This window comes from Gopherus flavomarginatus, chromosome 7 (assembly GCF_025201925.1).
Source record: "Gopherus flavomarginatus isolate rGopFla2 chromosome 7, rGopFla2.mat.asm, whole genome shotgun sequence".
NCBI lineage: Eukaryota > Metazoa > Chordata > Testudines > Testudinidae > Gopherus > Gopherus flavomarginatus.
In genome coordinates this window covers 11,367,769-11,439,857 of record NC_066623.1, presented here as the reverse complement: position 1 = coordinate 11,439,857, position 72,089 = coordinate 11,367,769, and the positions used below count along the sequence as shown (strand labels likewise).

The 72,089-nt window shown below is 43.7% G+C and overlaps 1 protein-coding gene across 1 annotated transcript; it reads left to right on the top strand.

Moving 5' to 3' along the window:
• The first annotated feature begins 20,637 nt into the window (after positions 1–20,637).
• SLC25A48 (solute carrier family 25 member 48) lies at positions 20,638–71,121 on the top strand. Its single transcript, XM_050962272.1, has 10 exons — positions 20,638–20,862; positions 23,485–23,528; positions 30,690–30,761; positions 33,738–33,990; positions 42,798–43,046; positions 45,265–45,398; positions 51,443–51,572; positions 70,152–70,190; positions 70,307–70,333; positions 71,112–71,121. The coding sequence occupies exons 1-7, from the start codon at positions 20,817–20,819 to the stop codon at positions 51,563–51,565; spliced, it is 921 nt and encodes a 306-aa protein (XP_050818229.1). The 5' UTR covers positions 20,638–20,816; the 3' UTR covers positions 51,566–51,572; positions 70,152–70,190; positions 70,307–70,333; positions 71,112–71,121.
• The last annotated feature ends 968 nt before the right edge of the window (positions 71,122–72,089 follow it).

Here is a 72,089-nt window from a genome sequence, read left to right as displayed (position 1 = left end):
CTAATTTGTAACACTGGAGTTGTATGCTCAGATTTTCAAAAATAGGTCACTAAATTGCCCCTGCAAAGTCTGTGCATGTGTGGGTGCCTGGGCAAAGGATAACTAGCTGTGTAAATGTGTTCTTGCTGCAGGAATTAAATATTTGTGCATGTGAAGTGGTGGAACTATTTCTGAAAATCTGGCAAATAATGTCCAGCTCAGGTGAGCATGATCTCATATGGGAATGTGTGATAAGCATTTTATCTGCAAATAGAGCCAGATTCAAAGATTGCTGTAGTGAATGGAAAGACTACATTGACTACAGTGGGCACTGGATCAGACTCAAGCTGCTTACTAAAAAAAAATTAATATTAAATCCAAACTAGTATTATTTCCTTTATTTCTGATTGTTCTAGGAACTATACAAGTGTAGGGCTGGGCAGAACCTTGAGAGGTCATCTGGTCTACCCCCACTGCTGAGGCAGGACCAAATATACCTAGACTATCCCTGACAGGTGTTTGTCTAAAATGTCCTTAAAAATCTCTGATGACAGAGATTCCATAACCTCCCTTGGAAGCTTATTCCAATGCATAACTATCCTTATAGTTAGATAATTTTTTTCTTATATCTAACCTACATCTCCCTGGCTCCTGATTAAGCCTATTACTTCTTGTCATACCTTCAGTGGACATGCAGAATGATTGATCACTGTCCTCTTTATAACAGTGCTTAACATATTCGAAGACCGATATCAGGTCCCCCCTCAGTCTTCTTTTCTTGATATTACACATGCCCAGTTTTGTAAACCCGGGAAAAGGGAGGAAAAATGGAATCCAGTGAGGGAGGGGAGAAAGAAAGTGGAGCACAAGGGGAACTGAGTAGCAAGAGCTGTTGGAGGGCAGGCAAGGAGACCCCAGAGGTTGCAACTGTGCTGGCAACCAGACCGCATACAGGCAGTAATCCATTAGTGGCAGGGAACCGCAGAAAACCTTCACTGCTAACAGTGGGGAGGAAGGACAAATAAGGAGTGCAAAGGGCAACCTGCAGGGAGAGAAGTGCAGTAGTCTTTTCTTAAGACTAAACATGCCTCATTTTTTTAAACTTTTCCTCAGAAGTCAGGTTTGCTAAACTTTTTATCATGTTTGTTGCTCTCCTCTGAAATCTCTCCAATTTGTCCACATCTTTCTTAAAGGGTGATACCCAAAACTGGACTCTGTACTCTAGCTGAAGTACTGAGTAGAGTGGGACAATGATCTCCCGTGTCTTACATACAATACTCCTGTTAATACACCCCAAAATATTAACTTTTTTCACAACTTCATCACATTGTTGGCTCATATTCCATTTCCACTATAACCCCCAGATCCCTTTCATCAATACTGCCAGTTACTGTCCAATTTGTATTTCTGCATTTGATTTTCCTCCCTAAGGGTAGTACTTTGCACTTGTCTTTATTGATTTCAGACCAATTATCCAATTTGTCAAAGTCATTTTGAGTTCTAATCTTGACTTCCAAAGTGATTGCAACCCTTTCTGGCTGGTGTCATCTGCAAATTTTATAAGCACACTCTCTATTCCATTATCTAAGTCATTAATGAAAAAGTAGAATAATATCAGACCCAGAAGAGATTGCTGCAGGACCCTACTGGATATGTCCTCCTAGTTTGACAGTGAACCTCTGATAATTACTTTAAGGATGATTTTTCGACCAATTGTGCACCCACCATATGTTAGTTTCATCTTGACCATATTCCACTAGTATGCTTGTGAGAAATTTGAGTGGGATTGTCAAAAGCCTTACTAAATTCAAGATATGTCATATCTACTGCTTCCTCCTATCCACAGAGCCAGTAACCCTGTTAAAGAAGGAAATTAGATTGGTCTGGCATGATTTGGTCTTGATAAATCCATGTTGGCTATTAATTATCACCCTATTATCCTCTACGTGCTTATAAATTGATTGTTAATAATTTGGTCCAGTCTCTTTCTAGGTATCTAAGTAGGCTGACTGGTTTATAATTCCCTGGGTCCTCTTTGTTCTCATGAGTTCTTGAAGATAATTGCTAATGGTTTTGAGATAATTTCTGCCAGTTCCTTAAGTAAACTAGCATGAATTTTCTCAGGTTGTGATGACTTGAATGCATCTAATTTATCTAAATATTTGTTAACCTATTCTTTCCCTGTTCTGGCATCTGTTCCTTTCCCCTTGTTAATACTAATTGGGTTAAGTTTCTGGGGTAAGATCCCCAAAAGTTCTTAGGAGCCTAAGTCTGGAGTTTAGAGTAGACATTTAGGTATCAGTTTTGGCTCCATTGCAATCCACAAAACTCCCATCAAACCATGTAGGCACCTAAACTCACTTTGTCCCTAAGTTTTCAGAGTGGAAAGTTCCCTTGGCACCCCTGTTTCAGCCTGTGGGGCTGTACACTGCTGTCTCCCTCTAGGGTTCTTCTGCCTCCCTCTCTCTGGCCCAAACAGTTTGGGCCAGAGAGAACGACTCTGTAGTCCAGTGGATAGGGCTTCAACCTGGGAGGTAAGAGACCCTGGGACCAGTCCCCCTCCTCCAATCACTCTTTCATTGTGAAACAGCTTCAACAGGACAAACTGATGTACCAAACCCCATCAAAATATCCCATAGCTCAGTGGTTGGAGCACTGCTACTGAGGAGTGAGAGACCCCCCACGTTCAAATCCTTTCTCCCCCCTCTGCCTGAGAGTGGGGAATTGAACCTGGATCTCCCACATCCCAGGGGAATGTGCTAACCACTGGACTACAGGTTATAAGATCACTACTCTGCCTTTGGCCATATTGTGTGGAGCAAGACAGGCACCTAATTCATTTCCAGAAGACACTCCTGAATCACCTAAGCCATCTGACTGCAGGCAGCAGGTTCCTGTTTGTGGATTGCTAAGCAGAGTGAGGAGCCTCCCTACAATCTGGATTTAGGCTTCTATTTCCAAGAGAGGGGTGGGGCTTAGCATCTCCTACTGGCTAGCATAGGCAGTTCCCTGCCTAGCCTGCTGGCTTTTGTGAATCACTATTTAAGACGTCTATATCTCTCCATTCATTGTATTCAGAGCCTCGATGCCCAATTCAGACTTTGTGGATCACAGTGTATTCCTGTGGTTTTCTAGGTATCTAAAAGTTAGGCACTGTGATACTGAGCATTGCAGGGCTTGAATCCCTTTGTGGATTGCCACCCCAGTCGCAATTAACTTTTTTTTAGTGAAGACGAAAGCAAAATAGGCACTGAACACCTTAGTGTTCTCAGCAGCATCTGTTATTAGCTCTCCATTCCTACTAAGTAGTGGACCTACACTTGCCTTTGCCGGTCTGTTTCTCTTAATGTATTTATAGACCTTCTTATTGTCTTATGTCCCTTGCTGGGTGTAACTGATTTTATACTGTAACTTTTCTCATGTTATGCCCAGTGGTCTGTGATGGGATGTTAGATGGGTTGGGATCTGAGTTACTACAGAGAATTCTTTCCTGGGTGCTGGCTGGTGAGTCTTGCCCACATGCTCAGGGTTTAACTGATCGCCATATTTGGGGTCGGGAAGGAATTTTCCTCCAGGGCAGATTGGCAGAGGCCCTGGAGGTTTTTCGCCTTCCTCTGCAGTGTGGAGCAGGGGTCACTTGCTGGAGGATTCTCTGCAGCTTGAGGTCTTCAAACCACAATTTGAGGACTTCAATAACTCAGACATAGGTTAGGGGTTTGTTATAGAAGTGGACGAGTGAGATTCTGTGGCCTGCATTGTGCAGGAGGTCAGACTAGATGATCATAATGGTCCCTTCTGACCTTAAAATCTATGAGTCTATGTTTTCCCTATGTGCTTTTGATATTCTCTTGTATCATCTTGTACTCACCCTTACCAATTTATCCAATGAGCTCCCCTGGAAAGGACCTGACTGAGGAAAGGAGTGGCTAATTACTAGAACAGCCTGGGCTGGGAATAGCTAAGGAGCTAATTAGCCCATTAACTGCAAGAGTAGAAAAGGATCCCAGGAGAGAGAGAAAGAGAGAGCTGCTGGGAGAGGCCAGCAGGGCCACAGGAAAAAAGGAACTCTGCATGGAGTGTGTCTCTTCTCTCTGGCAAAAGGGGATGATTGTATGTCACCATAAATATAATTACTGCATCTGCATGGGACTGGAAAGGGTGGTGGCTAATATAGTAAATGACCAATGGTGAAACCCTTTGTGGGGGAGGACAGGAGCTGTGAGCCTCACACTGCCCCAACTGTCTCCTGACCTACAACAATGAAAACCCTCTATCTGGGTGATAAAGCAATGATATAATAGCATCTGATGTTACAAAGAAGACTACCAGATTAGGTGAGAGAGACTTGCTGGCTTCCATCATCCGATTCAAAACAGCTTTGGTTTTTTGAACTAGAACAAACAGGGTCACTGATGCTTTAGAAATGAAGATTCAAACCTGTTTTTAAACTCTGAAACTCCAGGGAGCCCAGAGGGTTGCCAGGTCAGTTCCTGGAGGAAAGTGAGGCTCTGCCATCAAGCATTTTTGTACTCTTTGTGTTCAGTTTTACATGCCCTGTGATAACCCTAATAGGGTGCAGATGTTTTTTAAATTCTGTTATCATGAAGAATAGACAGGAAAGGACAACTCTGGAAATTCCAAAGGAGTTTAAAAAAATAAAAATAAAAAAGCAACAAACCCCACAACAATAAGCTGGCGTCAAAAGGAACTGAGTTAGGAAGAAAATAACAAAACAGAAAATCTGAACAGCTCTTCTCGAACAATCACTGTAGTAATGTGGTGGGATAAGAAGGGATAGAAAACAGGATCAATATTCCTTAAGGAGCTTCAATAGACTATAAAGGCATAGAAAACATTATTTAGGTGTACCGCAAACAATAACAAAATCTAAAGCATAGAGTCTGGCTGTATGTTATGTTAACTGGCTGCAGCCCTGGGACGGATGACAAAAGAATGGGTTGCAGCTCCTTGATTCCGGGGTTGGTCTTATGCCAGCCCTGGCCCGGTGTAGATTAGAGCAGCCTAGCTAGCTATGACCCCAAGCAACTTTTATGCCAGTGGCAAATAGCCAAGTACAGTAGCACTGCAGCCATTTCCCCTCCTGATCCAATACACAACCCTTACCCAACAACGCAACACAGTTCCTACACAGAAGCCGGGGAGATCTAGTGGTTTTCCAGTCCGTTTGTGCCACTAAGGGGCCAGATCAAAGTATAGAATCTTTATTGCCTGGAAAAGTGACTTGCAGTTATCACCCATTCAGTCTTCAGACAAACGATTTTAAATGTGTTGTCCAGGGTCTGCCTAAAGTAGAAAAAATATTGTTTGCTTAAATAGACCAAATATTAGCAAACAGCTCATGAAACATAAAACATGAAGGACTTAATTTCTTGATGTTCAGTGACAGTTGTTGCAGTGCATTTCTTCTGTCTTCTCTGAGACCTCTTCCAGTGTAACTCAAAGATCACCTCTCAGATTGCCCTGTTAGAGAAACTGGCTATCAACAATCTTCCCTCAGCCTCACTCCACCTCAGAACCAATGTAAAGCATCATCTCCATTACATCTCTGAGCACTAGCAGCCCAGAGTGTGATCATTCAAAAAGGTGTGATGCAATGGTAATTCATGCAGACCAGTCAGAGGTAGTGTCACTGCCTGCCCTATGACCATGGGTTCTTCTGTGCTGGGCAGCTATGGATCAGAACCCTGATACCAGCAGTATGTTCACAGCACTGTAGCCTGACCCTGGCTTCCACCAGCCTGACTTCTCCTTGCCGGGTGGCACCATCAGCCCTTCCTGTCCCAAATCTCCCCCAAACCATCTCCCTGCTGTGTTCAGTCCCTCTCACTGGACCCTCACAGAAGCTATTGCCTTTGCTGCCTCCAACGAGATAGAATGCACCCCAGCCTGCTAGAGTAGCTGCGAATTTTACCCTTTTATTTAATAAACAGCACTGAGATGGTCTTGTAAAAGGATAACAAGTTTATTAACAATAGAATCCAGATTTAAATGATGCCAAGCAGAAGAAACAGGGATAGAAATGGTTTCAAATAGATACAAGTACAAATATGCTTCTAAATCTAAAATCCAACTTAACAAACTAGAATCTTTTGTTCAAAGTAGTTTTCATTCTCACCAGTCATTCTTCCAGAACAGCTGGCCAGTCTTCAGCCAGGATCCAACACAGAGCACAAAGTGCTCTGTTCCCTTGCCTCCTCAGATGAAGAATAACCCAGTCTTTTTTTCCAGGTCCATATAGTCCCCCAAAGTTCCTTGTCCAGGTGTCAAGAGCCAGAAATATGTCCTGAGGGATTCAGTCTCCTATCTCTTCTGGGGCTGGGAGGAGGTGACACCACCTTGATCGAAGTGCCCCCTCCTGGTGAGTTTCCTGCTGCAATTTTACAATGCAAATGCAGTCTTCCCCTCTGCCTGGGAGCTGATTGCTTTGTTTACTGCTGGTGTATCCTCATTGCCCATGGCTGGCAAGGTAGACAGGGCATTCACAACCCTTTGCCTAAGAAAAATCTGATTATCAATTTATCCTGACCTGCTTAGTTTAAACACATTTTAATCACGTATTTCTAGCACATCTGTATAGCTCTTCTTATGTTAACTGTTCATATGTCATGCCAGACTACAAATGGTCAGTGAGTTACTAGTTTTCCAATGAGATATTACGAGACACCTTCTAAATAATTATCATGACAGCAGTATGTGTTGCAGGGAGGGGAGTGCACTGAGCTAGTCAGGCAGCTGAGACTCAGTGTTACATGAGGGAGCCCCTTGCTTTCTGGCTCGTAGGATCACAAAAGGATACTCCCATACCTGGGGATCCTATCTAGCAGAATGTGGTACTGTTGCAGAGCAGAGATGGAACAAAACTGCAGCTTTTTATCCCACCCACCCAGAGCTTTGTATAAATTGGAATTCCTCCAAATCCCCCTGTCTTTGGTTCTACAAAACCTGAGGAGGTTTTTCAAAACCAAAATCAGGTCTCCTTTGTTGTTTTCTCTAGCAAAGCCCCTGAGAGAGAACACTTCTCCCTCTGACTCTTCTTCTCTGCCTCTTTCCAAGTGAAATGCCTTGGAAACAAGAACTGTAGTGTAGTTTTATTGACTGGATCCTCCATACCTTGTATGAATGTACTATATGCACAGAGCATTTTAGGTTGGAACTCTTAACCTTTCTCCTATTTCCCCTTCTCTTCTGCCCCCAACCACATATACACAGCCCAGATACTCCCCCTGGGAAGCTTTTCATTGTAAAGTCTCTACTTGAACCCAACTCCTCATATAGCAGCAATAAACTGAAATTCATTCAGCTTTGGATTTACACACCTGACTTATTCTTCCTGATGGGCACAAGCAGAAAGCCAGAGAAGTGATGATTGAAATACAACATTGGGGTTTTTTATCCTAAAAAGGTAATAGCATTTCCTTCTGTAATATTTTCACTGTCAAAAATAGTGAAGGTTTACAGCCCATTGTGGCCATTTAATACCAGTGCACCAGTTGTGCCTGCTATCTGTCACCAGAATGCACACAAATTGGACATCAAATAATTGCTTACATATCAAGCCAAATGCTAAGAAATACAGACCTCCCTGTTAGTCCTAGAGGTAGCACATTCCAGAGACACAGATAAGAGAGATCTGAAGCCCTGTTCAATATGGAAGCAGGATTAAAGCAAATCCAACACAACCAGGAGCAAAACCATGGAGGGATTTATAAGGAAGCAAAACATATTTTAAAATCATTGAAGAGTTTATGAGGAGACAGGGAGGGGTGTTTAATACTTAAATGAAATGGATTTAAAAGCTACCACAGAAATGATCTTAGCAGCTGAGTTCCATAAAAGCTACCATCAGTATAGGAAGCAGAGATCAGAGAGAAGAAAAGAGAAAAATACTCACTTGCACTTGTTGTTCCCAGAAGACAGTGTTCACATAGGACCATATTCTTGGCTACATGTCCCTGTACATGGCAGGGAATGGAATTTTCAGGAAAGTGACATTTAAAAAAGAATTAATCACCTTAGCAGTGGGTGGGATGTGTCTAACTAGTGGACCCAAACATCCTCAGCTGTGAGTACTAGATTAAAAATAACCTCCCATAATGGGCAAAACCCCTCAGTCAGTCATTATTATCTGCACTGAAAGAGGGAAAAGAGCATAGAAAGAAGAGATGACACAGCATCACATGGAAGGGAAAAAAACTCTTGTTTTTATTTGACATTAGAGGAAGAAAACACCTTTTACAATGGAAAATGGATGAATATCAAAGACCAGAATTCTATTAAAGAAGTAAAATAACTCCTAACAGCTTCCAAAACATTAAATCCTACAGCGGATCTGGCTCTGAGAGGGTCTGGTACGATATGAAAAGGCCAAAGCCTAATTTTATCCTGTAATGAGCCCCAACAATAAGTTGCTTTTATAAAGGTCAGATAATTGGCAAGGTTTGCATGGCTCCTCTGCTTCCTGGCGAAGCGGAGCATGTCTGTGTTCCACCCTGAAGGAGCCTTATCAGGGTGTCCATGAGTCAATCCAACACGAAGATAACAACGAGGGATGCAGCCAAGTGGTCATTACAGTACAATTCTGAGTCACTGACCACCTGTGTCGGTGTCACACAAATAACCTACCAGACGGCTATTCCAACACCTTTAGTGGGGGAGAGATAGCTCAGTGGTTTGACCATTGGCCTGCTAAACCAAGGGTTGTGAGTTCAATCCTTGAGAGGGCCATGTAGGGATCTGGGGCAAAAATCTGTCTGGGAATTGGTCCTGCTTTGAGCAGGGGTTTGGACTAGATGACCTCCTGAGGTCCCTTCCAACCCTGAAATTCTATGATTCTACAAGTTTGGCCATGTCAAATCAAAAGACCTTCACAAATCTAACAGCTGAAGAAGAGATTGGGTAGGAGGGTATGCCTACGCTACTCGGCAGGTAGTGGTCGATCTGTTGGCGATCGATTTATCACATCTAGTGTAGACACAATAAAATCAATCTCCAATCACTTTGCCGTTGACTCTGGAACTCCACTACATGCAAGAAGCGGAAGCAGAGTCAACAGGGGAGCAGCAGCAGTCAACTCTCCACCATCCTCACGGTCAGGTAAATTGACCTAAGATACACCAACTTCAGCTATGCTATTCGTGTATTCCCCTCCAGTGTAGACCTAGCATCAGTAAAATACTGACTGGTTTCAGCAGCTTTGCAACATATTAAGGGCTACTTGGCTAGACCAGAGAAAGGCCACTTATTCATTATAGAATGTAATAAAGTCTGGATGAATTGCTACAGCTTGGATGAAACTCAGCTGAGTAGGAACCATGTGAATATCCTATGTCACATGGATTTTTAAAAAGGGTCCAGGGTGCTTACATTTAAATATTCAATATATCATTCAGTACCCTAGTCACTAAGGGCTAGATTCACAAAGAGGCTGCAGCAGACAGAGTAAAACAAATTGTTGAAACACTGAATGAGGGAGAAGCAGGGAAAGGTCTCTGTATGGGAGATGGGGGAGAGAATCATATCAACTCTTCCTTTTATAAGCTGAGGAATACAAGTGTTCAGTCCTCCCTCCCCACGTGTTTCTCCCCCCTGCTTCTGCACATTTCACTGCCCATCTTGTCATCCATTCTGTGAACCATATCCCCTCCGTGCTTCTTAGGACAAATAACTCCCCCTTCTACTCCAGTCCTAGAGCCCTTCCACACGGTTTCACACTCATACTACACCCACAAGAGAGATTGAACTGCAGTGCCCTCTGCAGGATCAGGAAGGAGAGACATTTTAATGTGGTCTTTAAAACAAAATGAAAGTTTTACACCTGTGCTTCAAATAAATGATTCCCCTGGAGACACAAATGGCATTTCCAGCCAGAGCCCCTGATCACTGATGGACCAACCCTGCTAGACTCACACTGGAATCAATGCCAGGTCTCCCATTCACTTCAGTGTGGTGGGATCAAGTCCCCAGGGAAGTGATATGAACACACAGCACACATCCAGGGCCTGATCCCTTAAGGAGCTGAGTAGGGTTGCCAACTTTCTAATCACACAAAATTAAACATCCTAGCCCTGCCCCTTTCCATGAGGACCCGCCCCTTCCCCAAGGCCTTGCCCCCACTCACTACATTCCCACTCCCTTGATGGCTCATTCTCCCCCACTCTCACTTATTTTCACTGGGCAGGCAGGAGATTTGGGGTGCAGGAGGGGGAGAGAGCTCTAACTGGGAGTGTGGGCTTCAGGGTGGGGCCAAAAATGAAGTGTTCATGGTATGGGAGGGGGCTCCAAGCTGGGGCAGGGAGTTGGGGTGTGGGAGGGGGTGAGGGCTCTGGGGTAGGGCTGGGGAGTTTGGAGTGCAGGAGGGGGCTCCAGGCTGGGGGTGGGGCTGAGGGATTCAGAGTGTGGGAGAGTGTTGTGGGTTGAGGCAGGGGGTTAGGGTTTGGGAGGAGGTGAGGGCTGTAGGCTGGGAGTGCTGGCTCTGGGCTGGGGCCGGGGATGAGGGGTTCATGGTTTGGAAGGGGGCTCTGGGTTAGAGCAGGGGTTTGTGGTGCAGGGAGGGGGTGAGGGCTCTGGGTTGTGGTGTCAGCTCTGGGCTGGGGCTGGAGGGTTTGGGGTGCAGGGGAGGCTTGAAATGAAGGAACTGGAGGAACCAGAAATTTCCACAATCATGGTAGTTTGCTGACAGATTAGTGATACTAAGGTTAGGAAGCTGGGTCATGGCTCTTACATTCTTTCAGCAGATCTAGTCTCTTTGATCAATCCATTACTTTCCATAAGTTTAAACTATATGCAATATAGGTGACACCTATTTTAAAACAAATAAATCCTTTCTCTTACACCTGTCATATTACCCCTTGGCATAGAGAAGAGCAAAGCCCGTTCTGATACTTGCACCTATTGTGCAATATGGCTGATTATTGGAAATGCTAAATGCCATGATCTGTGACAGGAGCCCCGGGTGATGCCCACATGACTGACTGACAAGTATCTGTGTTTAGAGGGTCTAGGACTTGACATACCATTAGCTGTCAATTCTGTTACACTGCTGCTGCTTGACAGACTCTCTCCATGTGATTCCTAGTATTGGTCGGTATTTTCAGGTGCTCATCAGTGAGGACGCATGTCAATTCTATAGATGTAACCCACACAATGAGAGGAAGGAGATGCTGTTGCTGATCTACATGCTTATTATCCCCTATTATAGATTAATAATAGATCTAGAATTATAGATGTAGTCATGTTATGGATGAATCATATCTGCAATCCATAACCAACTTCTGCCGGGGCTAGCAACTGAGCCTGGTGCAGGATAGGAGCCACCAGCCAGGTCTTCCCCAGTCCTGGCCCCTACTCCCACAGTGATTTACCTCTCTGCCAGCTTCTCTGGGCACCAGAAACATACCCCTGAGGAGGGTCGCATGACCACTCTTGTGACTTCCTTTTGTTTCCAATCAGAAAGTCATTTTTCTGAGGGGAAGCAAAAAGAATCTGTGGTGGACATAAGTTCTGTGCATACACAGTGGCGCAGAATTCCCTCAGGAGTAGTACATGCTCTTTGCATATATGTCAAACAAAGCACAGTTTGAAAATAGCCATAGTTCCACTTGAGTTTCTTTTTTTGATGAGATGTTAAAGTTAAATCCCTTCTGCCAATATCCAGTGACTATCCTGATAGAACTTAAAGATCCCATGGGATTATTAGATGGTAAGAGCAGGGGATAGCTCTGGTGTCATGGGAGACAACTGCTCTTCCAATAAACAGATTCTAAAGTTCAAAGCTGTGTGTGAATTGTAGCTAAGCACATAATAGGTATTGCATTTGCCTATGCACCCAATGTAATAATCACTTTTCTAGACACCCAGAATATGAAAAAATACCATGAAAAATCCACCCCTGAGACATAAATGCTAAGGGATAACCTGCTGTCACACACACTGTGCAAACCGAAGGGGGAAGAGCAGGCTGTGAGGGTAGAATCCATTATAGTTATACTGTATTAAAGTATTCAGATTTGATTCTAAAATGATGCAATTGTACTGCATAGAAGAAGGGTCTAATGTCTTTGGATTCTATATTAGTTTCCTAACAGTGACATCCTTTCGTATTCCCCGTTGGAATTTACATACTAGCTGTAAAAACAAATCCTTGGATGCCTACACTAAGTGAATTTCTTTTTGCTTTATGACCATTTTCTCTGTTTAATGGAGCATCTAAAGCAGAAAACACTAGTCAAATTCTCTGTCTGAGAACCACTCTATGCCCTATTCTTTGTATACATTACAATCATTGTTTTTACTGGCTGCATATTATTTAAAGGTAACTTGGAGTTTTGATATCACCTCTTTTAAAGTATCACTAAAAACCTATGCCAGTAGGACTGATTCTGGTCTCACATACTCCACTGCAATTCTAATTACTTCAGTAGGGTTACTACTGAGATATACCACTATAAGTGAGACCAGAATTGGGCACAATATGTTAAATTGGATCCAAGAAAAAATTCAAATGGTGACAATAATTATTTTATGGACCATTTTTTTTCAATCTCCTGTTTGTCTAGAAATAAAATGAGGGAAAAATTTGAGCAAGGAATAAAAGGGATACACAGAATGAAGGAGTACAAGGAATAAAGTGATATTCTATACTCTTACAGATAAGGAAAAATATTCATTGAAAATACTAAAAGAAATGGGAGTTCTCAGTATGTTGCCATTTATTATTAAAATGGTTAAAACCAGTGCCTTGGGTAGATCCAGATAAACCACTGTATGCTAAAATAAAAGGATAAATGATTTGCTTCTTTGGTCGAAGGATTAAAAAGATTAATTTCACTCCACAGGAGCATTTTTCCTTATGATCGTGTATATTGGATATAGTTGTATATCTGACAGCAGTGTTGTTTCACCAAATAATGTGAGAATAAGCTAAACCTTTGCAAATTACACACTAAGAAGCCACTCACCAGGCTTTTCTAATGCATCATTTATCACATTTCTGCTAGATGGCAGTGTCTGCCCAGACTTTATCAAACTATTTTAGACACTGTTTCAAATACTGATTCTTCTACCATGGTTAGTATCTGCCAAATACTTTTTGGTGCTAAACATAAACAGCCTAATGGAAAAGATGCTCAATCATGAAGGGTTATGGGGGGCAAAGAAAAAAGGAAACACCCAAGTTATAAGAAGTCATAAGGTATATACAGAAAATATGTAGCCTCCAATGCTGATATATACCACTTATGTCTTAGCTTCAGATTTTCTTCTATTATTGGTCCTTATTATCCTAGGCAGAGGGCCTATGTACCCATTAAAACTCCTTAAGGGTATAACTGAGACTTAAGCAATGCATAGACTTTGCACTGGCCCTTTCTACAAGGGTGTTTTTTACATTTAAATATTAGAAAGCTGCCCTACAATGAATTTCTCTATACAATGCCCATAGTTAGAGTAAAAGTCTGAGGGGTATTAGCTTATTCAAACAGTGTCTATGGTCCGTTAAGCAGGCAGGATGGGCTTTATTCCCAACCAAAATCTTGAAGTATGTGAATAGGTCCTGGAACTAGGGGTGCTGCTGCACCCCCCTGGCATGAAGTGGTTTCCATCATATCCAGGGTTTATAGTTTTGTTCAATGGCTTTCAGCACCCTCACCATAAAAATTGTTCAGGCATGACAGAGTGTGTATCAGCATGTGTTGTGTTCCCCCTGTGCCTAATCTGGAGGAAATATAAAGAATTCTTAAACCTTTAACATCTTTTTCTAAAAAATACCTTTGCATTTTACCTTTAAGAACAGATGGTTCATCAGACTGTCAAGGAGCTGCAGCTGCTTTCCTTGGTCCTGGAGACAGACAGCATAACCCTGTTACAAAGATCAATGATTAGCCTGAGGTACTAGCTTTTGTTTCTAGTTCTTTCACTTAAGACCAGAGTGGAGCCTAGCACTGTACAGAAAATGCAAAATGCTCTTCGACTTCATTGTATATTGTTTGCTCCTGTCAAACTACAAAACGATCATTCCCTTTAATTCGCCTTCTGACTCCTACCTATAGGTCTGATTCTTCACTCACTCACGCTGGTGTGACTCAGTTGACTTCATTTGAGTTACTTATGACTTCGCCTGGTGTAAATCAGATTAAAACCATGCCTGCAGAAAACAGTGGACACTAAGGTTTTAAAAAAAAAAAAGCCCAGCAAATACAGTGACACTTCATGTCATGTTGTCTCTGTAGTATTAATATCTGCTTATGCAGTATAAGCTTTCTGCAGTCTTAGCAATCATCTTTGCCACCGTCTCTGCAGAGATCAGCAACAGCTGTGTGTTCACTTTCCTTAGCCGCATAACGTAGGCTTTAGCATGCTTTGTAAACCTGATGTTCAGTTACAAATTATGGGACTGATCCTGCAAGATGCTGAGTGCTTTGGCCCCAATCCTGCAACACATTGTGCTCGACTCAGAGGTCTGAATGATGTTTTTTGGAATTCACAGGATGTGATCATTTAAACAACTGCAGTCATAAGGTGAAATACTCCTCTCAGAGCCATAAAGTAGATCTCAGCTCTACTCTGGTTCTCTTCTGACATGGCTGGACTCCTGTGGTTGTCAGTGGGACTTCTGGAGAGGAGATTAGAGGAGTCAATATCTTTCATGCTGATCTTGGGAAATAATTTTCCCTATGCAGCCAACTTTGCCTTGAGGAGGCTAACCGCTGTATCCGGGTGGCAGAGGGAGCGTCCGCAGGCTCAGGGCCTGGTCGCTTAGCATCAGCTGTTGCCCCAAGGGGCTCGGAGGCCTCACATGGGGTGGTATCCATGGCTGGCTGATAGGTAGGGCCAGGGGCGCCCTAAGGACAAGAGCGGGGGCTACAGCATGGGGTGAGGGACAGGGAGGAGGAGGGGGTGGCGGGGCTAAACTGCCGCCTAGATCGAGGCCCATTGGCGGGGGGGTCATCCTTCCCCGAGTAACCGGGGTCAGACCCAGTGCCTCAATCTCCTCAAATATGGATGTAAAATCAGTCCCTGCAGCCCCAGAGTCTGCCCTGCCAGCAACTGGGGCAACAGCTGCCCTGGCATTGGCAGCAGCGGAGGGCACAGGTGGCACAGGAGCCTGAGGAACTCCTGCAGAGGCCTCCTCAAGCAGGGACTAGACAAGGGGACAGGATCGCTTCTGTCCACTGCCATGGCTTCCACGGCTGGCATCTCCTGCTGGGCGTCGTCCGGGGGCAGGGCAGAAGATTTAGCAGTCTCAGGCCCCCGCAGCATCTTTTGGGGGGCCTCCTCTCCCTTCTCGTCGGAGGGGAGGGATCGAGCCTGTGATTTTCAGGTGCCACACTTCCCCTGGACGAGCACCCAGCCCTCCGAAGTGGATGTGGAGTTGGAGGGCTGGTCAGCAGAGGCAGGGTTCGGGGACAAGGGCGATGGTTTTGGGGCTCGGGGCAGCAAGGGCAAAACAGTGGGGGGAAGGGAACCTCCCCTTCCACCAGGCCCTGTCCCTGAGCCGGCAAGGGTCTCACCGCCCTCTCCTCTGCAGGCCCCACCGAACTGCAACCGATGGAGGCAAGGCCAACCCGCTTGGCCGTCCCCGCAGCCTAAGCGGGGGCTACAGCAGGAGGAGGAGGGGCAGAAGCAGTGGCAGCCGGGCCACCAGGGTCACTGGCAATAACAAGGCTAGTGCCCTACTGGGTCTTGGGGGTCCTGGATGCCCCTCCATGCTGGGCCAGGGGACAGTCCCTCCAGATGTGCCCTGTCGCCCGCCAGAGGAAGCACCGGGCCTCCCTCATCGTATAATGGACCCAGTAGTGGGCTACCTGGTAGGGTACCAGGAAGGACCCCTCGAGCTCCACTCCATCACGTGCTGCCGGTGGTAGCTGGATCTGGACCTTCCAGCGGAAGGACAGGACGTGACGGAGGGCGGGGTCCTTACAGCCCAGCGGGAGAGAGCTGATGACGGAAATGGGCTTCCCCAGGGCGGAGAGGGCAGGTAACAGGGCAGGATTGGGAAGGAAGGGCGGGATGGAGGTTAACACCACCCGTACACCCAGGTCCTCCAGGGGTTCCAAAGGAACAAATGCTCCCCACAGCCAGGCCCTTCTCTACCACTTCCTGCCCGGAGGCCTCCAACGCCAGCAAGAATATGACCTTCCCGTACATTTTGGAGACCACCACGATGTGGGGTGAGGTGGGCACCAGGAGGAAACGGATGCTGTGCCTCCTGGACATCGAGGGGAAGGGGCCCCGGCTGCCAGGGATGGTAGCGGAAGTGGTGGTCGGGGCGGATGGTGCGGTGGCATGTGGAGGGGAAGTGGCCACCTGGGCCTACGCTCTGGGGGTCTGATATGGAATCTCTCCAGAGCTAGGGAAGGAATGGCAAGGGAAGGAGGGGCCGCAGCAGGTGTCGGGGCTGCATCAGGGAGGGCACCCCGACGGCGGGAGATTTTGTTGTCCAGAAGGGCCTTTGCTCTTTTTATTCCCCTGGCCCTTTTTGCCAGTGGAAGAGGAGGCCATGGCAGGGGCGGAGTTGGGGCTAGCAGTGGCCAAGAGGTCAGCCAAGACAAAAGCAATTTCACTAATATTCTTCCACTTCTTGACATATAGCATCTCTAACCGCTGCCCTTTCCTCTCCACTCCTGCATCAAAGCCTTTATCAGGTCTTGGTCCTCTCTTGACTATATTATATATACGGTCTCCCATTACCACCTCATCCCTGCCCTTCTCCACTGCCCTTTCTCTCACAGTCACTGTCCTTAATCATGTCTTCTCTGTGATTTTCTGCACTGGATTCCCACCCACTTCTGGATCAGGTTTCAGCTCCTTCCCCTTCCCACTATCAAGGCTCTGGCCTACATCCCCAGCCTTATCGCTTACCTCAGATCACTTTCTTCACTCCACCAACATCTACCATATGGCCAGTACTCTTGTCTCCTCTCATCCCTGTTCCTCTGCCTCTTTGCACTAAGCCCCCATGCTCAGCATGCTCTCTCCATGCTTCTCTGGCGACAAGCTCTGACCCTTCTGATTTTCAAACTTTTCTCCAGAATGTACTTCTCCCACAAAGCAGGGCCCCATCCAGTAGGCTATACTGCACACCACACTCTTTGTGGCTTTAGTAAGACAAATAGAGTTTGCTGTGACCACCTGCAAAAGGCTTCTTGTGTGCACCTCTTCACAGGTGCACACAGGAAGCCTTTGGCAGGTGGTCACAGCAAACTATTTGTCTTACTAAAGCCACAAAGAGTGTGGTGTGCAGTATAGCCTACTGGATGGGGCCCTGCGCTGGCACTTAGAAGATGTGGGTTGAGTTCCCACTTGTTGCCTTGGGCAAGACATTTCCTTCCTGATGTCTCAGTTTCCCCATCTGTGAAATGGGGATAATGAGCCTGACCTCCTTTCTAATGTACTTTGAGATCTAAAGACTGAAAATGCTATCTGAAAGCTGAGTGTTACATTTCTATTAACTAATTACATAGACAGAGCACTCCTGTAACAAAACCAAGCAATGGTAACCCTCTCTCTGCTAGAGTGTAATGATTTGTTAACTACAAGAAAGGCTAACAACTGTGGCACACTTTTGCACCTCAGTTCCATGGTCGCTTGTGTGTCTTCATACAGTTTGGATTTAGCTGGTAGTCTTTCCATATGATGTCTGGTTTACTTCGTTTACACGTTGATTACATTCATTTTTTTGTCATTTTGGGGCGTCATATCATTTTTTTAATCTACTGGCCTTGATTAATTATTTTAGGTCCCCGTTATGCTCAGAGATGCAATGCTGTAGACCCTGGGAAGACTGAAGCTTTTGCATCCGTGTATCTGTTTGCAGTATGAAAGTTGCAGTTAATGCTTTTGTAAAGAGGTCAATGTTCAAAGAGGAGTTAATCCTGGACCAGCATATCTGAAATGGAATGCATCATAACAAAGAAATATTTTACACTTGCCCAATCAATGTTTAACCTGTACTGTAAGCCTGGGAATCCATGTTGCACTTGCTGATGTGCCCCCATCATGATTAAAGCATGGGCCAGGACTGAAGTATCCAGTCTGTTTGGGCACATACAGTGCAGAGATCACCTCCATAGAAAGTATATGGATCTTTCCAGGGCTGGAAGGAGACTTCTTCACATCCCACAAAATCCCACAAATTTCCTAGTCATATAAATGAAGCCTCTTCCAAGCCCCCATTACTCTTCCCAATGAATCCCTTCCTAACTTTTTGCTGATATAAAGACTTGCAAAGCGGCTATCTAATTAGATCATTGTCAGGTAGCTCAGCCCTTTTCCAGGGCTGGTTTGAAATAGTAATGGGAAACATGATTCATTGTTGCAGGCTAGTTATTCCAAGTGCTGTCAACTGCCCAGCCCACTGCAAATAGATGGGCAACCAATGTGTTCAGAGATACATTTCCGGAAATTGAGCTCATCTTCCATTTCAGTTCTAGCTTCCAAACTCTTTCTGAACTATATTCAAGTTATTTACAGGAAAGTCTGAATAACAGCTGGTTGCAATTCTATTTTACAGTAACATGAACTATTTCACACTTAATGTTCAAAATGTGGTGGGGAAATTTAACTGTGTGACTTCATTAAGTTAAATAGAAGACATGGCTAATTCACATCCATCCATCCTTCTTAATAGTTATCCAGTTTGGCCAGATTTTTCAATGGTCTTCATGAAAATAATACACACAAAGTCCATGTGCATCTGTTTGTTTATTATTATTATTTTATTTATTATTAGAGCAAGTTGAAAAAAAATTTCAGCAAAAATTTAAATATTGAATTTTTTTGTCTAAAAGCCACATTATTTTGGTTTTCAGGTATTCTGTTTTAGTTAATTTATTTTAGAAAAAATTTTTGTCAAAAGAGTTTTGATAAAATTTCCAGTCAGCCCAAGTCCCAGTGGAAATTTAGCCCGTTATGGTGTAAAGTATCTCATTGTGTAGAACACTTTTGATGGTGAGGGAGGGATAATCCTTTGGGAAATTCCCTTTTTTCTCACTTTTTCCTCCTCCTTGCCCAAGGGCATGGCACACCTGCTAGACCTTCTGGCTGGCTCATGGTGTGCTTTCTAGAGACAGCATCCCACAGACTTAATAGTGGTACATGAAGGGTCATTTTGTTCTTGTCATTTTTGTCATCTCTTTAGATCTCACTTGTTCAGATTTGAAAAAAAAACTTGCTAACTCAGCTAAACACTTGCCTAAACTTGCTAAACACTTGCCCAATTTTTTAATTTTGGAGTTTATAGATTCAACTGTTTTAATCAGACCTATTGCACCTAAATCCTAATCCAGAAGTTCCTGGTTTTTAATATACTGAAGTAAAGTTTCCTGGCTATTAGTTGACTGAATAAGAGTAAGTTCTATTTTCCCTGTTCCTCAAGACCAACAAGTTTAGGTTTAAGTAGGGGCCCTATCCTACAAACCCTTACTCACATAGATATTCCTTGTGCAAGGGCATTAAGGGCTGGTCTCTAAGGGACAGCCAGGAAAATTAATCCAAATGAACTAAAGGTGTGAATTTGAAGTGGATTAGTTAAATGACATTAAGCATCTGTGTGAACATTGTCATTGAGAATTAAGGTCACTTTAATTCTGACTAACTGTCCACACAGGGATATAATGAATTTTAACTAATTAATTTTCCTGGATGTCCCCATGTAGACAAATCCTAAAGTGTGAACAGTCCTGCTGGCTTCATGTGTGAAATATCAAAGTCAACAGGACAACTTCTGTGGGTAAGGTCCTTTCATACGAGTAAAAGTTGGCAAGATTAGTCCCTAGAGGTACAATTTCCCTCGGGATAGATATACTATGTGTCTTAGTCTGTACTTAGAGGGCCAGATTCTCAGGATAGCTGTGTTGAACTCAATAGAGCTACTTTTATTTACATCAGTTGGCATTTTAGACCACAGTCACTTTCCTAGCGTTCAAGGACCACAGTATGAACCCTTTACTCATATTGTGATAGCATATGCTGCTAGGTATCATACAAGAGGCAATGTTGCCTAGTGGATAGTGCAGAGGGTTGAGACTGAGGAGACTTAAGTTCTGTTCCCAGAAGGTGACCTGGGCAGAGCTCTCAGCCTCAGTTTCCTCATCTGTAAAATGAGAAGAGTGATACTGACTTTCCTTTGAGATCTACTGACTAAAACACTATATAAGAACTAAGTGTTGTTGTTATTATATTGTGACGTGTGAGTATCTGCCCACTGACATAAATAAGTAGCTTATACTATGGCCCTAACTCCATGTCATACCCAGATTTTCATATTAATTCATGTTTTTAAAATATTACGTCTTTGGAAAAACCCCACCTTTTCAAATGCAATTATCACCAACTATCATTATTGCCAGTAACATAAAATCCCTTTTACCAAATGCTTCTTTCAAAAGGTACAATTAGAACACAAAGTAATTTCACCTGAAATAAAAGCATGATTTGTACTTAGAAGGAAGTAACCTTCCCCATTTGTCTCTAAATGAAAAAAAAAAACGACGGGGAAATTCCTATGCTATAGTTGTACTGTGCCTTTAAGGTTTGGGGGAATGATGTCACAGTGGGCTTTGGAGGCACTTTGAGACAGGCTGTGTGAGAGGTTAGAGTCAGAGCTGTTTCAGTTTTAATACTGCTGAAACATGTGAAAGACGCACACTCTTACTACAATCCCATTGGGACACCCGGTGGGATTGGAGTCACTTTTCTACATAACAGAGTCAAAGAGACACATTCAAGCAGTCCTCAACAGCACATGCTGAAGAAATTGAATGTGAATTGCAAACTTGCAAGAAACGATTTGAACAGGAATTGTCCAGCAGTTTTAAAACATGGGCAGTCTTCAATTAGAAGATTTTGTAGCTGGTTGGATAGGAGGTAAGTAACATTGGTGGGATATTTTGGGACAGTAACAACAGAGATATAAAAATAGGTAAGTGTATGTCCATTTTTAAAAATGAAGTCTATTGATGGATGCACTTATGAAGTTGTCTGCATTTATTCATGTTTGTGTTTGTATGTGTCATTTGCCACATTTGTACAGAGAGGATAGTTTCAATTAAGCAGTAATAGAACATTGCACAGTTTTATCTGTCTGTTCTAAGACTACCAATATGCAATGAGATGTGGGATGTGAAATTATGGTGTCATCTTTACATTACACATTCCTGAGGTAAGTGCATGACCTGCAAGGCTGAACGTCTCTAGCTGAGAAATATGTAAAATGATATCGTAACCCAACACATAAGATTATGGTTTTATAAAGGCATTCTAACATTTGCCTATTGAGTTCAGATCCCTGTGCATACAGCTTCATATTTAAACAGCTGGGAATCCTCACCAGCCAATCAGATGGCTCCATTAATCCACACCCTTTTATGAAAGGCTCAGATCTGGTTCTGAGTGGATAGTCCTGATAAGGCTATAAGATTATTATCAGGACAACTATCACTAGCAGACTAGAATTATTAATCAGGCAGTTTTCTGAAAGAATTGATTCTGGCCTTCTGTAAAATAGGTGCCATCTCAATTAGAAAGTGTAGTCCTGCAGATGTATCTTGCACTTCTGGAGAGCTCATTTTATCTAGAAAGATCACAAAGTGCACCATTACAATGCAGCTCTCACTGGGTTGGGAGACAGCTGGCAGGTGGACAACACAACAGGGTAGGGAAGGAAATTTTGGCTAAGAGCAGGTGGCTACTGTTACAAAAAGTGCTGCTGTCATGGATTTTTAATGTGTACACAGGGCACATGAGACTTTTGTACTGGCATCACACAAGGGTGTGAGACCACTAAATAGTGCAGGTCAATGTCCTCATTTATTCAGGAAAAACTGGAATCCTTGCCAAATTACCAGGAGAAAGGGTGAGGCTTGACTTCCAAAAACCTGAGGAGACTGGAGTGTCTGTTGTGATGTATTTTGGCTAATTTGCCCATGTCTATTACTGCAAAAGCACGCATAAATGGGGCAGGAAAACTGGGTGAGCAAATAGCCAGTTAGGGATAAAATTTGCCAGTTGCATGTGCAATTTTCATTCACAGTTTTACTAAATACTCACATAAATCAAGCACATGAATGCCTGTGATCCTGAGCCAAGCTTCTGGAGCAGTTTTTAAAAGATTCTTATTCTCTATCCCTACTTTGCATCTCTCCTCCCTCTTCTTGTTGTTCTCCCTTTGGTGGGCCATAATGGAAATGTTTCTCATGGGCATTGCAGGGCCCCGGCTGACTTCCCACAGCTGAGTAACGTGGTGGTAATCCAGTTATCTACAGAACTGTCAATTAACTATGAAGCCATTTGTCAGGAGCCAGGGCTTGCAGCAGAGCTAGTCTCCAGGCAGCCTCATCAGTACAGCTGGCCTGCAGCAGGCTGCCTGGTTGGCCAGCCACCATTGGCCATGCTAACTGATTGGCTACTCGAGCTAGCAAGCCCGCTCTTACGCCAGCAGCAGCTGGTTGGCTGCTCAGTGCTCATGGCCTCCACTGTGCCTGCGTCTCGGTTACCTTGTTCTTGCTACTTCTGCCTTCCACCCAGTCTGGCCTTTGTTCTGCCCCTGCTTTGGACCCCCTTTAGACTGCCTGCTACCCTGCTTGTTCCAGTTCCTGACCCTCAGCTTGACCCATGGTTTTGGCTTCTGACTACTGACTCTGGCTATCCAATTCCTAGTGTCCGGTTTGACCCATGCCTCTGGTTTCTGACTACGGCTTGATCCTCGGCCCTGGTTTCCAGTACCTGCCCTCTGGTTTGATCCATGGCTCTGCATTCTGACTACCGACTGACTTGACCCTCAGCTCCAGCATCTAGTGCTTGACCTTCAGCTTGACTCTTGGCTCCACCTTCCAACTACTGACCTTAATTGTTGGTTCCTGACATCTGCTCCAGCCATGAAGCCTGACACCCACTCTGATCACTAGGCTAGACCGCCCTTTTCCCGGTCAGCTGACACCATTGAATGACAGCTTCAAACGCACGTGCACAAAACCTGGTTAAGAGAAAATAGGTTTTGAATGGGGAACAGTGCAGAGTTTGAGTATAAAAATCTGTCCTCCATGTTGCAGACAGTGCATGGGACAGCTACACAGCCCCTCCACCTATGCTATTCCAGCCCGTGGTCTGCAGCATCCTCTGTAAATCATGCACAGTGCCCTTCATGTCAAGTGGTCTCACCACCACTGCCTCTCTGGGTTGGCTTTTGTGGATCTGGTGCAAAGATTAGCGCCATCTTGCAAAGGGAATACCAATTCTTCCTGTGCATCTGCTCTGCATCTGACATCATTGCTTCAAGACGTACCCTCAATTTGCATGGTTCTACCGATGAGTGAATTTTCACCAACTAAGTAATGAGCAGAATGATGGTGAGTGCTCTGATTGGCTGAGGGGAGCACATATGCAACAGGGCACAGACTTGAGTTTCATTGGGTAAATGTTACAAAAGTCTCTCCTTTTAGTTGACTCACCCAATTGTGTTTTGTCTAATGACCTTATTTTAATCCCCAGGAGCTGCAAGTGTAATTGTGGGGCATCCTCTGGACACAGTAAAGGTAAAATATTTTAAGCCGCACTTTCACTTACTCCGATTGTGAGATTCATCCCTTTGCAGGGGGGGCAGCAAACAGCCCACACACTAGCTTCCTGCCCATGGATAAATTTAACCCCTGAGAAAAATACACCCACATTAGTGATATTTCTCTTTGTTTTTTCTTTTTCTCACGTCTGATTTTAACACAGAGAAATGTTTGAAAGACCTTTCAGAAGGAAGACATGAAAATGTGATTATCAGATAAATTCCCTAGATGGGATCAAAACTGAAAGTGAAAACTACCCATCATATAATGTTCCACAAACTCAAAAGGTCAGCACATACTTTATCAACCAATGCAATGGTTGAGTTTACAAAGGGCAAAACGCAAGCTGTATTTGTCTTTGCTGAAGAGGTATTTTTTTAAAGGTTTTCCTAAAGTTGGCAATACTGTAGGGACAAAGTACAAATATAGCTATCCTGCTGCTAGGAGCTTCAGTTATTCAATAGCCATTCCTATCATCCTTTTTCCTACAAGGGAAACCAGGTTGTTTTTTTCTAGATGGATTTACAGGTGTGGTGTTAGAAGATGTTTGTTAACAGGTTCTCATGCTGCAGTGCAGACAAGGCAGCATAGTCTTTAACACAGATGAAGTCGGTTGACTTGAACACACAACTATTGGAGCATGTTAGTATTTCATTCTAGTCATTGAAGCTTTAGAAGAACATACCACTCCTTCTCCTGCTCCACTGACAAAGTGTGTTATACATCCCCCTCTGTGGCTGGTCTACAGGGGATAGTTATCTGCTGCTGCTGCTAGCTAGTGGATTTCCTCCTTCAACTCAAGTGGAAGAAGCCTGTTCTTTAGGCTAGGATTCCAACCCTGCTGATGACCCCAATGGAGGTCATTATACTTGTATCCGAGTGCAAGGCCCAGTAGCCAGTAGAAATAGCATAGCTCTGCAGCGGGGACGTCAGGCCACAATGATTCTGAAGCACTTTCATCAAATGTTCCATGGTGGCTATCTCCACAACTGCATGGAGGAGTTGTGGATGGGCAGGGGTGGGTTTTGTCAAGAATCCAAAATGAACTGCATGGATCAGGCACTCAGGGAGGACCATAGTCACTGCTACAGCCCAATGAGCTGCAGAGTAGTCACTGAGATGCACCATTGGCTGAGAGAGGATTACATATCTTGTTGGGAAAGAACAGTGGCTCTGAGAACTCTGAGGGAAGTGTAGACCAAAGTGGCCTATGCAATACCCTTTTTACAGGCTGAAGTAGATTTTCCCACTCACACATGCTACTATGGGAATTTGGGCCAAGTTTCCTCTTTTGCAGGGAAGCTAATGCTGATATCACTAGTACCCTGGATCAATCACAGTGCTGTGTAATAAGAATCTAGCCCTTATGTATGGGCATGGCAGGGGGAGGCGGGGAGGGGAAACGAGGTGGGTAGGAGGGCTTCTTCCATCATCTTCTCAGCCCCTGCAAACCTGTGCAGGGACCTGTGCAACATGTGGCTATATGATGGCACATTTTGTTATACTTTCCTGCTATTTTCAAAGCTAGCTAAGAGATTTGGTTGCCAAATTGCAATGAAAATGAACAGGAATAGGGCTTTGAGAATCTCAATTTATAGTCCTTGTGCTCTTGCTCCAGGATAGCTGATCTTGTGTTTATTAAGAAGTTAGATACCATCAGACTGAGGATCATTGTTGCTTGAGGAACTTGGGTTTCTTCAGGGAAGCATGGTGCTGACTACTGAAATGTGTCACTGACTGCAAAAGCAGTGCCAGTGCATTAACAAATGACATTGAGAAGCCAATGTTCAGAGCCGAGTATGTAAAGCAGGAATTGTGTATTGGCCATGTTGTCTGTGAATTCCTCTGGAAATACTGTTTGTTTACATCCCAGAGAAGTGTCTTTCTTTAAGTTTGGCAATATATGGCTTTGTTGTCATCATAGTGTGTGGGTGATAGAAGTTGACAATGTATGTTGGTAGGAGAGTTTGAGTTATGTTTGTTCAGGAACTGCCAAGTAACAAGCAGTGCATTTTTCAGTGCTTATAAAGACAACTGTCAAGTTGACACCACTGTTACATTTGGTTCTGGATGTCATTTTGGAATACCAAGTAGGCAGTTTTGTTACTTTTCCAAATTAGAGGGGGAAGGAATCTAACCAATATTGAACTACGAAGTGAGCATCTGAACAGTGTTTACCTATGAACATAGTGTCCAGTGGAATAAAGAATGAAGGTTTCCTCTTTCTGGGAGATGAAAAACATGAGTAAATACATGCATTCTTTCATGTATATTAAGTTACCAGCATGGCAATTCTCAACAAACAAACCAAACACTAGATTCAGCAGTTCCTTTCCCTTCCCCATCCCCTAAAATTCAGGCAAGCTTTTTCCCTTGCATTATGAGGTCATATCTATAAATGGTCTTAGCTTCATTCACCTTCCACTCCACATCTTTCATTTTACCCTTTATACGCCAGAACCTTCTTGAGTAGTATTTAGGCTCTGTTGCTGTTCTCAGCTTTTGCATGTGAGTCGAGATTCTGGGTCTTCTCCAAGACAAAAGCAATTTCACTCATGAAACCAGAGAATAAACTAGAAAGCGGCTCCTGTCAGGGGAGGACTCCACATGCACCTTCAAATTCGCAATTATCCCCTTTTGGTCTGTTCACTTTGTTTATTCTAACCAATGGCTTCACATCTTTCTCCATGCTGACAGGAGCAGCTTGCATAAGCTATCTCCTTATGGTTGTCCAAAGTCAGGGTTCTAAACTAGAACCCAAAGAAAGGATCATTCTAAGACTCAGTTAGAGAGAGAGCCTTCCCTAGTCATTTGCTGGGACATTGCCTTTCACTTGTGTTATCTCCGTTAGGCCACTGTTTGCTTTTCCTTGCCTCTGCTTATTTTTAGTGACCGTTACTTTTGTCATTTTTCAGTAGCTTTCATTTCTAATAAGCCACTATATGCATCGTAGCAGTAGAACATGCTTATCGAGCTTCTTCAAGGGCACGACATCAGTGTCATTTTGAACTGGAATCCGTTTCAACTCAGAATAAGCTTTAGCGGCTATGCCTGCAATGCTTTCACGGCTCACTCCCGGGGAGAGAAGCTCATTGAATGTCTATTCACATGCCATTGCAGTTACCCTAACTGCCAGCTTTTGAGGAATGCTTCAATTCATGAATTTGTTTATTCACAGACAATAGTTTACATTCTTCTCTCTTATATATCACGAGCCAGTTTCACACACTGGCAATGCAGGTCTGAGTTCTCCAGGTGAAAATATGATTCTTTGCATTCCTGCACCATGACGAACCTTTAGCGTGTATAAAAACACTTCTGCATTTTAAGCATACAGTGATGATGGCCCTGATCCTCAAGTCTGGCTGACCTGCACTCAAGTGAAGGTGTTAGAGTGGTATGGGACAATGGGATCTTTACACCAGCTATGTGCTCCCAGATCTTGGCTCCCTCTACCTCATCTCCTTCTCCCCCTTTCCCCAGTGCGCCACGTCCCCACTCCTCCACCCCCTCCCAGAGCTTCCCACCACCTAATAGCTGTTTGGCGGCACTTAGCGCTTTCCAGGAGGGAGCAGGGAGGAGCAGGGATGCGGCATGCTCAGTGGAGGAGGTGGAGAAGAGGCAGGGCAGGGGCGGGGACTTTGGGGAAGGAGGTGGAATGTGGGCCGAGCGAGGGTGGATGCTTAGGTGGGAATAGGCAGGGAGTGAGCAAGCACCCACCTGGCAAAGGGAAAGTCGGTGCCCTAGGGGTGAGTGGCGGGCAGGGGGCTGAAGAGGCGGGAGAGCAGTGAGCGGGCGGGCACGGGGGTGGAGAGGTGAGCGAGCAGTGGGTGGGGGACTGAGGAGGGATGCAGCAAGCCAGCAGGGGGCTGGGGGATGAGGAAGGGCACATTGGGGGAAGGGGGACGAAGCAAGGAGGGGAGCAGGACCTGGGGCAGAGTGAGGGTGGAGCCTGGGAGGAGTAGGGGTGGACTGTGGGTGGGGCTGGCGGCACTCCAGTGTGTCCCAATATTTTAGTGTTGTGATCTGGTCACTCTATTATCCTTTGTTACTCCAAAATGCATTAACTTTAACCTTTAGGAACCTGGTTAGTGTGTAAAAGAAAAGAAAACAAACCCGAGGAGATGCAATGGAAAGCCCTCAAGTTAAGGATGCAAATCAGTACAAAAAAGAATTCAATGTCACAGTAAACAGTAACCATAATTGCAAGTGCAAGGCTTGCAAATAGCCATTCAGGCCCATATCATGCCATTCATGCATGCAAATATCTGAGTTACTCATGTCATAATGGTAACTGGATGCACAAATCAGGTATGCCACTATACACACATAATTGCAGTTGCAATTCTGTGCCTGACTTTTTGAAATCAAGACCTAATATATGCCGTATATGAATGAGAGCTGCCACCTGCCTATAGAATTGCAAGTGTTTAAAAAAGCTGGTGAAACTATTTCTCTTTGATTGCACTTAAAAAAAAATTATGGACCATTCCTCCATGGACTCATTTCATTACATGAGGAGTTATGTGCATCATATCCCATACATCAAGACGACAGCATGTGGCAATTGCACTCCCCTCAGTATTCTAGATAAACCTACAAAGCCTTGGTTTAGTTTTTCACAGCTCTGAGGCTAGGATCCCAGTAATGATTGCTGGAGTAGCTCATTCAGTGCTTTCAGTGTGAAAATTCCTTTCCATGGTTAGTCTGTAGCATTTCCTTCAGAGAGTTCTCAATATTTATCTGAAATATATAGCATAGATAGATATTGATATAGCCAGAGTAAAATACCTGGGGACTTCTGCTTGCTAAAGCACTTGGGTGGAATATGAAATGTCCCATTAATTCTTGGAGGGAGAGGTTGCTGCTGCCAGCTATTCTGATCTTGGAGCAGCTGGAATGCTGTAGACATTGAGTAGGGATATGGTTGTGTATACGTATTTCAGAAGCAACTTTTATCCTGATCTGGAGAAAACTGCATGCGTTGCTTTCGCAGCCATTAATGAGATGCCATATATGATGATGATCAGAGGAAGAGGGTGTGGGGAGATGAAGCAGTAGGTAATGAGGATGGAGGGTTTGCATTGGTGGAAGATGGATAATAGTCTGCAAAAGTGGAAAAGGAGTTTTGCCAAATCTGGGGTTCCCGTATATGGAAAAAACGTAATCAAATAATGGGAATCGAAGGCTGGGATGAGGGAAATCACTGTTTACAACAGAGAGGCCAGAGAGCATTAGTGATGTTTAAATCCTGATCCTACTGAGGCCAATCGCAAAATTCCTTATGTTTCATGTAAGCTTTTGTTTCTTGTTTTTCAAATCTCTTTCCAAATGAAGAACTTGCCAGTGTCGCACATTCCAATTTTCTATATGTTGTAAATAACAATTGGGCCAGATCTTTAACTGGAGTATAATGGTGTAACTTCACTAAAGCCAGTTATATGTAGCTGGCTGTTCTTTTCTGAAATACAGTATGGAAACTGTCCTGGTTCTGTTATTCAGAGAGATCCTACCAAACCGCCTACTGACGTGTCCATGCTAAAGATTATTGCACTGTGACTATACGCTGGGGGCAAGATATGGTGATGCAGATAGCTAGAGATAGGGCATCCTGTGCAGAGGAGTCATGACAAGGGGGGAAATGTCTTTGTAGATTTAAGGGAGGGATGCAAACACTACAAGGTCATTTAGGCCATCATTCTGTGCAGCCGCTTACAGAAGGGGAAAAGGGGTAGTGATCTTGATATTAGGATTAAAAAACAGGGACTGAATTTCCCCTAAAATAAACCCGCAAACTAAGAAAATTTGTCAGCTGATTACAATGACTTTTTTCTATTAAAAACATGAAAGCAGCTTGATGGATGAGCTATATATGTGAGAGGTGAAATATCTGTTTAACCATGACAAACCCTGTATTGTTCATGTGCTGGGTTTTATTACTGCTGTTGGTCCTTTTAGAAAACATATAAATACCTCTTTCCAGAAACAAACCCTCTTGGTTTGGAGCAATATATAAAACACCTTTTTTTCATTAGAGGTTAGATATTTCTGAGGCTTGGAATGATTGCCTTGGCTCCATTTAATATTTAGACAGCTAGCGTGAAATTCACCTAGCATTGTCAGGACCACAGATGGCACCCTCCACAACAGAACCGCTGCAGGTCTGATCTGCAGGGATGGGCAGCTAAAGAGCAGGTGAGTGAGGTACCCTGCACACCCTGTATAAAGTGCAGCTGGGCTCTGCACCAGCTCCACCAGCAATGAGTTAGGTTGCAGATGGGGCAAGGCCATTGGATCTATGATCTAGTGGCCAGAATCCCTAGAGGAGGGGGTTTAAGGTTTGGGGCACTGATTTAAACACATATGCTGATGTAGAAGCCATGGAACCATGACCTAACACATGTTGAGAGTCTGAATTCTCCTGCCATTTACTTGGGCTTTGGGAGAGAGGGTAAATTTTCCCACTATTCCAGGTTTCTTTCCGGCATATCAACTAACTTAACAGAGAGCACATGGTAAATGAATGAACTACCTGCTACACTCCCTGCAGTCTAATAAAAAAAAGGCTTAAAATCATAGTCAAGCTTCCACTGATATTAGATTAATAGAATGTAAAGCCAGAAGGGACGATTATGGTCTCATCTGTCATTCTGAATAACACAGGCCATAGAATTTTAGCCAGTGATTCCTGCATAAAAGCTATAACTTCTGGTTGACATATAGTAATCTTTCAGCAATCTATCTGATGTTGATTTAAGGACTTCAAGTAACAGAGAATCCATCGCATTCCTGGGTAGCTAATAGTCTCTTTTGCAAATGAGATTATTCTGCATAACACGTACTAATGATTCTGTGCAGAATTGGGAGGCTTTGCCTTTCCATATTTCAAACCAGTAGGACAATCATGGATTCTGGATGAAGCAAAGAGCCCCAAATGTCTGAGGTTCTGTCTGGATCTGCCACTGGCGCAGTGCAAACTGGACTGCTGTATGTTTATTTTACTTTATTGTCCCATTTGTCCTAGGAGCAAAGCCATAATTTACTCTCAAATCAAAATGTGCATTGTTTGCATAGCACGAGCTTCCACTGAACTGAAAATGCATTGTTTCAATTACATTTCATCAATACATTTTGCAGACTCGTTTACAAGCCGGACAAGGATATGGAAATACGCTTAATTGTATCCTTACCGTGTACAGAAATGAAAGTGTAAGTACCTTGGTTTGTCTATAACATGCCAGAACAGAAAATGAAAAAGATATTAAAAGTGATTACAAAACAGCATGCATTCAGTGCAATAACATTCAAAGCCCTTATGTGAAGAATTGCAAGCATCTGTCCTTCTCCTCTGCCCCAGCTAACCCTGACCTATGAGAGAGACTCCTCCTCCTCAAGGAAGTGCCTAAGGATTTTGGGCCCCTTTCAATGGGCAGGACACAGGCGTGTATGACTTAAATTTCCTTTTTATTTCTGGAACACTGTTTTTCCCAGAATAAACCTGCTTGTGAGTGGGAGGGCAAACAACCTCTTCTGACACAGGTCCGACCTAGAGCCTAAACTTTGGAAGTGCAGAAGTGGACTGTGACTTTATGCCCAATCCTGCTCCTACCGACCTCCCTCACAGAGCATCCCTGAACTTCACTGGGAGAAGACTAAGCGCCTTTCTTGTTACTCTTACTGAGAAACCCAAAGTTGTTCCTAAGCTGAACTCTTGTCTACATGAGGAGCTAATGCGCACCTGGGAGGCGTGAATTCTAATGCGCACCAACATGTTGCACACTCACTGGCCCATGCAGACCTGTCTGACATGCACTAAAAGTTCCCTAGTGCACGTTCCCAAACAATAGTAGGTTTAATGCACACTAGGGAACTTTTAGCTTGCGCCAGTCAGGTTTGCGTGGGCCAGTGAGTATGCAACATATTGACGTGCATTAGAATTCACACCACCCTGGTGTGTCGTACTGCACCCTGTAGACAAGCCCTAAGGTGTGGCGCCCTCTTGTTCAGAGTCCGCATTATTAGAACAGCCAGCCAGGCCTGCTGAAGGTAATTTGGGGCCAAGTTCTGTGTTGACTTAGTCCCCATGTGACAACACGGAAGTGAATGAAATGGACTGGGTGTAAATCAGTACAGAAACTGGCTCATAAGCATGACACAGATTTAGGTTTTATGACACTGATGGTCTGAATCTACCTTCCTTATTCGGGCAAAACTCCCATTAAACATTAAGCCAAATGATTATTAGAAATAAGGTTACCTTGGACGTTACACTGCAGTACCTTCAGTGTGCTGTCCAATCCACTTTAATGGGAGTTTCGCCTTAGTGAGGACTGAATAGTGTGGTAGGATATGGCCTAGGATATGGGCAAGTTTTCCACCTGTATAACTTATGATAATAAACGCATGAGGGAGGAGATGGCAACCTAATGAAAGGTTAATAATGCTGAACTAACAGTGTACCACCATCTGCTTTCTATGTACAGCATAGTTAACATATCATTATTCATGACTCTTTTCTTGCGTGGATGGTTCAGCTTCCCCTGTTCACCATTTTGCAAGCTGAGGTTCCTCTTCCTTGAAGTTTTACAGGCACAATTCTCTGCTGGTGTCAGTCCCTTGACTCCAATGGAGTGATGCCAGGAAAGAATTTGACCCTAAATAGTTATAGTACTTTCCTATGTTTCCAGTTTTGCTGTGTTAAGAATATTCCCTTATGCTGCATAATCTGTGAAAAGCACTGAAAGTAATTTCTCAGTGTCCTAAATTTGCTTCCATTTTCTAAGTGTATTGTTTCAACTACAGTGTGTAACTGCTCTGCTCCAAGAAACATCTGCTATTCAGTTTTTGCATTTTTGGTCTGGCATCAATCTTGGGTTTTAGCTAGCTAGCCTGACATGACATTAGTTAAAGAATTGTTGAGAACTTACTTAGGGCATTACATTTCACATCCAATTAGCTCCATGAAAGGATCAAAGAAAACAAGAGAAGTATTCAGTGATCAATTTCCCACACTGTACAAAAGCAGACTTATAATTCCTGGGGAACTGAATTGAAGTGGAGATATGCAAAGTCAAGTATAGCAGAGTGTGACTGGAATCCCAGGGGAGCTAGCTGAGGTCACTCAATTAGGGTGAACTGCAAAGAATGGGGCAGGCAATCCCCAAAGCTGGTGGATATTCCAATATTAGATTTACCAAACAGCTTCTAATATATTTCACTGGTTACTCAAGTGTCAACAACACAATTCCCTTAAAGTAACCCAGCCTCAGGCCTCCACCCAGACACTAACGTCAAAAATGATGCAGATTACTGAAAATCTTATTAATCATATAAAAAAGGTTCTTCCAATTCCAAAGGAGCAGACATATTACCTTCTGGGTTAAAGAATATTCCAGATCTTACCCAAGTATATGCTTACAGCCAATTCTTATTAACTAAACTAAAATTTATTTAAAAAGAAAAGAAGGGGAGTATAGGTTAAAAGATCAGTATACATACAGACAGGAGTACAATCTTGAGCTTCAGAGTCACAGCAGAGATGTTGAGCTTTGTAGATGCAAACAGTTCATAGGTTATAGTCCAATTTTGTATTCAGGGTGGTCCAGTCAGCACTGGGATCTCAGTCCTTGTGGCTTAGGCTTCATCTGCATGAAGCCTCGAGCAGATCTGAGATGACATGATCAGGACCCAAGCCATTTTTTATTCAGTTTCAGGCCCTCTTGTGACCGCTCAGAGTCCCTTGGCAAACACTAGACACTCATTTCCTCCCCGGTTATTATTTACACAGATCCACATAAAGCAATTGCCTGTTTTTCCACCATTTGCAAATGATTTGCTATACATTTCAAAGAGAGATGAATACAGCGATATCCTATTAGTTCATTTAAATGTTAAGATGTCCTTTTAATCTCTGAATTAACAGAATCTAGCATAGACAGGGACTGTTTGATTATATTGTTGACCTCTACCAATATATATGTAAATACACAAAAACACAAACATTATCTACCCATATGTTTTTAAGGATTGAATTTGGGTTATTTAGCCTGCAGGATGCTTAATCATTTCTGGTCACATGTCACACAGGGACTATGGAATTCTGAGGTTTATTGTGAAGTGTGACCAACTAGGAAAAATAATCAAATTGATACATCTCCTTTAACTCTTGCTTTATTTCACTGTTAGGTTGTCGGATTCTTTAAAGGAATGTCTTTCCCATTGGCCAGCATTGCTGTCTACAGCTCGGTGACATTTGGTGTCTTCAGCAATACTCAAAGGTTTATTAGCCAGCAGCGTTATGGAGACTCTAACCATGCCCCGGCACTCTCGGACTTGATTGTTGCCAGCATGGTAGCAGGGGTTGTCTCAGTAGGAATTGGTGGTCCTGTGGACCTGATAAAGATAAGACTACAGATGCAAACACAGCCATTTATTAAAGGTAAGAAGGCAAGGGTTGTTTTTCAGTCTTTTTTGCTTATTCAGATTAATTGAATCTGTGATTCAAGGCTGGATTCTCCACTATCTTGCATCCATTGTGCTTCTTGACACTTATGCAAACGCACTATCAATTAGAATTCTCCAGTCCCCCAGAGCCTGATCAAAAGGCCATTGGAACCATTAAAAAGACTCCCATTGACTTCAGTGGGCTCTGGATCAGGCCCTTACAGCAAGGGATGTGTTCTATAACCACGTTGCACCAGCATAAATGACTGTGCCAGATGCAAGGCAACAAGGAATCAGGTCCATGGTCCCTAAATTAAATTGTATGCCATAAGATTCTCATAAACCGCAATGAATCCAGAAAGATTTTAATTTGCAGCTGTTGCACCAGCCAGGCCTTGAAAGAGAGGTGATCAGCCACGGATTACATAGTGCACTAAAGGCACAGTCACCCAAGACACAGGGTAACCTTTGTTTTCAGTAATACTGCAGTCTGATTTTATGTTTGTTTGTGGAGCAAGTGACAGTCTTATGTAGCAGTCTTTCCTCAAGCTTCAATTGCAATTTTGCCTGAATAAGCACTGATGATGGACTATAGTATTTGGCTCATGCTGGTGGTATCCTCCTACCGTTTATCATTAAGATCCACACTGTTGAGCATGATTACATTTTTTTCCCTATAGATTTGCTACACAAGAACGCATTGTATAATGCAACTGAGACTGCAAGATGGAGTCTAGTTTATGGGCATTTTCATCATTTGTTCCACAGGCAAAAACAGCCTCTGATGTCCATAGGAGTTCTAGGGACAGAAAGCAAGAGAATATTCAAACACTTTGTGTTCATATAACTCCCATTAATGTTAAGAAGAGCAACTATGCTTATCGAGTGGATTAAAAAAACTCTCCATTTTCAAGCACAGTATTTAGAATCTAGGCTACAGGAAAACAGAACAGTCAGGGTAAAAGAATTCTCTAATTCAGTTCTGTCACTAGGTCAGTGCTGTGTGCTAGGTCAATACAAAGTATCTCCAGAGCATGCCACCCACTCAGTTATTTAGTTCACATTTAATGCAGTTCAAGGTGGGATTTCTGGAAGTGCTCCCTGTTGGCCTAACTCTGCTCCCATTGAAGTCACTGATAAATTGATGTCAATAGGAGTAGAGTTGGCCCAAAGCTGAGCACTCATAGAGATGACACACACTGTCTGCAAAGGAGACAAATATATGAAATTGGGAGGCATTGCACCTGACTGTTAAAAATAAAGTCCTAGTGAATTATCGACACAGAAGCCCCCTTTACATTAAAATTTGGACAGGAACTAACTGCATTTTTAACAAATTTAGTTTGTCCTTTGTCCATTTGCACCACTCCACCTCTCTCAGGAAAGCAGCTTTCCTGGAGACAAAATAAATGCATGGTTTAGGGTTTGACATCTCAGTTCAATGCTGAATTTCCTCTCTGTTGGCCCCAATGGGTGTTACACCCACCCTGCAGTGGGGGGAAGTTCTGAGGTGCAGTCCTTCATCTGCAGCAAATGATACTATTGTCCTGCCACTGAGCATTTTAAAACCAGTACAACACACTTCCAATCAAATCAGTCAGGAGCTGTTTTCGTGAGTCAGATTCCTGCAGAAGTTAAGTACAATCCCTCACAAACACCAACAAGTTCTATGAGAAACAAGGAGGGTGAGGAATTATCTTTGATTAGACCGACTTCTGTTGGTGAGAGAGAGAATGGATATTAACTCACCCACCTTGTGTGTCTCATATCCTGGGACCAACTCCGCTACAACAAGATTTTTGCAGTCCCTCGGTTTTACATACTTTTTTTTCAAAGTGGGTATGGGGGTTATCCAGTGGAATATTTTTAACCACCGCTGAAGTTAATGATGCTCCATATTTCTGCGCATGTCAGGGACTGATGAACCTAGATTCTTTTCTTCAGATTGTAGCTGTTAGTAATTCTAGCACTATTTCCACACCTTTGGCTTCACTCTTTTTTATTTCAAAGCAGGACACTCTTTGAAACCTTGGACCTATTTGATCTCTCTGCCCATAGACTATTCCAGGGGTAGCCAACCTGTGGCTCCCGAGCCACGTGCGGCTCTTCAGAAGTTAATATGTGGCTTCTTGTACAGGCACCAACTCCAGGGCTGGAGCTACAGGCGTCAACTTTCCAATGTGCCGGGGGTTGCTCACCGCTCAATCCCTGGCTCTGCCACAGGCACTGCCCCCACTCCACCCGTTCCCAGCCCCTCCTCTGAGCCTGTCGTGCCCTCACTTCTGCCCCCCAGCTTCCTGCACACCACGAAACAGCTGATTGAGAGGTGCGGAGAAGGAGGGTGAAGGTTGTGATTGGCAGGGCTGTCCATGGATGATAGGCGCTGGGAGCAGTGTGGGGGAACTTATAGCTGGGGGGCGGGGGGCTGCTGATGTATTACTGTGGCTCTTTGGCAATGTACACTGGTAAATTCTGTCTCCTTCTCAGACTTAGATTGGCCACCCCAGACTATTCAGTCCCATGCCATTCGTGGCATTCTACAAAATATAACATTACACAAAGTTTTCAGAAGCAAAACCTTGTGCCAGCTGATCATCATGAAATATTGATGCTGAGCTTATTTGTAACCAGACTTCTCTGTCTGGTGGAAAAAGCAAATTCTCCCACTTGCCCATCAGTGGAGTACAGCCACCTGGCACATTTTTGCCTGACATTCCTCCCCAGTATGGGACAAAGTCCCAGTCCCTCCCCTCAGCTCTTTATATATAGGAACTTTTTTGGTTCTCAAAACCAAAAGCAGTGATAATGATGCGTCTGGTCCTGAAAAGCTGCCATGTGCAACCTGCCACAGACCTAAGCATTTCTGGTTATACATGATTCATAAATACGATTCCCACCTCTTTTCATTCCTTTACAGTCAGAAGGTTTCCATCACTGCAGGCAGTTGCAAGATTTTTTTAGGTTAAAGGGGAATGTCCTGATGATTTTTTTATGTGAAATAAAATCACTATAGAAATACACTGCTTAAGGGCCTGATCTGAAGTCCATTGGAGGCTTTCCATTGACTTCAGTACTGCCAAAATTCTGAATTATTTAACTTTTCCTATTTCTCATAATTCATTGTTCTAGACCAAGATAATACAATTGCTACTGTTGGTGTTCCATTCTCACTGTAGGAATTGTAATAGCTCAATTAATTTGGCCTTGAGTCCCTAGGACTCATAGTGCCAATGACTGTGCAAGTCTCATTGTATGGGTGTTGTTTGACTCTTTCATTATATTAGTTTTACATTACTGTTCTGAAAAAGCTTTATTCCAAACCCCTATGCATCCCAGAGACGGAAGGCATGGTTTACAAATGGTGAGCCCGTGTGTCTAATACAGTTAATACCTTCAAGCACAGAGGTGCTGAGATCTGTCATTGCTGCGAAATTACAAAGATAGCAGAAATGATGAAACAACAGATAACTGGGTATGAAAGCCATGACAACTTGACTCATTTCTAAAAATCTTGGACCAGATTCTGTCTGTTTCCAGGATGGTTCAGTTGGCATGTGAGGCATTGCAAATACAGGATTGCTGAGATTTGGGAAGATAAATACAAAGGACACTGGGTTATTTTCTTGAATTGTTTCTATTTATGCTGAGGAGAGCAGGCAAAACTGTGATAGAAACTTGGGGAGCTTAATTATAAGGGTTGTCGACACACAGAGAGAAGCAGTGATTAGGTCTCTTTGAAGACTTACTTCCATTTTTAGAGGGTAGCTGGCGTTGGAAGGGGAGCAGAATTGTGGTTTTTGTTAGATCATAGTTTTGAGTGTGTTCCAGCAGTATATAGAGCAGGCACCCAGGAGCAAAACATTTACTGTACCATGTGTCCCCAGATAAAGGAGCTAAGTGTTTCCTAAGAGGATACGTGTTTAACTGGGGCTAAAGAGGTTTAAAAGATGCTCTTGGTTAGGGAAGAATCAACTGTTTCTCATAAAATGAGCATGGTCTGAACACCCAAAAAGAGAGCCCTAAACCTTGACTCCAAATTGTGTGAGTGACAGAGGAGGAGGAGGGAGAGCAGAGGGGGTGAGAAATATATAAAAAACACAGAAACAGTTTGTTCTTTTTTTTCTTTTCTTTTCTTGTTTTTCCCAGGCCAAGTAAATAAAGGTTTCAAAGTCAATGACTAAGGGCTGTGGGGAGGGGTATGAGAGTTCCAGATGGATGAGTTAGGACAAATAAATAAGTACTCCAGCCTTGTGGTTAAAAAAAAAGAAGTGTTTTTCTGTAACTACCCCTGCTCTAGCAAATCACAGAGCAGTAGGCCAGAGAGGAGGCTGTGATTGAGGAGCAGAGAAAATTCCATGCCCTTTAACCTGGGACTAACTAGGGCAAGATATCACATGGGTACTTTGCATCTGACGCAAGCATTCAGGAGTGTCACCAGGGTTTTTGGCGCCCTAGGCAGGGGTCCTTCCGCGCTCCCTGTCAGCGGTGGCAATTCGGCGGCACGGGGGTCCTTCCACGCTCCCGGTCTTCGGGGCACTTCAGCGTCAGGTCCCAGAGCGAGTGAAGGACCTGCCGCAGAATTGCCGCTGAAGACCCGGAGCACGGAAGGACCCCCCACAGCCGAATTGCCGCTGAGAGTGGCAAAATGCCGCCCTCCCAAATCCTGGCACCCTAGGTCGCCTAAATGGAAGCGCCAGCCCTGCAAGCATTATATATAAAAGGAAACCTATTGCCATGTCCAGGAGGTTGCTGTGTTAGGGAGGTGGCATTTTGTCAGCAGGGTGGGCAAACCTCAAAGATACAGAATTCAGCTACTGTAAGTCCTGCAACTTTGTGAGCACCAAAAATAAGCTGTATGGGTCAAGGACTGTTTGTTGTTCTGTATTTGTACAGTACATGGCACAATGGGGTCCTGCTCCATGACTGGGTGTGTTGGCATTACCAAAATACATACAGGGCCAGTGCTTCCATTTAGGTGAACTAGGCAATCACCTAGGGCACCAGGATTTTCGGGGGGCGGCATTTTGCCCTAGGGGGCAGCAGGCGGCTCCGGTGGACCTGCCGCAGTCTTGCCTGCGGAGGGCCCGTTGGTCTGCGGCTCCGGTGGAGCTACCGCAGGCATTCCTGCGGAAGATCTGCTGGTCCCGCGCGGCTCGGTGGACCTCCCGCAGGCACGGCGAAATGGCCGTGCGCCTAGGGTGCGAAAAACTCTAGCTCCGGTCCTGAATACATATGATGATTAAAAACAAAAAGGAGAAAAGAGCGAGGTGCTGTTGAAAACTGAATATTATTTTCATGAGTCCAGCAGTGACTCTGGTTATCTGTGGTACTTAAAATATTTACAGTCTATCTATTAACTAACATTAAAGACGTGGTCATGGATTATATTAATTGTATTATGTTTTGCTATAAATGACAGTATAATGGCAAATACTCATGAGTAGCCGAGGTGATATTAACTATATTGTTGAGGCATGGAAAGCTTAGAAACGCAGCCTGATGTTTTCCCTGGTAAGGTCAACAATGTGGAAATTTTGGGTTTCAGGCCCACAGATGTTTTAGAGATTAGGTTAGTCATCTCTCAAAGATGTGATGGAACTGTACAGTATTGGGATATGTTTGCTTAGGCATGCAGCTGAGGCAAATGACCAATGGGCTATCTCAGTGAACTAGGGGTGTTCTAAAGGGCAAGTTTGAATTTACATCAGGAATCTGATTTCAGGCTTCAGGTTCTCGTATGAAGGTAACTGTTGGTCAAAATGGCTTTATGCCTTTGGGTATATGGAATCACTGAAACATTGTTTTAATTCTAAGACCAGAACTCTCTTTAAGCAGCTTCCTGAAGTTAAATTTGGTTAGCGCTGAATTTAGACTCTGAAAGTCCACGTGTCAGCCGAAAGGAGCCCTCCTCCCTCTGGATCTGGAACAATTGCACCTAGACTCTTGAGCCAGCTCCCCTGCTGGTGTAAATCAGTATAGTTTCATTGCATTACTTTCTGTGCGTCGCAGGGTGATTTTTAGGGATAAGTAGGGATTTGATACTCTATAGATGTCTAAGGGTATAAACACTGGGCAATGTGTAGCACGGCACTTGAGACCATTCCTAATCTTCATGAGATGAAATTCAGAAAGGGAAAAGTTGAGCTGGTATCAGGCAAAGCATCCTGAGAAGAAGATGCACTAGGTGGTGGAATTGTCTCCCATACAATGGTGGCATGAGACTTAAATCACTTTTTCTGGAACATAGTGCTGCCATCACTTCAACAGATGGTTAAAGGGCATTCATTTGGGGCATTTAATGCTAGCCTGGACAAAATACTAATAGAAAATGTGTTTATGGCATACTGCTGATGAGCAAGAGGTGGGCTGGGTGAGACCACAGGTCTTTTCTGTCTTGTATTGTCTGTTTTTAACTCGAGGCAGGAGTTTAGCTGTGTCACTTGAGTCAGCTGCCTGATTGTCTAAGTCAGCACTAACAAATGATTTTCTTTAGAAGGTAGGCTTCTTCTGGGTAGTTCCCCAGTGTGACTGGGTTAATCAGCAGTAACATGGCGCTCTAAAAATTGTAACTGATTTTCTAGAACCTTCGGCTCTTATAGGAACAGCATCCGAAATATTAGCTTTTAATTCACTCTGTTGTGCTCTCTCTTTCAACTTGTTGAATTTTACTCCAGACCAGAGACCACCGGTAATGGGCTGAGAGACAGACCATGCCTGACATACTGTATAAAATGCAAATAAAAAGGTCCCAAATAGACAATAGAATAGGCAATAGTTTTGCCTTCTTGCTGAGCCTATAGGAATACTTGAAAAAAAGCCCACAACCAGTAATGTATTGTCTCATGACTCTAATTACATGGAGACAACTTTTCTTTGCAAACAAACATTCAGGTTCAGATGTACTAGAAAACTGATTCAGCTAATCTCTCCTATGGAATGTCCAAAGTCTGATCCCTCTGATCCCAGTGTATATCTGGAGTGACTCTCTTGCTCAATTACATTGGTGTATCAGAGATCAGAATTTGGCCTAATATTTATTGTAATGAAGAGCTATTTGGAATCATAATTAATCCGGACAGCTGAGACAGAAAATAAAAGTGTAGCTTGAGCTCCTGGAAAGCTGTCATGGCTGACAATGATTTTGATTATAAGTAGTGAGTTCTGACCTCAAAGGCTAAATATTAGTGTCCTACTAAAATTCTTATCTTTAGCTGCTAGTACTCCTTTTAATATAAGTCATTCAGTCTCTCTTTGATAGGTATATATATTTCATTAGGATGTGTGACAGAGAGAGAGAGAGAGAATCTGTATCTATACAGTAGAATTTCAGAGTTATGAGCACCAGAGTTACAAATTGACTAGTCAAGCACACACTTAATTTGTAACCGGAAGAACGGAAACAGGCAGCAGCAGAGACCAAAAAAATAAAAATAAAAAGCATAGTACAGTACTGTGGTAAATGTAAACCACTAAAAAAATTAAGGGAAAGTTTAAAAAAAAAAGATTTGACAAGGTAAGTAAACTGTTTCTGTGCTTGCTTCATTTAAATTAAGATGGTTAAAAGCAGAATTTTTCTCCACATTGTAAAGTTTCAAAGCAGTAGGAGGTCAATGTTCCGTTGTAAACTTTTGAAAGAGCAGCCATAGCATTTTGTTCAGAGTTAGGAACAACCTCATTCCCGAGGTGTTCATAACTCTGAGGTTCTACTGAATCTCACTGAAATACATATACATACCAAAGAGAGATACTGTAAGACCTTAGGGGGAATGATAAACATTTTGATAGAATACCAATATTTGACATATATGTACCTGATAGATGATAGATGCATATATAACTTTATATCACTGCCTATAGGATTGATTTCTAGTGTTTATCCACAAAAGGTTTGCATGTAAGAGAGATCTGGTCTCCTGGCAATCTCTGTTCATTGTATACAAGTGGAATGAATGGTGACATTAAAAATATATTTGAAAAATAATTGCCCAGGTAGCTGTAGCAATAAATTTTAAAGTGAATACATTTTCTACCAAGTGGAAATGACACCCAAGGCACAACATCCAAAGGCAAGCACAAGTTAGCCTAGGCCAGCATAATAATGAGCCCATTTCTTTGGGTAGAGATTCAATGAGATTTATATTGCTGATTTCCAATACAGAACAGATTTCTGATTTGGGGGAAAAAATACTTAATAAAAAACAGACACAAAAATGAGGGCAAAGCACTCTGCATCTTGGGATTTCCTGGCTTTTGTCAGCTTCTTTAATAACTATCCTGTTGTTAAAATATTAAGGGGGCTTTTGGTATTTAATTAGCAATACTATATAAACTACAAGATGTTACATACTTGCTTTAATTAAAAAAATTAGGTAACATTTTCAAAAGTGCCAAGGTCACTTCGGTGTCAAAATTGCCTATGGCTCACAGCCAGATGCCTAAAGATGTCAGTAGGTGCCAAGTGGAGTTGAAGTCAATGGCACCTAGTTACCTAATTTGCTTAGGCATTTTAAAAAATCCTACTAGATGCCTGTCTGCATCTTTAGGTGTCTAAATACATTTGAAATCTGGCCCTGAATATCTAAGTCTCTTTTGAACACAGGACTTAGGTTCCTAAGTCACTTAGGCACCTTTGAAAATTTTACCCACTGGTGGTTTTCACATTTTACTCAAATCATAAAGAGGAAAAAATACTTCAAGGGATTAATTTTAAAAGGAGCAACTACATAAGGGAAGTTGGGCATTCTCACATTTTAGTTTGTTTAAAGTATGTATAGTTAAAATGATTTGTATCTGTTTTTGCAGCAAACATAAACTTAAAGCACATGGGAATTGGGTTTCCCGCATACAGAGGCCCAATTCACTGTGTTAGTTCAATCCTTCGGCAGGAGGGCTTAGCCGGAATGTACCGAGGTGCCGGCGCAATGCTTCTGAGGGATGTTCCTGGGTATTGCCTATACTTCATCCCTTATACAGTTCTCTGTGGCTGGATTACTCCTGAGGGATGCATGTCTCCTAGTCCCTCTTCTGTGTGGATAGCAGGAGGTATAGCAGGTATGGTCATTTTTGTTTCACAAGGTTGGGGAAACAAATTAACGGAGCTTAGTTTAAACTTCGGAAACTTTATAGCAGTCAGACTAGTATTAGTTGGATCCTAGTCATACACCAAACCAGTGAAAAGCAGAACAGCCAAAGCACTATTTTTATTGCCCGGGTAAGATTTCTTTATTGTGTTTAGTCTTTGTGTATTAAGCACAATAGATATACCTATACATTGGATAAGCTTCTGCAAAAATCAATCTGAATCATAAAATGTCAGTGTTTTAAGACCTTATTTTCCTCTCACTTACAGCACTGTAAATCAGGTCTAGTGTTGTTGAAGTCAGTGGAATAACTCTGGAGATTCAGGCCTTTAATATTTTACTTTTGATGGAGTGACTTATGAACTAAGGATGAAATTGTGGCCCCTTTCTAGTCAACTGGAATATTGCCTTTGACTTCAATGGGGCCAGGATTTCACAGGATTTCTGTGTACAGTGGGACTGCTCATGTGAGCAAAGTTAAGCACCTGTATAACTACTTGCAAGATTGGGGCCTCAGGTTTTTATTTTCTTCTCACTAAGGGCCTGATCCAAAGCCCACTGAAATTATTGGAAAGACTCCCAGGGATGTCAGTGGGCTCTGCATCAGGCCCTAAGCCTGTATAATTAGTACACCTCTACCCCGATATAACGCCACCCGATATAACATGAATTCAGATATAACGCGGTAAAGCAGTGCTCCGGCGGGGCGGGGCTGCACACTCCGGCGGATCAAATCAAGTTCGATATAACCCGGTTTCATCTATAACACTGTAAGATTTTCTGGCTCCCGAGGACAGCGTTATATCAGGGTAGAGGTGTATCAGCATCAGTGGACTGCAGTTCATTCTTGCCGTTCAGCTTTCTGAATGGCCCATAAGCCTGGAAGGCACTATGTTACCCTGTATGTACCTCGTAAAGATAAACATGCATCCACAGCAGGAGAAGCCGCAAAACCAAGAGAGTCATCGTTAATCTTGTCTCAGTGCTGGAGGCTGAAGCCTGCTTTCTCTGTTTATACTGGCCTGTACCACTTTTATATATACATTTAGATCTACAAAATTATCCTTAAACTAGCTAATGATTTATTTACAATTTCAAAACTCTGGATCCCAAATGAAGACAGTTACTTATTAGCCTGGGTAATGATTACAACACATTGGCTCTGTTTCACTTGCAGACAAACAGAGCACTGGCTGATTTGAACAAATTCTCTGGTATGTCAGGACATTGGCACAGCTCTAGGCACGCTCTTTTCGTCCATCTCCCCCATACAACCCAATCACACAGTCAGTGTCTGGCATGGAAGACCACAGGTTTCATTACAATACCGAATCAATATGCATGAGACTCTCTCAAATCATTAAATTTCTCAGCATGGAAACATCACATTCCAGAAGGAGAAAGGGAGCAAATAGAGTACTAGGTTTTCTATATGTGTGCAAGATCCTGAGTAACTGGAAGACCTCAGTCATAAGCGATGTAAGCCCCACTGACCATTGAAACCAGGAAAAACATCCCATCTGATTGTGGAATAATCAACAGGATTCTGATTCAGTCCATCCCCATGTGATTGGGACAGTACCTCATCCACACACACCTTCTTAACCCAATGCCCTCATTCTCAATATACCCCCAGGATTCTCGTTATTTTTAAATTGCTTCTATTAGCAACATACTGGAAATTGTAGTTTTGTAGATTGTGGAGCCTGGGAAGTTTTGGGGTTGGGGGAAGAGGCAGAGAACAGCCTTTCTTCACAAACTTGTACTAAGTGATACTTTCTCAAGATTTAGTCATGGGCACTGCAGCAGTATATTCACACACAAGAGACTTCTGATCTGCCTGTAATTGGTTACCTACCTTGTTCCTTACTTGTGTTACACTGACAACCAGTTCCTCAAACAGTTTGTCCAGAAATGTGGTACATTATCCCCAGAAATGTCATGTTGATGCCAGAAATGCTACTTTACACTATCGTTCCAGTGTATTCATCCTTTCTGGAAGTGCCACCAACTGGATGCACTAGGTGAGTGGTGAATGAGTGAGGGTAGCAGGCTGGGGTTAAGGAAGGATGTGTATAGGCATGCACTAGCAGAGAGTATATTATTACCCAAGTATCTCCAGTCATAATCACCGCAGCACAGTTGTACTGCATCAATATATGAAGGAATTATCTTTTCCTTATTTCTAGGGGCAATTTCCTGGGGGACTGCTACTCCGATGGATGTTGTGAAAAGTCGACTTCAAGCTGATGGGGTTTATTTAAACAAATATAAAGGAATCATTGATTGTATCTCTCAGAGCTACCATAGTGAGGGCTTAAAAGTAAGTAGTATTGCGCGGGGAAAAAATTGCTACTAGGCATTAATTTTTAGTGACAAATGTAATGGCTGTTATTATCCAAACTGCGGGTAGACAATGGATAATTAAAGCCAGCACAATTAATTATAAGTCATAATATTGATGACAATAATATCTCCTAAAGAACCAAAGATTTAAGTGATATAAGGTAAGATTCTGCTACCCATTCTGAGTAGTACTTTACTCCATGGGAAGCACTGTTGAAATAAGAAAGTTTAATTGAGACTAGAGTGCTGTTCATCATGAGATTAAATGCTGTCTCCTTTAAAGTCAATGGGGACATTACCATTGACTTCACTAGGACCAGGATTTCACCCAGAATTATTATGTATTTAGTTATTCTTGGATAAGATTTGATAGGTCTGTTTCTCTGGTGCCCTTTAGCACCTACAGTCATTTCACACCAGGACAAAGTGGGTGTAAAAAGCTGTTAAATCGGAATGGCAGAGTATGAAGCCCAATGGATTTATTGTATTATACACCGACGATGCCTGAACATTGCGTGGTTGTCTCTGACATTTGAATGCCAGGTGCATCTTAAGCCTTCACCAAATCATTATATAACTCATAACTAAAGAGTGCTGAATTCCAAGTCCTGAGCAGAAAAATAACCAATTATAAAAAGAAAAATAACTGGCAAATTTGCAATTGTCACCTGTTAAATATTTGGCATCTTTTTGCAACATGCCAGTAGGTCAGACCAACAGCCACAGAAGGTCATAGTCTGATCCTTTTCCCAGATGAGGGCTGTTTCCACCTTTTATTCTCACTCATGTGACACAGGGGAGTGGGGCATGGACAAATATGCAGCAAGTAACTATATAAAACAATGATTGGATATCCACAGGAATGAGGGCTGCAGGAGATCAGCATTTTGTCTTTCTGATCTTATCCCAACTACCTCCAATGGCCAAATTTCAATGTACAGAGTCAGCAGCCAGTCATGGTTGTGCTGCTGGGAAAGGAAATCTGCAGGTCCACCAGAGAGCTGAATACAAGGACAGTTTCATAAGGAAAACCTATTTACGTCAGTTTCCTATTGGGTGAAACCAAAGTAATGGAGCACTGCTAGGAGATGTTGAACCCCGATTTGGATGATTGTATTAGAGGAGATAGAAACAAGGTTGTTAAAGCCCTAAATAACTTCAGAGTAAACAAAAAAGAATTGTAGCCCCTTTGTCCACTCAGTATTGTATGTTCATTCTAAGAACATAAGAACGACAGTACCAGGTCAGACCAAAGTTCCATCTAGCCCAGTATCTGTCTACCGACAGTGGGCAATGCCAGGTGCCCCAGAGGGAATGAACCTAACAGGCAATGATCAAGTGATCTCTCTCCTGCCATCCATCTCCATCCTCTGACAAACAGAGGCTAGGAACACCATTCCTTACCCATCCCGGCTAATAGCCATTAATGGACTTAACCTCCATGAATTATCCAGTTCTCTTTTAACCCCTGTTATAGTCCCAGCCTTCATAACCTCCTCAGGTAAGGAGTTCCACAAGTTGTCTGTGCGCTGCGTGAAGAACTTCCTTTTATTAATAGAAGAATATCAAGTCCTAAGGCCTTTCTCTATAAATCTCAGTTGATATTTACATTTGTCCTTGAATGTGACTTTTAAAAAATGTGGACAAGAGTTGCACTTTTGTCATAAAAATTCCATTATCTCTAAAAAAACAAAACACACAACTCTCCCGCCCCATACTACAAACTCCACCATGTTTAGATGCTCTATCGTACATTTCAGTGGCATAAGGAACTGGGGTGTAGGTGGTCTGGCCTAGTGGTTCCAGCTGGGCTCAGATCTGCCAGGCAGGAGCTGGGGGAATCACAAGAGCCAGGTTCTGTAAACAGGAGTCAGGCTGGGATTAAAGACCAGAGATCAGAAGCAGTCCCAGGCTAGAATTGAGAGGCAGGAGTTGGAGTCATGGTCAGGGTCAGGGGGGAATTGAAGACCAGCAATTAGGAGATCAAGCAAAGTCTGGTGTGGCAGCGGGCCAAAGTCTATGTGCTTGCCCAGACAACTGCCTAGGGCAGCCCCTGAAGTTAAACAGGGCGCTTGGCCACTCAGAGGGCCACAAGGTACCATCACGCTGGGTTTCTTGGGCAGTACATCCTGCAGTGCCTACTCTGCATACTGCTCTCTGGGTGTATCATTGCTTGGCCTCCTGGTGGCACTGTGGGATTATCGGTTGTTTCAAGCTTTGTAAAGCTGTGTTCTATTCCCTGGGTCCTTATTATCTGATTAGCAAATTTCTGAATTTCAAAGAAAATGCTGGATAGCTGTAGACTTCCTAGTACTGGACTACAATCAAGCAAAAATCCTTTTTTCTTTTGTAAGTTTTGCCTTTGTAAGAACTGAAGGATTTTTTTAGTGCATTTATTTTGTAGCCAGTATCAAGCAGAGTGCCCCAGTGATCTGTTTTGGGGCCAGTTTTGTTCAACATCTTCATTAATGATTTGGATGATGGGATGGTTTGCACCCTCAACAAGTTTGCGGATGACAACTAAGCTCGGGGAAGAGGTAGACACACTGGAGGGTAGGGATAAGGTCCAGTGTGACCAGGACAAATTGGAGGATTGGGCTAAAAGAAATCTGGTTCAACAAGGACAAGTGCAGAGTCCTATACTTAGTGCATGAGTGTAAACGTCCACTGTCAGGGTTCGTCCCTCTCTGAGGCAGCTGGGAGCCAGGCTGCCTCACTACATGGGGCAGCAAACGACAGTTCAGGGCTCAGACTCTCAGGCAGGGGCCAGGACGGCAAGCCCAGGCTCCTGGGCCTGAGCATCAGGGTGAAGGGGAGACTGCCACCTGTGAGTGGGGTTGCAGGGGGGACACAGGCCCGCCCACTCCTCTGCATCCCAGCCCAGGGCCCTAACAGCGGCAGGCAGCCTGCTGCTGTGTCAGTGGGGATCCTGGTTGCAACACACTGACATTGGCTCTGGGTGTGCTGCAGCCAGAATAGGGTCGGCTGCCCCCGGGCTACTTCCAACCTCCCCCTCTACCGGTACCTCTGTCTCGGCGGCGTCTTCCGCAGCGTCCCACACCATGGGCGCCTTGGGATACTGAGTGAGGGGTAAACTGGGCAGCTCCTCAGGGTCCCTTTGTGCAGGCCAGCCTAGGGGCTCTTCCAGCGCCTGGTCGGCGTCCAGGTTCCGCAGGTAGGGCCAATCCTCAGGTCGGTCGCAGGCAGCAGGAGTCCCCTCAGCGGGAGCTAAGGCACCAGCATCTGGCCTCTCCGGCGGCCAGGCCACTTCTGAGCCCTGGGGCTGGGCTTTTATACTTCCTGCCCTGCGCCTTGACCTCTGGGGGGGGGGGCACCACAGGCTCCTGTGGCTCCACCCACTTTGGTGTCTGTAAGGGTTCATCCCTCTCTGGGGTGGCTGGGAGCCAGGCTGCCTCACTACAATGAGATTCTTCCATCCTGCTACAGGCTGGGGACCAACTGCTCAGTGGCAGTTTTGTAGAAAAGGACCTGGAGATTATAGTGGAAGAGAAGCTGGATATGAGTCAGCAGTCTGCCCTTGTTGCCAAGGAGGCTAATGGCATATTGGGCTGCATAATAGGAGCATTGCCAGCAGATCGAGGGAAGTGATTATTCCTCTCTATTTTGCACTGGTGAGGCCACATCTGGAGTATCGCGTCCAGTTTTGGTCCCCCCCCACTACAGAAAGGGTGTGGACGAATTGGAGAGAGTCTAGTGGAGGGCAATGAAAATGATTAGGGGGATGAGGCACATGACTTATGAGAGGCTGAGGAAACTGCTCTTATTTAGTCTGTAGAAGAGAAAAGTGAGGGGAGATTTAATAGCAGCCTTCACCTACTTGAAGGAGGGGTCCAAAGAGGGTGGAGTTTGGCTGTTCTCAGTGGTGGCAGATGACAGAACAAGCAGCAAAGGTCTCAAGTTGAATTGGGGGAGGTCTAGGTTGGCTATCTATTTACTTGGAGGGTGATGAAGCACTGGAATGGGTTACCTAGGGATGTGGTGGAATCTCCATCCTTAGAAGTTTTTAAGGTCCAGCTTGACAAAGCCTTGGCTGGGATGATTTAGTTGGTGTTGGTCATGCTTTGAGCAGGGAATTGGACTAGATGACCTCCTGAGGTCTCGTCCAACCCTAATCTTCTATGATTCAATGATTTTTGTCCCTACTCCTATTCCAAAATTCAGTAATCTAAATTTAATCAGTGAATTTATTTAAGAATATTATTCTGTTAGTAGCTTGCTAACTGAAAAACTGCACTAAACATTTTGGAAATAGTTAAATGGAATGTTCATAAAATCAAACTGATATCGGTTTTCAGTACAGTGAGCACGACGCAATAGTGCTATGTGGGATGGCAGAATTTTAAAACAGGATACAAGTTAGCACTAGAAGTGACCTATATTATTAATACAATGACCCCTTTTCCACTTTACTGTTCAGGCAATCAAACAATGCAGCCTTTTTCACTCTCAGAAACACATCATCAATTCAAAATATGATGACCAAAAGTATCAAACCTGGATACCTAAATCCATATTTAGTCACTCAAATAAAAGAGTTGCTTAAATATGGACTTAGGCCCCTGACTTTACGAAATCAGATTTGGAAGTGTTGGCCTATATGAAATATTGCCGTTAAGTCTGTTCTGGAGTCATGTGAACTAATTCTCAATAAGGCACTGAACAATCGTACATTTTTCCTTAGATTGGAAACTGATTTGTGAAAGCAGAAGAGAAAACTGCAGAATATTCTGTTTGCACTAAGATAGAACACTTAGCAAAGACAAGGGGATATAGGTTCTGATCTAGCAAAGCATCTATGCATGTGCTTAACCTTAAACCCACGAGTGACCCCACAGAAGTCAATGGGACTAGTCATGTGCTTAACTTTTAAGCATATGCTAAAGTGCTTTACTGGGTCAGGGCCTTAAAGCTGCCGTGAAGGAGAAACTGGGAATTGACCTGTCATAAATGACTGCGTTCAGGGCCAGGCTAGGAAAACTCTGTTCCTGGAGCCCTATAGAGCCAATGTAGCTGGTTCTATGCCACCTGCTCTGCCCTGCTATGTGGATGGATGGTGTGTTCATGTCTCCTGAGAATAGGAGAGGTGAGGGGCATTGCAGGCAGGGCCGGCTCTAGCCATTTCACTGCCCCAAGCACGACGGCACGCCGTGGGGGGCGTTCTGCCGCTTGCCGGTCCCGCAGCTCTGGTGGACCTCCCGCAGGTGTCCCTGCGGAGCGTCTGCTGGTCCACTGGAGCCACCTGCCACCCTCCCGGCAACCGGCAGAGCGCCCCCCACGGCATGCCGCCCCAAGCACGTGCTTGGCGCGCTGGGGCCTGGAGCCGGCCCTGACTGCAGGTATCCTTAGAAGAGACCTCTGGCTTCTCCAGTTTGCAGCAGAGACTGAACCCAGATTGTAACACCTCCTCTTCTCTCTCCTCAAGTTCCAGCTGTCTCATGCAGAACTCTGGTGCAACTGAAGACTAGCCCATAAAGTTTGAGCACTTCATTTGCAAAGGCAAGAGGCTCTGTAATCTTGCCTTTCATTTTCTCAGCTCGTTCAATATAATTTTCAATGCACATGCAAGAGAGGAAGGGAGAGACAGATAAGAGAGAGGAGATTAAGAAGAAGATTTAGATTTCCTGTTTTCTGGTTGCAAAGATTTAAACACGCATTAGTTAGCCAACTTTTTAACCCATTGCAGGAAAAGAAACTTCTGAGAGACACCTCCTGCTTCTCAGTGCTGCTAATGTATCTGTTTGGAGGGCATTCTATAAAAACAGCAGAATATGTATGCAGCCCCGTCAAACTAGCAACTTGCTATTGTATTTTGACTCTCTGGTGCTCAGATAGAAAATGCATGGATGTAGGCAATAACTCCTCCAGCTCACAAAATGTCTATGAGCAGGTCGCAATTTACCATGTTTTATTATTCTCATTTCCACTATGATTTAACTCTGTGTTGCCTTCATGAAAATATCTGATCTGTTCCTTTGCCGTAATCTTTCCCGTCCTGAACAGGTCTTTGTTAGGGGCATCACAGTCAACGCAGTGCGAGGATTCCCGATGAGTGCAGCCATGTTTCTTGGATATGAACTTTCACGCAAAGCACTAAGAGGAGACCAAGCTGAGACCAATCCTTAACAGCCAGGTCAGCTTCACAAAGATCTTTATTGATTTTCACAGCTGCCAACGCTATTAAAAATAGAGACCTCATCACTGAAATCAGAGGAAGTTGTGGTTGCCAAAAACTTCTGAAAACCCTCTATCTAAGGTACTTACGTGGCCCCCTCCCCGTAGTATCTGAGCATCTCATAGTCTTGCGTGTGTTTATCCTCAAGACACCCCTGTGAGGTAGGGACGGGCTATTTCTCCCATTTTACAGATGAAGAATTGATGTGCAGAGAGGCTAAGTGACTGCCCATGCTAATCCTGGCTACATTGCTATTTTTAGCATGCTTGCTTCAGTAGAGCTAGTGAGGGCCTGTCTACCCATGCTGGGAAGGACACTCTCAACTGCAGTCTAGATGTACCCTAAGATGCCTAAATATGGATTTAGATACCTAACTTTAGCCATCCAACATTGAAAACCTTGGCCTAAGTGACAGTCTAGGGAAGTGGTTCTCAAATTAGGGCAGCCGCTTGTTCAGGGAAAGCCCCTGGTGGGTCGGGCTGGTTTGTTTACCTGCCACGTCTGCAGGTTCGGCTGATCGCAGGTCCCACTTGCTGCGGTTCGCCACTCCAGGCCAATGGGGACTGCAGGAGGCGGCGTGGGCTGCGGGACATGCTGGCCGCCCTTCCTGCAGCCTCCATTGGCCTGGAACGGTGAACCGCAGAAAGTGGGAGCTGCGATGAGCCGAACCTGCAGATGCGGCTGGTAAACAAACCAGCCCGGCCTGCCAGGGGCTTTCCCTGAACAAGCAGTGGCCCTAGTTTGAGAACCACTGGTCTAGGTGACAAAACTCCCAGTAGACCCAAAATGTTGGCTCTAAAATATGGCTCAGCTTCAAACATAGTGCGCGTAGCTGTAATCCCATTTAAATCCATGGAGCAGAACCTCCTCATATCAGATCTCAATCTGATCTATTGTGTCCCAGGAGCCTTTAGCTTACTTGTGTCACCATGACTGCCCTTGCTTACACTTTTTAAAAACATCTTCATGCGACCTTTCCTAAGGGGCAAGTGTCTGGTGCAGGCTGTTGCAGCCTAGCAAAAGGCAGATGCAAGGTTTCTGGTGATAGGTGGGAGTAAATAGGACCCACTGTGGTCCTGTGCCTCTAGGGGGAAGGGCTGTGGGGCCAGAAGCATAGTGGGCAGGACAGTGCATTATGGGAGCAGAGATTGGGAGCTCTGAGGTATGTTACCCTCCCTCAAGTTGCTCCATGAGTTGGTGGGGTGGGGGAGGAAAAGGACAACAGGAGCAACTGAAGTTCCCCCTCCTTGTGGGTCCTGAAAACAAGCTGAGAAGGGAATGGAGTAATGCCAGGAGGGTGCTTCCACTCCCATCCACTGAGCCTGAAGAAGGAAACAGGGAGTTACAGGGCTCCCTCTGTCCCTCCCTCCAACATTAGAAGAACAGTGACTCGGTGGAGGGCCAAAATGTCCCACCCCCTAAACCCAGAAAGGAGCTGCTAAAAGCATGTGCGTTCTAGGAGGCTTTCCCTATGCCCTGAGACTGAATTGGGTTCTTCCCCTTGGGCCCAAGAGAAAATGGGAGTGGGGCCAAGAGGGTCCGTCTGCCACAAGGCCTAAGGAGGAATAGAAGAAAGGCCAAAGTCTCACCCTGCTTAAGGACCAGCCAGGCTGAGAGGTGGCTATCTGGGCTAGGATGCTCATTTGCTGCCTGCTCTTGGGCCTAGCATTTGCTACTGCTGAGATTAACCAGAACAGTCAGTTTTCCATAAATGAATAACAAAATACATCCAGTGCACGCACCCTCTGAGCAAAAGTCCTTACATCACTGATTACATTCAAAGCATCATTCTCTCCCCATTACCTACTTTTAAACACATTGTTCTCATCCAAGGACGCAACGTTGCATGAGCCCATTGGGAGGACAGTTGGGAATATTGTTTCTTTTTCAATGCAGACTAAATTATGTCATTTATTTGCCGATTCTGTATAAAATGGACCATGAATGAATTAAAATGGAAAGTCATGGGAAGATTTGCTATGAACTGTGTATCTAAATTGTTCTGCCCTGCATGGCATCTGTACCTTAAACAGCCAGACTTTGGTTTTATTTGCTAAAATTTTGGAAAGAGAAGAATAGGCCAATACACTCCCTTTCTCTTCCAAGCACAAAGGAGCACAGAAGACTTAGACACTAGACCCATTATCCTGCACCATTAAGTCAATGGGAGCTTTACTGTTGGCTTCAATGAGCACAGGATCTAGCCCCAGCAGAGGAAAGGGGGAAGAGTAAGCAGAACATGCTGCCTGCTATCCCTATGTCTGAGCATGCGCATCTCTACCAGAGGAACAATGTCTCCATCATCAGTCTAGTCATGGATCCATGTGGCTGGGGCTACTCTTACTGCTGGATCCCAACAAAACCTTCACATTTGTTTGCTCTGCATGATTTCCCTATTGTCGCCTTTATTTCACCCTCCAAGGCTCAGTAACTGGCCATTCCTGTAGTGCCATTTCAGCCAAGGACGGCTGGATTGGGTTGCTCCCATCCCCAGCGTTTTCCCAGTACTACTCCAGGACTAGACACAGAAGACCAGCTCCTGTTTGAAAAACACTGGCCTAAATATTAACTCAAAGCTGGAAGCTGCAGGAGGGCACCAAAAATTGCACTTTCCAGCAGCTTTCACATTAACATGTGATTAGCTCTGACACATGGCATTGCAGAGAGCAATGAAGATGATCTGCCTTTAACTCTTTATTTCTAGGGACTTTTTTGTTATGGAAAGATGAAAAATATCAAAATAAACAGAACAAAAGCAAACAATTATTCTCCTGGCTATATAGAGAAACAATTTGTAAAATATACCGAATGTATCCAGATATTCCATTTCATCCTGTAGAGTAGATGTGTGTATCTCTTGATTATTTTTTGTGTAAAAATGTGAATAGTTGTGATAGAAATGATGTATGAACATGCCTCAGGTCCAGTGCATTATAGAACTGAATTTTGTGAGCTAGGAAATACAAGCAGAGCAAGACTGCTTGATACCTGCAATGTCATTACATCTGTTCACTGTGCCTTAGGGTTTCATTTAATGCATAGTATCAGTTAAGGACCTGATTCTGCCATCCTTCTTCATGCTGAGTAGGTGAATAATTACAAATTGGACAAATTGGAGAAATGGTCTGAGGTAAACAGGATGAAGTTCAATAAAGATAAATGCAAAGTGCTCCACTTAGGAAGGAACAATCAGTTTCACACATACAGAATGGGAAGAGACTGTCTAGGAAGGAGTATGGCAGAAAGAGATCTAGGGGTCATAGTAGACCACAAGCTTAATATGAGTCAACAGTGTGATACTGTTGCAAAAAAAGCAAACGTGATTCTGGGATGCATTAACAGGTGTGTTGTAAACAAGACACGAGAAGTCATTCTTCTGCTTTACTCTGCGCTGGTTAGGCCTCAACTGGAGAATTGTGTCCAGTTCTGGGCACCGCATTTCAAGAAAGATGTGGAGAAATTGGAGAGGGTCCAGAGAAGAGCAACAAGAATGATTAAAGGTCTTGAGAACATGACCTATGAAGGAAGGCTGAAGGAATTGGGTTTGTTTAGTTTGGAAAAGAGAAGACTGAGAGGGGACATGATAGCAGTTTTCAGGTATCTAAAAGGGTGTCATCAGGAGGAGGGAGAAAACTTGTTCACCTTAGCCTCCAATGATAGAACAAGAAGCAATGGGCTTAAACTGCAGCAAGGGAGATTTAGGTTGGACATTAGGAAAAAGTTCCTAACTGTCAGGGTAGTTAAACACTGGAATAGATTGCCTAGGGAAGTTGTGGAATCTCCATCTCTGGAGATATTTAAGAGTAGGTTAGATAAATGTCTATTAGGGATGGTCTAGACAATATTTGGTCCTGCCATGAGGGCAGGGGACTGGACTCGATGACCTCTCGAGGTCCCTTCCAGTCCTAGAGTCTATGAGTCTATAATCCCATTGGAATAGGGTTGCCAGGCACTGCCTACTGGGTCATTAAAAGTCCAGTCAGTGGCACAGCAGGGGCCCAGAGCTAAGGCAGGCTCCCTGCCTGCCGTAGCTCTGTGCAGCTCCCGGAAGCGGCCACCAGGTCCCTGGGGCCCCTAGGTGCATTGGTGGCCAGGGAGGCACTGTGCACTGCCCCTAGCCCAGTGCCGGCTCCACAGATCCCATTGGCTGGGACCTGCAACCAGTGGGAGCTGTGGGGGCAGCACCTGTAGGCATAAGGGCAGCGCTTGGAGCCTCTCTGGACACCCATGTGCCTAGGGGCTACAGGAACATGGCAACCGCCGCCTGGGAGCTGCGGTAACTGCCACTGGGACCCTGAAACCCCTGCCACACACCTGTCCCAGCCTGGAGTCCCCTCCTGCGCCCCATGCTCCCACACACACCACAACTCCCTGCCCCAGTCCAGAGCCCCCTCCCACATCCCAAAGCCCTCATTCCTGGCCCCAGCCTGGTGAAAGTGGTGAGGGTGGGAAGAGCAAGAGACAGAGGGAGAGGGGAAGGAATGAGCAAGGGTGGGGCCTCAGGGAATGGGAGGGGCAGGGACGTTCAGTTTTGTGCATTTGAAAGTTGGCAACCCTACATTGGAACTACATGTCTGAATAAGTGCATGAGGAAGTAGGCAGAAATAGGTTCTACATGTTTGTGAAAGGTACATCCTGGAGCCAATTGTGCTCCTGGAAAGCAGTGCATGACGGGAAATCTCCTACAGGGCAGATGGGGTGTTAAGACTTTAGACCTTTTTAGTGTATGGATAATAATGTTCAATTAAGAAAAAAAACCACAGACTCAAGTGGAATAGGCATTTTTGGCTGGACACAGGTCCCCTGAGATTGCTAAGCATTTTAAAAATGTTGGGGCTGTTGTAGGGGAAAGATTCAATCCAGAAAAACATTTAAGACAAAATTAAGCAAATGTTTGTGCTTTGCTGGAGTGGGGCCTATGGGAGGAGAGCTGGAGGGATTTGGGAACAGAATCTCACTATAGAATTTCTTGTATTACAACATTTGTAAAAGTGCTAATCAATGTGTATTTTAAATCCTTTGTTCTTATGCTATATTCTTTTCAGTCCTCCTTGCATATACAGCACTGAGAGTGACATGAGTTTCTCACAGCTGTTTTTATTGGTGTTTTTCCATTTGGAGCAATATAATAAGCCAGCCTGAGATAGGTCCTGCAGTACTTACTCAGCCAAACTCACATTAAATAGAAGCCTGTAGGAATGGGCTATAACATAGTAGCATATTACCTTAGTGGCAGAGGAGAGGGGGGAGAGAAAGTTAAATAATAAAAACAGAAAAGAGACGAGGTGGGGGAAAAAAAGTAAAACATTAAACAGGTGAAAGCACTGACCACATGATGGCGCCATACCCTGTCATAAGAAATGGAAAAAGGCAGTTACCACAAAACAGCTGCAAGAGTTGAGAACACTCAGAACTCTGCCTGGCTTTATTCAAAATGCTGACCAGGCTTGCAGGAAACAGGTCTGATCAAAACGTGGCCCCGTTTGACAGAATCATTTGCAGACACTGGACAAATCTTTTGATGAGCTTAGCTTGAGTTTAACAAAACCATAAACTAAGCAAAACAGTGCAGTGTTGTTTCATGACACTTTCACGCAGATTTGCTGCTTGGACTTTTTGCATCATTGGTGGTTCAGTGACAGAATTCTTGTCGGCCATGCAGGAGGTCTGGCTTTGAGTCTCAGCCAAAGCATCGGTTCTGCGGTGGACTTGATGCCGAAATTAGGGAGTGTCGTTCTGCGGCTTGGTTGTGGAGATCAGACTAGATAATCATGATGGTACCTGCTGGCCTTCAAGTCTATGGAGACTGATTCTGAAAAGATTTAAAACCTGTCTTCAAAGTAATAAAGAATGAAGGGCTTAAAACATGTTGTGAGTTGATTTTTTTTTAAATGGGTAAGATATTACTATTGTTGTTGTAGTTGACTGAAGTAGAGAAAATGCATGATGGAAATGTTCTCACTTTTTAATTGAGTCCAGTTACGGTATCTGACGTTATGACTGGAAATTTCTCTGGATGGTAACATCTCCCAGATACTTGTTTTTCTATCTTCTCCTGACCATTTTAGGCTTCCCTGGCTGAAAGATATTATGTGGGTGCAGCATAGGATAGTTATAACTCTACTTCCAGATCAGCATTCACACTAAGATCTTTTAGAAGTCCTTGTGCAGGGGCTTGAGGATGCTCATTTCATAGGCTGCTGTCCCCTCCTTTATTTAAAATGAGAAAAAAAATCCTTTGTTTTAGTGTATTTTTGAACTAAGGGCCTGATCTCCCACAGATGCTAGGAGCAAGGCCAAATTGCTCCCTAATGACCTGGAAATTTAATTTAAAGACTCTGTCTTTTAAAAAGTTACAGGGGGCTGGGACAAATTGTGCCTTTTGCAGTTCACTGGTACGCATGGAGAGCAGGGCCCAGCTGTTGAGCAGAGATGCAATAGCATGCGAGGGGTTCATGAACTCCCAGCCCCTACTTGCACTAGCATGCGGTAGCTGGGTACATCTAGGAGCTATGGACTGATTCCTTTCCCAGCAAAGTCACTGGTACTACTCTCATTGACTGCAGTGGAGACTAGCCCCCAAAGTTCACCTCTAGTCATCACTAAGGACTTGAAGTAAAACTTTTGTTAAACCAAAGTCCTCTGAAACAGTCTCATAAAGTAGTCCATTCCTGGTAAGTAGTTGGGGTCCTGGACTGTCCTGTTTGTCAGCCAGTAGGACGTCTTGCCCTCTGCGCCTACATCTCTCTCTCTCTATTACCATGTGCACCACATGACTAAGGCAGTACTCCAGACAGACCTAAGGACAGTATTTCTGGGATAACTGCTGCTGCAGGTCCAGTAGGGGCAGCCCAAGCACCGGGCCAAATCCAAGGGGAGTTTAGATACAATCTAATGTAGTGTAATTTACATTTTCTTAGAGCCATACTGCATACGTCAGTTTACACACTTCGAGATTTCCTTTCTGAAATTCACTTATGGAAACTCACTTTGGCTCTTACCCATTACTTACTCCCTTCTTACACAATACCTTTGAATTTGGCTCCTAGTGATTTTTATAGATCCTATTAAAATCATAGCTATGATGGCACTGCACCAGCCACATCTAAAGAATCCCCAGCTGGGTGGCCCTTTTGTTCCAAGACAGCATTATAAAAACACCACAGTAAAGACCAAAAGCTGGCCCATTGTTTTCAAATTATGTAACCAAAATGAAACAGCTTCAACAACAGATTCTGTAGTATGATGCCCTTTACATTCTTATCTCTAGCATCTTCAAGACCACCACATAAACCAATATTCTCTGTGATAAAATTAATTTACCATGTGTCTCATATTTGATCTTCTCTCCCATTACATCTTTATGTTAAGATTATAATCTGTGGTTTAAAAGCAATCTGTCAGAAATGAAGATATGAATATTTTTTCTACAACTTTGAGTGAAATGTCATCTTCCCAGTTTCTTTGAATATCCAGGCATGTTGTTTCATAGCAAACAGCACTCTGCTTAGCTAGAGAGTTATCATCTCTAACATACCACTGATTTGAGCTAAGAACATCAAATGACTTTTTGTAACCATAAAGGAAAAATAAAAGTGCATTCTAGGAAAAAATAATGAACTCCAGAGTAAGAAGTGGGGGAAAAAAATCTTAATTGTTAAAACTATACAGGACAAGCACACGCATATGCATGCACTGCCCCACCCCGTCTCCCCAGAATACAAATTAAATAAATGTGTTATATGTACATTTTGAGACAATGGGAATTTTGCCATTGTGTTCAGTGGATGCTGGATCCAAGTCTTAGAGAAAATTGTATCAATTACTGCAATTTTCAAAGAAATTCTTCAGCAGTTATATCTGCTAAGAAAACTCTGGAATCAGAATTTAAAGGAGCAGAAGACTTGTTAAGATCCACATGTCCTGCAGAATGGGAATAAGATCATGCTCCAAAACGTCTGTTAGTCTATAAGGTGCCACAGGACTCTATGCTCTTTTTTAATAGGAACTCAGTGGGTTTTATACGTAATTGACTCTGTAAGCCAAAAAATAAAACAAAATCCTGCAGTACAGGTGGGGTATTAAGGCTTCAGTATAGATCATCGAGTTCCTAGAGATAACATACATAGGCTTTTGAGTTATAGAGAAAAAGGCCATGCCTGGGCAACTGGCTGGACCACACCACCCTGGTTCTGAAGAGGACCAAGAGATTTCCAATGACAGGGGCCAAGCTTAGTGTAAGAACTGGGCCTAGTGAACGCGAGCTTCCTAAATGAAAACTGTTTAACCCATGTAACAGATCGATTGCTCACTGGTAAGGCGCCTCCTGCTGGCCATCTTGGGAATTAGCTCAACTCCAGCTCCAGAGTGCTCTCTGCTAGCCGCTGTCTTGCTTGCCTCAGGCCCTATGTCCCTCCCAGACCCCAGTGCCCTTTACCTCAGGGTTCTGCCCTCCTCAGTACCTCCACTCTGGGTCTCGCCTCCCAGAGGAACCCCCACCTGCCTCAGTGGGTACTGCCAGTCATCTTCTAGCCCCCATTCACTGGGGCAAACTGCAGTCTGAAATGGCCACTCATCACTGGCAAGGAGGCTGGACCAGCTGCCTCTGCCTATTCTCAGACTACACCTCTTTAACCCCAATACCTGCCTTGGGCTTTTAACAAGGCCTGCAGCCTGGGGGGTTGCCAGGCTGGAGCTTCCCAGATCCTCTTGCCCTTGCCCAACATGACTTTTTTCTCTCAGGCAGCCAGGTCCTTTCCCCTCCAAGGCTGGAGAGAGACTTCCCAGCTCCTGGCCCCCAGCCCTCTTATCAGGGCCAGCTGGGCCCTGATTTAGCTGGCCACACCTGTAGTCAGCTACTGCCTCAGCTGCTCTCATTCCTTTGATCCCAACTGCAGCCCTCTCCAGGGCTGTTTCCCTGTTCTGTGGGAGGGGGGCAGCTTCCCCACTACAATCCTGCGTAATTACTAGTGTGATCTGGGCTCTAGGTTCAGGCATGAGAAGAGCAGGTTCCACCATCATGGGACTCCTTCCTGTGACAACAGAAGCTGGCAGTGAAAATGATAAAAGGAAAACCTTAAAAGATAAGAAAAAATGTGAGGTTTGGTGACCCACGCTTTCCTCTGCTTCTGGAGTCAGTTGGGAGTGAGATACTCTTGCAACAAAATACCCAGCAGAGGAGGCTAATTGCTCCAAGGGCTTCATACTTTGCAATGCCTCAAGTGTTACCAGATCTGTGACTGCTGTATGGGCTGAATGGATCACCTGCAATGTTGCTTGACCTCAGGATCTCTGCCACTGCACTGGCCTCCACTGTGCTGTTAAGTGAGACCTGGATGACTTAGATCTGAATGTATTTTGGGAATGACCTGCATAGTGAACTGGAAATGCGATGGTGTCCTCACCAGTTTGTTCTCAAGGAAACCAGAATTTGCCCCCACTTCCTCCACTTGTGAAAAGAAGAGTCTTAAGCACCCCTCAAAATATATGGGTTCCCTAAGGGATGCATCCCTGCTGTCGCTCCCAGAATGACACCATTCTGGGAGGTTCTTCGCTGTAGAGAGAAGGTCTACACAGATATTAATACAGAGTATTGACTTCTACGAGGATGGTCTGTGGAACTGGTGCAGAATGATGCACGCTCACCCATAGCCCACTTTCTCCCCATGCAGGGGTCCCTCACCCAGTGAAGAGGCTTCAGCAGAGGAAGGGAGAATGATGCTGTGGAAGTGGCATTGCTCCTTTCTGTGCCTCCTAGCAGGGCAGCCCCTGTGGGTTTGACCTCTGTGCCCAGGGAGCCACAAAAGAGGAATTGTGCTGTGTAGGACTGGTTAAAAAAATGTTCATGGATGGAAAATTGGGGTTTTGACTCAATGAAAATCTTCACAGAAAACATGTTTTCTTTGAAAATTTTTGAGTTTTGTCGGAACTTAGAAACATGGGGAAGGTCAATTTTTCAATGAAAAGGCAAAATTTTCTGCTGGAAAAAATACCTCTTTTTTCTGACCAATTCAAATACTATTTATTTCTTTATTTATTCATAATATCTAAAGATTTGATGATCAGTAGTAATTGGGTTCTGGGGTGCCAAACCCACAGAGAAGATTTCAATTCTAAGGATCTCTCCAGTGACCATGACATGACTAATTAGAACTGGAGATGCTCTTCATAGTAAGCTCTCACTTCATTGTCTAGAAATTAAGGCAGAGTGGGAGTTTTACTTGGGCTTCTCTTGCTTTTTGTCACTTTGAGTCACAGTCAATCTCAGCATTAGTTATGTGTGAGTCACATTTTGGTGGAGAAAACATTGTATAGCTCTTTGAACATTTTTCATTTAGCTGACGCCAACTCATGTGCCACCACCTTGCTGCAACTGTATGAATAAATGCAAAGCAGCTTTATCTCTGGAAAAAGTAAACTATTCAACACTATCATGTCCTACCTGTGGTTAGCAAAGTGCATGCTGTCTGCAACATCTTGATAAATGTATACCGTAAACTTTCTTGATACTTAAAACAAGACAGCATGTCATTTTGGTGTTTTCCATCTGTAGGGAATCTTTCTACTGCATAGGGAAAGAATTATAAGATTATTCTTAGAAGCTTGGTGATCGGTGATCTTCAATGATAAGCACTCCAAAGTTCGGACGCTTATCCTGATTATCCACAAGCCAAAGCCTAAAAGACTGATCTGGAAAACTCACTTCCCATGATATGTTAGGCCTACAATTCTCTATATTAATGGTGGCACACATTCATATAGTATTGTGCATCGTCATAAAAATATATTGTTTAGGGTTGATACATAAAGCCAGACCATCAAAGACCTTTTGGCTGGAATTTTCAATGTTGTCTAAGGGAGTTAGGTGCCCAGTTCCCACTGAATTTCAATAGGATTTGCATGCCTAACTCTCTTGGGTTCTTTTGAAAGATCTCAGTCTTATTCTGTAAATTGAACCTGGGTCTGTAACCTGCCTGTCATTGCACTCTGCTAGCTAATGATGGCATTTGCCAGAAATGACATTGCCTAAACAAAAGTAACGTGTAGTTCTACTGCTACTTCTGTATTTCGCGATATCCTGAAACCAATGGTGGTGCCATGCGAGAGACAGAAGGCAGGATGAGCACAGCACCTTGAATGCTGAATTTACTTTGAATTCACTTTCCTTTTCTGTGTCGAAATACACAAATTTCCAATACCTCAATCTATTTTGGCATGTTTCATTTAAAGAAAGGCCAAGGGAATGAAATAGATGAAGACTTGATATCCAAAGTAAAGGGCTTTTTGTGTATATATATTTGTGTATATATATATCCATATACATATATAAATACAAAAGCTAAGGATTTTCAGACATCACAGGAAGATGTTTCAAGCATGACTTTTGGACAGAGAAAGAACATGGAACAATGCAGAAAAGAATTATATGGGAGTTTTATTTATTTACTTATGTAAACACATCAGGCCTGATTCTGATCTTTTTTTCACATCAATATAAATATGGAGTTCATTTAACAAGGGTGAAAGAAAAATCTGAATCATTGGTTTTAAAAGCATAAGAATCAAATCCAATGTGTACAGTAAAACTTCAATGCAATTCTCCTGTACAGTGAACTTACCATTACACAGTATAAGCAAGGTCAGAATCAGGCCAAGTTCAAGAAGGTCATTGAAAAGAATATATTCTGTGAATCATTTACTCAACTGATTTTCACAACATTATTCTAATGAGAGAGGCGTAAGGATTTTCTAATAAAAATGGGTACAAATAATTAATAACTGATTGCAAGCTCTTTGGGGCAGAGACTGTCTTTTTGTTCTCTAAAAGCAGCAAAGAGTCCTGTGGCACCTTATAGACTAACAGACGTTTTGGAGCATGAGCTTTCGTGGGTGATTACTCACTTCATCAGATGCATGTTTTTGTTCTGTATTTGTACAGCGCCAGCAGAGTAGAGGGGCTGGTTCATGGCTGGGGCTCCTAAGCACTACGATACTGCTAGTAATAGCAATAACAATAATAATAAAAAAGACTAAGGACTTGTCTAGATGGTGCCTTAGTCTACACCAGAGGAGTGTGAATTCCTGTGCTCACCAGAGCGTTGTGCATTAAGTAGCCAGCGTGGACCCTGCGGGTGTGCACTAAAAGTTCCCTAATGCACGTTAACACAGTACAGTTTGAAATAGGACTACGGTAATGTGCACTGGGGAACTTTTAGTTCATGTCAGCACGGGCCTTGTGAGTATGCTGGTACACTCCTATTGGTGTCGACTAAGGCCTGGGCTACGCTAGCGGGAGGGTTCGAACTAAGATACGCAACTTCAGCTACGCTATTCACATAGCTGAAGTCGAAGTATCTTAGTTCGATTTACCTGGCCGTCCTTATGGCGGCGGTCGACTGCGGCGGCGCCCCCATCGACAGCACTTACTACTCCTGCCGAGGTGGAGTATGGGCGTCGATTAGTGGATTGATTTATCGCGTCCAGACGAGATGCATCAAACACCACCGGCTGATCCGGCGGGTAGTGTAGACGTACCCTTAGGAACAGTATAAACAAGCCCTAATAATTAGGGCCTACTCCAAAGACTCACTGAAGTTTATCGGAAGGCTCCCGTTGACTTCAGGCAGTTAATGGCTGAAGTTAAAATCCTGGGCTCAAGAGATAAAATATAACCCAGTGGCTCTCAAATTTTTGTACTGGTGACCCCTTTCACAGAGCAAGCCTCTGAGTGCGACTGCCTCCCCCCCCTTATAAATTAAAAACACTTTTTTATATGTTTAACACCATTATAAATGCTGTGGGGTAAGTGGGGTTTGGGGTGGAGGCTGACAGCTTGCAACCTCCCCATCTAATAACCTTGTGACCCCCTGAGGTGTCCTGACCCCCAGTTTGAGAACCCCTGATATAACCAGTGTTGTTCATAGTGCCATTGCCTCAAATGTTTAGTACACTGTTGTTCAGTTACTTTAACAACAAGCAGAATATCTTGTCTGTGCCAACTTGACTGATAATGGCTATTAGGAACCTGATTTAGGTGTAACTTAGTTGCCAGTGGTGCTGGAACAATTTTTATAGTGGGGGTGCTGTAGGCGGAAACCATGTCTATGGGTTGTTATTACTACTTCAAGAGTTCCAGCACCTATGGTAGTTGCTCCAGATTTATCTGCAAATCAGACATGACCAGGATCTCATGGAGTAATAGAAAGGGGAGAAAGAACCAAAGGATGTAGCGATAACCCTGGCACTCCCAACAAGTGCAGTTTAAAGGGAGGAGTCAGATGGGTCAGTTGGCAGGTGATGTGTTTTAATTTCTCTCTCACCCTCCATGCTTCTCTCCAGTTCTCATAGGAGGACAAAGGAAATGCAAACCATAAATATTGTCTGAAATCCTTTTGGAGGGAGATCTTCCAGAATCCTCTTCTATCTTCCTCCTTTTACTCACCTGTAGTCTCAGTACAGGGCCTCTCTTGACACAAGAGGGTTGGGTGCAACGAATAAAAACTAATTGAAGTAATTACCATCCTCTTTGAACATTTTTGAAACCATCTTTCTCAGCGCACAGTGTATTTCTAAGGTTTTTCTGCTGATTAACGCTCAGCCTCCTACCTCCTGCTGTCAGAGTGACTGAATGCTACAGATTAGGTAGATAAAGTTTCTCTTGAGAACACATAAATGAAAAGAGAAAGTATCTTTTATCCTCTACGCATTCCTCCAGTGTGATGCAGTTTTTCAGAAGTGATGCGTACTTTGACTCTATGCAAATAAATGGAGATATTCCTCAAAAAGCATGGGGCAAAATAGGTCATTTTCCCCACCACACAGCTTTTTAGAAAGCATCAAACTTTTTCGGTTTCACCTAGGCTGTGCACTGAATGGGTGTTTTGCCATTGACCTCACTATGAGCAGGACTAGGCCCTTATTGTCCAAAACATTTCACAACCCTTTACTGCTGGAGTCTCTTTGAAGGACAATGCTGCTGGTCATTTCCTTTCATTCTCACTGATGTTTTCTGGTTTTACTTTTGAACCCACACCAAAAGTGCAGCATGTGTCCTTTCTTTATGGTTTACCAAATGTGGTTGTACTTAAGTTTGCCCATACGCCCAGCCCCAACGAAAGATTCAGCCTTGGTCCCTGTGACACGGTACTGTTAGCAGCTATAAATAAAGCCACTTTTGGGAGCCAGCACCCACTGAGAACACACCAGGCACTAGACAGTCCCAGTAGGAGCACGTTGGGTTTGGAAGGTTAGTGGGGGTTACTTGTAGGGAATCTGGTGAGCTAACGAGGTGATTAGGTCACTAGCTGGACAGCTAGGAGAAGGAAGCAAGCAGTATAAAAGATTGAGCCAGGGAGCAAGAAGGAGCCCCTTCTACCTGCAGCTATGTTGTGTTAGACCTGGAGCCTAATGGAAGAAATAATAAAAACACTTGATGAAGGTAACTGGTAAACTATGTGTGCTGTTTAGTCACCAAAAGGGCTTACCAGTCAGGGTTTCCAGGCTGGAGGGGAAACCTGTTTGCAAGTCGTGGGCTTGTCTGTGATACACCTGTCAGCTAGAGCCAGGAAGGTTTGAGAAGTGACCTATATGAGGGCAGGTTGAGCCCAAGAAAAGGTGGTGGAGCTGATACAGGGGCTAGCTGAGCAACAGAAAGAGATGCAGAGGATGCTGCAGGCATTCCGGCAGACAACTGAGATGACAGGCACCAGGCAGAGCACCAGCGAGCGTTTTAAGAGTTTGTGAAGACAGAGACGCAGTACAACAGCACTTACAAAATTTGATAAGTCTTACTGTGGGGAACAGAAATTTGAGGTAGGGCTGCAGATCTGTACAATGAGCCCTGGGGATGACACCAGTGCAGTCTTACTGACTTTTGAAAGAACAGCTACTGGCCCGGTCTGGGATAAAGGGTTATGGGCCCTATGGTTAGCCCTTTATCCGGCAGGAGGAGCCCAGGCTGCTTACATGGTGTTAAGCAAGGAGAAGGCCAAGAACTACAATGTGTTAAAGGCTGCTATATTGGACCATGCAGGCTTGTCAGCTGGAAGGAGCAGACAGATATTTAGGGCCAGTAGGTGGACTTATGGGGTACAGCCTAGAACCTTTATGCAGAAGTTGACTGATTGAGCCAACCAGTGGCTGAGGTTAGGGAGGCAGGATGTGGAAGCAGTCATGGATGCCATGATCTTAGAACAGTTTATGCTCTACAGTTTACGGGGAGGAGAAACTCTAGGCATTGAGCACATGCAAGAAGAGAAAAGAACTTAGTCCCATGAGAGGTACAGGGAGGTTCAGGTGAAAAAGTGTTGGAGTTGTGAAAACTTTACCTTATCCCATGGTCTTAGGGTTGGAACCCATTCCCTTTAAGTAGGTGAAGGGAGGTCATGTGGAAGGAACCTCAATGGATGGCAGAAAAAGCAGGGGCTAAGGTAAAAAAGATAAGAGCCCACAAGTTGAGATACAAGTAAATCCTAGATAGATACTAACAGGCCAAGAAAGTGGGACCAAAGTAGGAAATGCCAGAGCAGAGGAAAAGCTGTAGAGAGTACAACCTAGACAGATATTAACAGGCTGAGAAAGCAGAGCCCAGGTGGAGAATACCGGCATGGAGGACACATGAGTGAAGGAGCAAGAGTCACTTTGTACAAAAACAACACGAAGAAAGAGTGGAAGGAAAGCTCACTATATCCCAGTTAGAAGGCCCAGATGAGTGAGAGATCCCTAATACCTATAGGGGAACACAGATCATCAGACTGTGAGGTGCTGGTTGGGGAAGAGCCCTAGTGAGCATTGAAAAGGATGGGATAGATCAAGGGCAAATTGATCTGTGGCTGGAGGATGGAAGACCCTCACTGGTTGTCCACAAAAAGTCATATTAAGGTGGTGAGAGTTTGCTGCCCCTACAAGGAAGACAGAGCATGGACAGAGAAAAACTGAGCCCCCGTGGAAAGGGCACTAGCTAACTAGAGAAAACACATGAAGGGGAGAGGTATGTGAAAGGGTACTGTTAGCAGCTGTAAAGAGAGCCCCTTTTAGGAGGCAGCACCCTGGTCACTTTGAACAGGACAATGGGTAGTTAGAGTAGGAGGGAGATAGGTAGATTGATTGGTTTTGGAAGGTTAGTGGAGAGCACTTGCACCTGTGGAGAGGCTGATGAGCTAACGAAGTAATTAGGTCACCAGGTAGATAGCTCAGGGAAGGAAGAAAACAGTATCAAAGACTGAGACAAGGTGCAGGAAGGAAGCCCTTTCCATCTGCTGCAACACTCTGTTGTCCGTGGAGCCTAAGGCAAGAAATAATAATAAAGATACTTGGTGTGGGTGCTCTGGTAGAGTGTGCATGCTGTTTAATCACCAGGAGGGCTGACCAGCAGGACTGGAGACGGGACCATTTACAGTCCCATTGACCTAGAGTAAAATATTGCATTTTTAACAGCTATTTTCTTTTGTTCTGACTTTGTGCCATCCAGGCGTGGACATAATCCCATTCCATGCACAGAAACATCCTGCCTCTGTGTCCTGGGTACACATTCAGTTTATACGCTCTGTCCTGTGAAGATGATTTTTTATGTAGCTTGGGAAAGACGCATTATGTCACTATGCTAGATCCCACAGAAGGGTATTGGCAGACTCCTGTTACCCTGGAGTCAAAGAGAAACATGCTTTTTCCACACTCTGTGAATAGATCCTCTTCTGGACAATGCCATTTAGCTTTCATGGAGCACCCAAATTTCCACCGATGATGGATCAAATCCTTCAGCCTCATAACCAATATATGTTGCATACTTTGATGACATGGACATCTAACGCATTGACTTGGACATTCATCTACAGGAGATAGCAACCATATTGCAATTCGTAACAGAGGTAGACCTACTAGCAAACCCTGCTAAATACTCCATCAGAAAGCATGAAACCTATTACCTAGGGTATCCCCTCAAAAAGGCCAAATCTGGCTGCCAGTGAGCAAAATCCAATGGCCATGCCTTCCCTTAACATAGAAAAGCAGTTGGAGAATTCCCAGATTGTTACCAAAGGTTCATGCCAGGGTTTGTCACCTCAGAAATTCCCCTGTGAACCTTACCCAGAATAAAGCCCCCAGACAACTTTACTGCTTGAAAACCTGTGAAATAGCCTTTTCATCTCTCTGAGACATTGAGTAGCCTGCAAATGTTATATGACACCAATTTTATTAAGGGATTTATACTTCAGGCCAACACCACTGAATTTTGCTGTGGGGCAGTACTGTCCAAAGAAACAGAGAGAGGCACATTGATTGCTCTTCCTAAGCTGAAAGCTCCTTCCGCAAGAGAGTCTATATTGTAATCAAGAAGTGTAGCTGTGAAATGGGAAGCTGATAATTTCTTTTCAAGACAATCTTCAGAAAATTTCTACTCAGAGTACACTCAGACTGACCAGCGGAGGATTCAAGGTCTTGTTGCATAACAGAAGGGGGAAACTTCAAAAACCGCTATAAACCTATGAAGGAAAAGGGATGGAGACTAACTCTGGAACTATCAATGAGTGCAGTTTGAAGAAAGGGTCTTTATGCCCCAGGAGCTGTGGTCTATTAAAATCAGCCTGATTCACAACTTTTCTATTGTTCTGGATTTGCAGGCTAATCCCTGTTTGATCACTTTTTTGTATCCAACTTTTCCTACCTGCTCAGGCAGAGAGTGGAAAAGGGACTGTCATGTGAGTTCTGCACCCATGAAACTGAGATCAGATTCAAGTGCCTGAAGGAGGCACTCACAAGCTTTGCAGCTGTAGTTCACTGTGGATGCAACTCTAGCTGTGGAACCTGTAGACAGGACATTTTTACTGCCTTGTTGCTGTCAACAATATCCTGCAGCCTTTTTGCCTCTTACAGAAAAGTTCTCTAACTGAGGGGAAAAGCCACAGCCTGTGTCCCTCTGGACTGCCTCCTTAGACACTTTGCATGGGGGAATGCTGTTTTGTATTTGCTTTCATGGTATGTGATTTGAATTACCATGAGAGGCAAAATCCACATCTGAACAAAAAAATGCTTTTGTGGAAGATTTTTTTCAACCTTTGTTTCCTGCCGTGGTCTGACAAAACAATGATAAAAATTAATCACTTCACAGGCGCATTCATGAATTTCCCCGCCATGAAGGAAAAGCCACTTCACTAGGTGACTCAGTTACATATTTGATTCTTCCAAATGCAGTCCAAACTTAGAGGGAAAAATAGTGGGCACTTGGTATCAGTTTAGTAGCAGGGTTTTTCCCCATTAGAAAGGGAATTTTGTGCAAGACTCAATTTAAAGGAGAGTCTGCCTGCTCTTCTGTCAACCATCAGACTGCATTGCACCTGAACACCAGAATGCTGTCATACATTGTCTTCTGTTGTGGCCTGCTCTGTGTGCAAGCACACGTGAATTGCAGAGTCAATGAGATTCTTTGGGATACTCATAAGCTACTTGTAAGTGATGTGATTATTTAGTATTTTGCATAAAAATAGATGTTTTCAAATTATAAAATGATAGTAATTATGGATCTTTCACTCATTAACATTTTAGGCAGAAAACTTTGAAACCTGCGACTGTAGTCTGACTAATGTAAGTGGCTGAACTCTCTCTTTGAAATCAATTACAAAATTCAATTGCGATGTGTATGCAAAATATTTACTAGGCTGGTAATTCTGAATTGTAATAATTATTCTTTTCATTTTCAGTCATGTTTATGTCTTCCCATTTCTTGGGTAAGTAAATATGCCAGATTTCTCTTTAAATACTGCAGCTGTGTAAAGTGTTCAGTTTGCATGTTTTAAATTGCTTTCTCTTCGTTTTTAAAAGTTTGTGAAGTTTCTTAATATACGAGCAACAATGAAACATATAAGGCTCGATCTTGCCTCCACTGAAATAAATGGCAAAAAAGCTCTTCTAATGTTAGTGGAGCTGGATCAGGTTTATAATCAGTTAAAAGTTCTTTATGGGCCAGATTTACAAATGTAGTTAGGTACCTAGGGATGTAGACAGGCACCTATCTGAAATTTCAATAGGAATTAAGTGTCAACCCTATTAGATGCTTTTGAAAATCCTACCAGGTGCCTATCTGAATGTTGAGGTGCCCAAATACCTTTGGAAATCTTGAGAGAGAGGCTAAGTGATTAGAGATTGAGACTCCTGATGGGAGGGTTAAGCTGCAGGCCTCAATATTTTTGAAATATCCACAGATATGCTAAAAATTAATTTTAGCCTGGATTATGTTTGAGTGTATATATCTTAAATTTTCAGGTATCCAAGTCTTAAGTGAAATTTGGCACTGGTTTCTTACTAAAGATAGGATGCTTTTCTGTTTTAAAAACTAGCCAAAGTTCTTCAGTCAGTGTGCAATATAGTGGAACCTTAATTACTTCAGTTGTGACATTCTGCTATGTTAATGAATTAGCGCTTCTCCTTTCTTGTGATGAGTATAGATTAAAGTAAATGTAATCCAGCCTACATTAGGTTTTCTATAATACATTCTTCATTTACCAGACTGGTTGTGAATTGTCGTGCTTTGTGGATGGATTTAAAAGAATGAATGAAACACTGCAAGTTGGTGACGACGTGAAGGTTAAGATTCGTCACATTCATCGATCACTTTCGCAACTGCAGAAAAAAACGTGCAAAAATGTAAACATTTCTTTTATTATTTTCTCTTTTACATAAGAGATTTTGAACTTAAATATTTTATAATTAAGTGTTTGACTAAATTTCTTGTGCCAGAACCTTTGCATAGGTGTGGGAAAGAGGTGTGAAAATTGGCAGTCTCTATTTTGGCCCCTTTCAAAACCACAGAGAGGATTTTACATGGTCCTTCATTGACAGAAGGCGCAGAAAGGTGTTCTAGAGTGACACCTTTATGTGACCTATATCAGAGCATGTGTCTCCTGACTCAACAATGACATCTTTGCATGGACCCTTATATAGATTTTTCAGGCTCCTAAGAGGACAAATCTTCATGGTTCTGGGAATACCCCTGGAGCTCCTGCCTGCCAGAATTTGGGCACATATTTCAATGATGATTTGGCAATTTGATTTTTAAATCCTTTTTTAAAGTATTGATGTGTAAAGGAAAAAAAAAACTTGCTGTAATTTTGATTTACACTTAGCTCAACTGACAATTCCTGGATGATCAGAAGCAGTGTTACTAGAGCTCTGAAAACAGTTCAGTGCAGCTTTACTGGCCAGGCTTCAGAGCCCAAACTCCAGCCTGAGCCCAAACATCTACCTAGATATTTTTAGTACCATAGCACAAGCCTGAGTCTGTCAACTTGGGTTCTGAGACTTGTTGCCACAGGCTGCCACTCGCTGCGTAGATGAGAGCTATACATTTTTAGTACAGTAGTAGGTGAAGGGTATACAAAGGGAAAAATCCTGGAGACTCAGGATTCATGAACCAACTGTTCTGGCTGTAGACGGCTGGCCAACCAACTGTTCTGGCTGCAAACGGCTGGCCAATCTGAAATTTAT

Bases quoted from the DNA above. Each gene is read 5' to 3' on its own strand.
- SLC25A48 (XM_050962272.1), top strand. From the start codon at position 20,817: ATGGGCAGTCTTCAATTAGAAGATTTTGTAGCTGGTTGGATAGGAG. The intron at 30,762-33,737 runs GTAAGTACCTTG...TTTCACTGTTAG, and splicing joins CCGTGTACAGAAATGAAAGT to GTTGTCGGATTCTTTAAAGG. The intron at 43,047-45,264 runs GTATGGTCATTT...CCTTATTTCTAG, and splicing joins GATAGCAGGAGGTATAGCAG to GGGCAATTTCCTGGGGGACT.